Below are 72089 nucleotides of genomic sequence, written 5' to 3' on the forward strand. Positions count from 1 at the left end.
AGCACACTAACCTTTCTTAAATCCTCCAAACCCTATCTTTAACTCTTCTTTCTTCTTGTAATTCTTCTTCTCAAGTTGTAATAACAAGCTTTAGTGAAGTTTTTTGGGGATTTATGAGGATTGAGTGGAAGAATTAAAGCTTGAGTGCAAGCTTTAATGGTGGATTTTCATGGAGGGACTTGGGAGAAGATGGGGCGGCAACTTGATGGGAGAAGAAGACAACTTTAATTTTTTTTTTCTTTTGTTTTCTTTTATCTAATTTAACTTATGGAAGACCACAACAATTCCAATTAATTAATTAAATTAATTAGTTTAGTTATGGCATCATGCATGAGGTCATGCATTATGTCATCACCTTTGACTTTTCCATCTTCTTCCTTTTTTTTCTATTTATTTTTCTATTAGTTCTTTAATTTAATTCTCGATTATGAAATTTTCTTTTCTCCGATTTTATTTGACAGTTAGGTCAGGAGTCAGCTCTCGGGGTCAATTGACCAAATTGCCCCTCGCCGATTCATCCCGGTTTGCAAATAATTCCATATTTTTTCCGGCTCCCTGACCTAATTATTTGACTGGCTTAACAGTTCTTTTTCATGATTTTCTCTTTTCCACTGTGTTCATAAGGGTCCTAAGGACCGCGGCGTCACATTTTACGGTTCGAAATTTGAGTTTAAAATGACTTCGTGATGCGTTCGAGGAGGTCACCCATCGCTGTGACTCTCGACTCGTTTAACTTCCTATGTTTTGTTTTTCTTATTTATACTTAACTAATTGAACATTACTAATTATTTGTGTTTATGGCTTCTCTAGTTGTCTTAAGTATGGTTCTAATCCCCTTAATTGTCCGGACCGACACCGATCACCGGAACAATGAAATATACCAGGCTATACAAATAGGGGTGTTACAATTCTCCTCCCCTTAAAATAAATTTCGTCTCGAAATTTTACCTGGTATCAATTTCTGAATAGCTGTGGGTGTTGTCTCCTCATGTCCTCTTCTCGTTCCCAAGTAGCTTCTTGGCCCGAATGATGGTTCCACAGCACTTTTACCAATGGTATCTGCTTGTTCCATAGCTGCTTCACCTCATAAGCCAGAATCTTTATGGGTTCTTCTTCATATGTGAGGTCTGGATTCACTTCAATTTGTTCTACTGGTAATACATGAGATGGGTCTGATCGATACCTCCTCAACATAGATACATGGAAGACGTTATGTATCTTCTCCAACTCTGGAGGTAGTGTCAAACGATAAGCCAAAGGACCCACTCTTTCCAGAACCTCATATGGCCCAATAAAACGAGGACTTAGTTTCCCATTTCTGCCGAATCTCATAATTCTCTTCCAAGGAGAAACTTTGAGGAAAACTTTTTCACCCACTGCATACTCAGTATCCCTTCTTTTCAAATCAATATAGGACTTCTGACGGTCTGATGCAGTTTTAAGTCGATCTCTGATCACCCTGATTTTCTCTTCAGTCTGTTGAACAATTTTGGGTCCGATCATTTTTCTCTCACCCACGTCATCCCAACACAACGGGGTTCTACATTTCCTGCCATACAAAGCTTCATATGGAGGAATCCCAATGCTTGATTGATAGCTGTTATTGTAAGCAAACTCAATCAAAGGCAAGTGTGTATCCCAACTACCCTCAAACTCAATCACACAAGCCCGTAGCATGTCCTCCAAGATCTGAATTACTCTCGCATCGGTCATGCATGCGTGGGTGGAATGCGATCGAAGTTCAATCTAGTTCCTAGGGCTCTCTGAAGACTACCCCAGAATCTAGAAGTGAACCTAGGATCTCTGTCTGATACGATAGATACTGGCACTCCATGCAGTCTCACAATCTCATCGATGTACAATCTGGCCAATCTGTCCAAACTGTAGTCCATTTGGACTGGCAGAAAATGAGCAGACTTAGTTAGTCTGTCAACAATGATCCATACTGCATCATGACTCTTCTGTGTCTTTGGAAGTCCCATTACAAAATCTATCGTTATTCTTTCCTATTTCCATTCCGGCACTGGTAGTGGATGCAACAACCCAGTTGGTACTTAATGCTCTGCCTTTACTTGCTGACAAGTTAGGCATTTTGATACAAACTCTGCCACATCTCTCTTCATACCCATCCACCAGTAATGCTCCTTTAGCCCTCTATACATTTTTGTACCACCAGGGTGCATGGCAAAAGGAGACTCATGTGCTTCCTTCAAAATGATCTGCCTCAAATCAACATCATTAGGAACACACATTCTGCCTTGGTGTAGCAGTAAACCATCATCTCTGATTGAGAACTCTGGTTTCTTGCCCTGCCGGACTTCTTCCATCAGCTTCTGATACTTCTGATCATTCTGAGCAGCCATTCTAATCTGATCAATCAACACTGGCTGTACATGCCATGCAACTGCTGTCTGCCCCTCATCATTAATCTCTAAACTGGCATGTAATGATCTCAACTCATGCACCAAAGACAAAGGAGTAACCTGTAGACTTGCCATAGTCTTGCGACTTAGGGCGTCAGCCACAACATTAACTTTCCCTGGCTGATAGTCTATTAGACAATCATAGTCTTTTATCAATTCTAACCATCTCCTCTGTCTCAAATTCAACTCTTTCTGAGTGCCCAAATACTTCAAACTCTTATGATCTGTGTAGATGTAGCACTTCTCCCCATACAAATAATGTCTCCAGATCTTAAGAGCAAACACAATAGCTGCAAGCTCCAAATCATGTGTTGGATAATTCCTCTCATGCGGTTTTACCTGGCGTGATGCATAGGCAATGACATTTCGATCTTGCATCAACACACAACCTAACCCATTATGAGAAGCATCGCTGTAAACTATATATTCTTTACCCGGTGTAGGTAAAGTCAGGACTGGAGCCTCAGTCAAACATCTCTTCAATTCATCAAAACTTTGCTGGCATTTGTCCGTCCACCGAAATTTCACATCCTTTTTAAGTAGCTTGGTCAATGGAGATGCCAACATAGAGAATCCCTTCACAAATCGACGGTAGTATCCAGCTAACCCCAGAAAACTGCGAATCTCTGTGACATTTCTGGGTGGCTTCCAATTAAGGACAGCTTCAATCTTGCTATGATCTACCTTAATACCCTCTGCAGATACTATGTGCCCCAAAAAGGATATCTCCTTCAGCCAAAATTCACATTTCGACAATTTGACATATAGCTGTTTCTCCCTCAAAGTCTGTAGTACAATCCGCAGATGTCTATCATGCTCTTCTGCATTCCTCGAATAGACCAATATATCATCAATAAATACCATAACAAACTGATCGAGGTATGGTCTGAAGATAGTGTTCATCAGATCCATAAAAGCAGCCGGAGCATTAGTTAACCCGAATGGCATGACCAAGAACTCATAATGGCCATAGCGGGTTCTGAAGGCAGTTTTAGAAATACTCTGCTCTTATACTTTCAGCTGATAATAACCTGATCTCAGGTCAATTTTGGAGAACACAGCTGCACCCCTCAACTGATCAAACAAATCATCAATACGGGGCAATGGATATCTGTTCTTTATTGTCACCTTATTCAACTGCCGATAGTCAATGCATAACTGGAGAGTGCCATCCTTCTTCTTAACAAACAATACTGGCGCTCCCCAAGATGACACACTAGGGCGGATAAAGCCCTTATCAAGCAATTCTTGCAATTGCACTTTCAACTCCTTCAATTCTGCAGGTGCCATTCTGTATGGTGTTATGGAGATTGGGTCCACACCAGGCATAACATCAATTTCAAACTGCACCTCTCTTTCTGGAGGTAATCCTGGCAATTCATCAGGAAACACATCCGAAAAGTCACATACAGTAGGAATGTCCCTCAGTGCTGGACTCCCCACTTGGGTGTCTATCACATGAGCCAAGTACGCCTCACACCCTTTTCTAATCATTTTTCTGGCCAGTGCAGCTGAAATGATGTTTGAAGGTAATAATTGTCTCTCCCCATGTATTACTACATCACCATACTGAGGGAGACCAAAAGTGATCTTGATCTGATCAATCATGGCGTGATGCCTGGCTAACCAATCCATGCCGAAGATAATGTCATAATCTCTGAAGGGCATTTTAATTAAGTCTGACAGGAAAATATGTCATTGGATCACCAAAGGACAATCTCTATATAGCCTATTTACCCTGACCTCCTGGCCTAATGGACTAGTTACTAACACATCATAGTCCATTGATACACACTGAATAGCAGTAGAACACATCACACTAGCACTAACATACGAATGTGTGGAGCCAGGATCAAATAACACATGCACATCTTGGTCAAGGATGGAGAAATTACCAGCTACAACATCTAATGTTTCAGCCTCTTCCCTCTGACGCATGGCATACACTCTGACTGGTGCGCCATTGGATACTGACTGGTTAACAGTGCTTTGACTTCCAGGAGTGTTACCAGGGCCCTACCTCTGCCTCTACCTCTAGCAGCTGACTGTGACCCTCTAGGTGCAGAGACTTAGGCTGATCCCTCAGATGTAGCGGGAGGTCCAGACCGGCGCGGACTAGTGCAATCCTTAGCGAAATGTCCGCTCCCTCCACAATTAAAACATGCACCTGTGGCCTTGAAACAAACCCCACCATGAGTTCTACCACAAGTTTCACACTGCCGTACTGATAGAGATCCTAGAGAAGCTTGTTGGGTCGGCTGACCAGACCGAGGTGGTCTTTGGCTAGAAAATCTGCCTCTGCCTCTATGGGAGCTGGATCCCCCAAACTGTGTCCTCTTGCCAGAACCACTTTCAGATGCTTGTCCAGTAGTCTTTTCAGCCTTCTCTTTCTCTTGTGAACCCTTCTTGACTGCCCCTTCGGATTCTATCCTTTCTAATTCCAAGGCTTGTGAGATCAATTCAGCAAAATTCTGATGTCGAAAACCCACGACTTGCATTTTCAAATTCTGCCTTAACCCAGACTCAAACCTCTTGCACCTATCTCTGGGGGTGGAGACTAAGCTTCCAGCATAGTGGCTTAGCCTTGAGAAGTCTCTCTCATACTCTGCTATGGTTCAGTTCCCTTGTTTCAAACTCAAAAATTCTTGCAACTTCATATCCACATATGCATCGGGAACCCATTTCTGTCGAAACTCCCTCAAGAAGTCTGTCCATGTAAGGACAGGTGGCTCAACCAGGTTGTGGGGGATGGTCTTCCACCATTCATATGCATCCCCTTGGAGAAGAGATACTGAATACTCGAACTTCAGCTCTTTCGTACACTGCAGCTTTCTAAAAACTCGCTCCATTCTTTCCAACCACTGTTCTGCCTCCAGTGGATCCACAGTGCCTTTAAACTCAGTGGCCCCAAATTTCATCAATTTTTCATATTGTTGAGCTGAGGGCTGTGGTTGTGCTACAGGTACTGGCATCTGGGCTTGGGGTGGCACATTACCCGCCATTTGCTGGAAGAATGCAGCCATCTGCTGTACAAATTGAGCAGGGAACTACGGTGCTGGAGCAGGAGCTGGAGTGGCTGACCCACTCACGTTCTGGAGTGCTGGGGCTTCCCCTTGAACCTCAGCCTCAACAGATTGTTCTTCAGAATGATCTCCTCCTTCCATTCCATTTCCTCAAATTTTCTACTTCCTGAGATCAAACACAAGGAGGTTGACCTCCGTTAGTGCATATTCATGATGTAAATATGTCATATGTATCAATTAAAGACACTTGAGCAGTTGTATTTGTCAATAAAATGTTCATACACATAGTCAAAATTTATTGAAAAACCATGCTCTGATACCACTGAAACATGTCACACCTTACCCCTCTGTAAGGCATAACATGATCCCATAGAATACTTAATGGACTACCGAACTTCACCTACCGATAACTCATTAAGTACCCTACAAGGGATTTTAAAACAATTTTCTTACATTTTGGAAGTAGTGAGCATTTTGGTAGAAATTAAAAACCATTTATTCAAAGTTTAAATACTAGCAAAAATTTTTGTCCATTTAAATTTTGCCGCAAATTTTATAAAAATTTTGACAAAGTTCCGTTTAAAACTGGAGAAAACAGTTCTTCAAATACCTAAAAAAAAACACTTTCAAAAAATATTTCACAACTCCCAACCTTCAATAACTCAATCATTTCAATTCAATGCACTTCAAAATAATTTCACAATACAAATTAAGATTTCTCATCTCAAAATTTTTAATATCTCCATTCACAAAGCATAAAGCAGGAAATTCATATGTACAAATATTAAATTTACAAAAGGAAATCCAAAATAATATTATTACAATTTATTTACAACTGCTCAAATACATTGATACATACAACATTTCCATAACATCAAAATTATCTACAAGGGTATAAAATAATACCCGTACAAAATGGTCAGAGTAGTCCTCGATTTAATAGCAGCTCACTCTGCTACTTTCTCCTTGCTCTTATCTGCGACAGCAAAATAAGTTATCGCTGAGTATAAAAATACTCAGTGGTGCACAATAAAAATTTAAAATATCATAAATAAATCATTCATTGCCAAACACAATTTAAATATTTCTCAATCACATTTCACAAATATTAAAGTTCATAATAACACCATTTTGTCAAATAATCTATTAAATACAGTTTAGTCAAACAATTTCATAAACACAATGTTGCTAAAGACATACACGACTTAAGCCATGACACAAAATTTCCGATCAATGCCGCGTTGTACACCACGACAAAGCAATCTCAACCCCATTAATCGAAATCAATGAGGGAGGTGGCTAGCTAGCTAATGAGTACTCATTTGATCTACAACCTCAACTGGCAAGCTAGAGAGGGAGGAAAATAAATGATCTCAACCCCATAAATGGAGGAGGAATAATGTGATACTGTCATACTAAGTGTGAACATAAAATCAATTCAAAACAATTTATTCAAATAATTCATGAGAAATCCAATAAATTTACAAAGTCATAATTCATTCACAAGATGGCAACACAATTCATAATTTACTTCAAATTTTAATAAATCACACAAAATCAATTTTTCAATGACAAAAGGCTCAAATAAGGTTTATTGTGCACAAACCTGACGTGAGTCGCCTCTAGGCCTTGACTCAGTCTCTCAGAGCTTCCAAGTCTTTTTCAGCTGAAACACACAATTTCACAGTGTTTCAGTACCATATCTTAGCATAAATCCAAAAATAAATTTCAATTCATTTTTATCTAGCTTTATTGCGTTAAATTCGACGTTCTCGAAATTTTTGTATTTCGGGTTACTATTCACTACACTATTCAAGTCAAATTGTTGACTTTTTAAGGCTTAATAGGTATGAGAACTCCAACTTCACCCACATACCACATTTTAACTTTGTTGGTTTTGGTCATTTTCTCAAAGCTTAAGCCCTTTTGGCCAAATTGTCAAATTTTTAGTTTTGATGCTCCTAGTTGCACTGTTCCATTGGTCAACCTACTGTTGGAATTTGACAAAACTTCCTTTATAGAAAATGTTCCTTATTGTTTTAAATTTATTCTCATTTTTGTATCACCTCAATCGGAGTTTTGTAGCTCAAGTTATAGACAAAATACAATTACTGTTCACGTGCACTGTTCATGCTGCAATTTTGGTTCTGGCAGATTTTTTATCTAAATTTGTTCAGTAATTTGATCAAGTTAAGTTCATAATTTGGTCTAACTTTCTTCATATGAAATGTTCTACTGTATCTTAGGTTTCCATCGGTTCAAGAATCACCTAAATTAGAGTTTTCTAGAGAGAGTTATAGCCATTCAAACATTACTGCTCAAATGGCAATTCTGCAGTTTTGCAGGTACAGTAATTCAAGTTTGCTCAATAATTTTAATGGGTTAATGGCATAATTTGGGTTTGTGTTCTGCATGAAAGTTTTAGGTCTATATGTGATCTAACTACTGGTAAAATTTCAGATCAATTTGACCTGCCTAGCTCGAGTTATGACCAAATGAACAAACACTGTTCATTTGGTCAGTTTGTACAGTGGCAGCCTGCTCTCATTTCACTTTGGTCAATTGGTTCACTAAGTTTTGGTCAGTTTTTGGGCATGGTTCCTTAATGAAAATTATGCCATTTTATGTTTATTTTCATCCCCAATTGGTGCCAATCAATTGGACTTATAAAATTTCCGTTTTGGTCCTTCAAAGTTGACTTGGTCATACTGCCAGCAGCATGACCATTCAACCTCCGAATTTGGCTTCACTTTAAACAATTCAAACACAACTCATTTGGTCATAATTGACCATTTTTCACTTCACAATAGGTTAAACATGCCATTTACTCATTTTTTCAAATTTTGGTTCACAAACCCTAACATTCAAACCCTAAGTCATCCATCTCATGTATTTAATCACATTTATGCATTTCCATCTTACTACCATACTCATGTAAGTTTACTAACACCTTTAATTCCCTCTAAACACATCAAACCATACAAAATCATACTCCCATCAACCAAGCTGAAATTTCAGCAATGGTCCTTCCCCCATATTTGTTTCATTTAATCAAGTTCTAAGCTCACTTTCACAACTAATTATGCATTTAAAGAAGTAAAATGGTAAGTTAGCACACTAACCTTTCTTAAATCCTCCAAACCCTATCTTTAACTCTTCTTTCTTCTTGTAATTCTTCTTCTCAAGTTGTAATAACAAGCTTTAGTGAAGTTTTTTGGAGATTTATGAGGATTGAGTGGAAGAATTAAAGCTTGAGTGCAAGCTTTAATGGTGGATTTTCATGGAGGGACTTGGGAGAAGATGGGGCGGCAACTTGATGGGAGAAGAAGACAACTTTAATTTTTTTTTTCTTTTGTTTTCTTTTATCTAATTTAACTTATGGAAGACCACAACAATTCCAATTAATTAATTAAATTAATTAGTTTAGTTATGGCATCATGCATGAGGTCATGCATTATGTCATCACCTTTGACTTTTCCATCTTCTTTCTTTTTTTTTTTCTATTTATTTTTCTATTAGTTCTTTAATTTAATTCTCGATTCTGAAATTTTCTTTTCTCCGATTTTATTTGACAGTTAGGTCAAGAGTCAGCTCTCGGGGTCAATTAACCAAATTGACCCTCGCCGGTTCATCCCGGTTTGCAAATAATTCCATATTTCTCCCGGCTCCCTGACCTAATTATTTGATTGGCTTAACAGTTCTTTTTCGTGATTTTCTCTTTTCCACTGTGTTCATAAGGGTCCTAAGGACCGCGGCATCACATTTTACGGTTCGAAATTTGAGTTTAAAACAGCTTCGCAGTCGTTCCCGAGGAGGTCACCCATCGCTGTGACTCTCGACTCGTTTAACTTCCTATGTTTTGTTTTTCTTATTTATACTTAACTAATTGAACATTACTAATTATTTATGTTTATGGCTTCTCTAGTTGTCTTAAGTATGGTTCTAATTCCCTTAATTGTCCGGACCGACACCGGTCACCGGAACAGTGAAATATACCAGGCTATACAAATAGAGGTGTTACATTGAAGCAACTCCATTGCACCCTAGAGCAGAACTTGGAGGGTGCTGTGTCTCTACTTTAAGATGATGCCTATCAGTGGTGGGACACTGTATCTGGGGAAGTCTGGCCAGAGTTGGTAACTTGAGAGTTCTTTCTCACTAAATTCAGAAAGAAGTATGCGAGAAGTGTGTACCTGGAAGACAAGTGGAGAGAATTCATTAATCTGAGGCAGAGGCAACTATCAGTAGCGGAGTATGAGAAGGAGTTTGTCAGACTAAGCTGCTACGGAAGGGAGATAGTCCTCACAGAAGTAGAAAGGTTTAGAAGGTTTGAAGAGGGGCTAAATGACAACATCAAAATAATGATCACTGCCTTGGGGATTACGGACTTCACAAAATTAGTTGAAGCCGCACTGAAAGTGGAAAGGGTCAGAGTAAGTGAACAGAATAGGAAAGATAGGCAGCGTAAGAGGGAATTTGGAACAGGGCAGTCAAGTATACCTACTGATAGTAAGAAGCATAAGGGTTCTAGTTCACAAGATCAGACACAAGGCCAGAGAGGCCAAATTGGGATATCTATAGCTAGCTCCCCAGGCACAGTAATGAGGGGATCAGCCCTAGTGCTAGAATGTATGCACTGTGGCAAGAGACACAGAGGGGAGTGTCGACTGTTAACTGGAGAGTGTTTCAAGTGTGGGGCTACGGATCACTTCATAAGAGATTGCCCTCAGAGGAGTGATTTAGAAGTTCCAGCACGAGCTGATAGACCTACCCCCACAATGCAAAGGGATAGAAGACCTAGTAGAGCTGAGATGGCTGATATTTCACAGAAGATTATTTCTGAGATAGTCGAAAGACCCGAAGTCAGGGTGGCACCATGGGTATATGCCATGGAGACTAGAGATGAGCCGAACCCAGACATTGATGAGGCAATACAAGGAAGTGAAGAAGCAAGGAGGTAGCAGCTCCTCGATTACTTAAGTCAGGTAAATTTCGAGGATAAAATTTAAATTAGAGGGAAAGAGTTGTAACACCCTCACTGTAGCAATTCCATACATTCTACTATTCCAGTGACCGGTGACGGTCCGGATAGCTAGAACGTCTGGAAAAATATTTAGACTAGAGTAAGGAGTCATAAATAACTCAAATAATAATAAGAAAAATTTATGAAAAATTTAAGAAATAAAATACAACCAAGTTAAATGAGCCGGTGCCCTAGCGATGGGTAACCTAGTGGGAAGTTGCGGTTTTCACAGCTAGGAGCTCTAAACCCAGGAGAAAATTCATGAAATAATTTTTGGGACTCCAGAGAAGAGTCATTGAGGTTTCGATGGCATTAGAATGCTAAGAAAATCCTTAGAAAAATTTTTCTATTGGTACAGATGATTTTGGTTCAATAAGCCAAACGAAAGGCATTTTGGTCATTTCGTCTTTAGATATGATTTTTGGTCAACTTGTCCAGTTAACTAAATAATTATTATGACATAAAATGTAAATAAATATTGATAAAAATTTAATTGAAAATAAGTAAAAGATGGAAGAAAGAAAAAGAAAACAAATGAAATTAAACTTAAATATTGCATAAGCATGAGGTAATTAAATAACTCTCCACCAATCACAATTAAGCAAACTCATTAAAATGTGATAAATGAGACAAAAATGAACAAAAGAAATCTGCTCTTCTCTTCTTCCTTAGGCCGAACCACTCTCTCTCCCTCTCTTCCACCACTAAAGCTTCACCAAGCTTCCAAACCTCTACCAAACCACCTCAAAACCCTAACCTTCCTTCATGAAATTTTGTCCCTACCACTAAAGTAAGACTTGGGCAGCAATTTGAAGAGGAAAAAGTGAAATTAGAGCTTAGAAAAATTCTGCACTCAAGAGGTTAGTGCCACTTTTGTTTATTTTTCTCTTATATTCCTTGTTACAACATCAATTTAAGCTAGAAAATGTGAAATTGGAAGAAAAATAGGCATGTTAAAGTCCCTTTAAAATTTTGGCACCCTTAGGTTACCTTAGGGTTTCATCAATTTAATTGTGTAATAGTTGTGTATGGCTGCCATTGAACATGATTTTGGTGTTTTAATTCATGGATTGTATGTATATGAAGAATTGTAGTTGTTGGAGTTAGCGTTTGGGGCACAAAATTTGGATTTGCTCATGTTTTAGTGAATGGAAGTTCTACTGGTCAATTAGTGACCATTTGGCTGAGTATAATGAGGAATTGAAGTGAATTGTAACTTTAGATTTGAGGTTGGGTGTGCTGCCTTGAGTGACCTGCAGGACTGGATGTGAGTCCAGCAAGTTTGGGCAGCTATAACTTGAGTTGTGTAGGTTCAATTGGTGCAAAGCCAATTAGACATACAATTAGACACATAATGACACAACTTTGATAAAGGAACTCTATCTAGAAAATAAACTTAGGATACTCTAAAAATTGACCAAATCCGGGTAGCACCAATTCTGTCTGGGCAAAATGACCAAATGACAGTGTTCATTCATTTGATCATAACTCAGTGTAGAAAGGTCCAATTGACCTAAAATTTATATTAATGAAAAGCTTTGACAATTTAGAACAACTTTTATGGAGAATATAAACTCGAATTATGAACTTAACCAAATGAAATTATTGGCCAAAATTGAACTACCAAATCTGGCAGAATGGTATTCTGCCCAGAATTTCTGGGTAGATACCAATCCGGCTATCCTTGCTCAAAGTGGCATATCTTGAGCTAGAAAACTCCAAATTGAGTGATTCAGAAAGACAATTAAAGAAGATACATAAAGGACCAACTTTCATGAAGACAATATTGCCAAATTCTTACTGTAAAATTGACCAATGAAATAGTAAACCAAGTACTTGAAATCTGAAAATTTTAAATAACTAACCCTAAGTTTTATAATGGTATTGGCAACCAATGCTAACAATTTTAGAATGTAAAATGTGGTATGTTGGGGATATTAGAACCAATATACCTATTATCTATGAAAAAGTCAACATTTTAGTTGACTAACGGAATGAATAGTAACAATTAAGTTTCAATTTCAAAAAAAAATTGCATAATTAAAAGTGTTAAATGCCCTAGTATGCCTAGTGTGATTGGTTTGGATAGGTTGGCATGCCAATAGGATTTTGATAGCTGTACTGCGTATGGCTTCATGCCATTCTATGATACGATAGCCTATGGCTATACTGATTATGATGTTATATTTGGTTTTATGCCTTATTGTTTTTATGGCTTATTAGCCATTCTATCTGCACACCGGGAGATACATTGTTACCGATGGTGTGACGGCCCGAAATACCTGGTACCCAGTGCTAGTTTACTCGTTTATCCAGTCCAGTCATCCAGTATAGGTTATTTGGGCAACCAAAATGGAAATGGATAAATTTAAGTAAATAACTAATATAAACAATGTCGTATGAATAATATTACAAATAAATTGTCTGTATGAGAAATTAGCATATACACTGCATATTTATTTTCTTTTTAGTTCTTTTTATTTTATTATTGATACCACTAAGCTTTATGCTTAGCGTGTCGCTTTTGCCACACGTATGTTCTGGAGAGACTGACAGAGAGCCCAGCAGATCACAGACTTGGTGAGGCCTGTTCACATATCTGCATAGTGTCCGTATCACCTCACAGGCTATAGTGCATTGGTAGGACACTAGGTCCCATTTTGGTATTTTGTATTGTTTGTACTAATTGTAATTAAACTTTTATTTTATCATGTATAAATTGAAACTCATGTAATATATTTTGGTTATAAATTGAAACTCATGTAATATATTTTGGTATTAATGCAAATATTTATAATTTGTGTTTATAAATGAAAATTGAGTATTTATTTATGATTTGTAATGATTATCATGTGAAATGAATGAGTGACAAATAGAAGAATTTTAAAAATGGTTGAGAAATATTGAGATTATGTTGATGTAACGGAGTTTGAGAATGATGGAAAATGTATTGGAAGTGTTTTTCACAGGTTCCGTGGAAGTGTTTTTCACAGGTTCCGAAGAACTGTTTTCTCCATTTTTAACCGGTACTCTGCTGAATTTTCTATAAAATTTTCGAAACTCAAATGAATTTATAATTTTAATAAATGACTTAAATGAAACAAATTTCACAAATTGCACTTCATAACTAAAAAGAAATAAATTAAGAAAGGATAAAAATAAATGAGATAAAATATAGTATTCCGGTACACTGTGTGTCATATATTGCTCGGCTATACTGTAGACGGGTAAGGGGTGTCACACTAACAATATAAATAAAAAATTTATATGATTTTTCAGCAAAGATGTTTTTGAAAATTGATTAAAAAATAAAGAAAAATGAACAACCAGGGAGTAGTACGTAGTGGTGGCAACTGGTTTGGGTTGGTTTGATTTGAAATTGGACCACTAATTTAGTTCTTGGAATTAAGGATTCAGGATTAGATTGCAGGGGTTCCTCAGCCTTGGTTTAGGTTTCAATTTTGATTCTAAACTAGATTTGATTAATTTCATTCTCATTCTAATTCGATTTAAAATGAGAGACAAAACAATTCAATTTTAAATTAGAAATCTGATTATAAACAATATATGTCTCCTAAATATGCATTGGGGGAACAATTTCGGAGAAATTTGATGTCTTTAGCTTTAGGGTCCTCTAGCGGCAAAAAAATTAGCAACTTCTATTATGAAGAACAACATTAAGCCTTCTTTTTTATGTAAGTGCACAATCAAATGATCATATCTTAATGTAAAAAATATAGCATTTTGCTTTTTTTTTTTTTTTTTTTTTTTTTCAATGACAAATTTCAATTGTTATAGGTGTTAGCACTAAGCAAGGATATAGCATAATGAGTCAGTATCCTCCTCAAATTTTTTTAGTCCATAGCTTTGAGCTGCGAATTAGAGTTTCACCTCTGCTACACTTCGATCCTCAGTAAGCATGACAATCATGGTGTGAAAGCAGAAGTAAACATGAGAGATGAAGAATTGGCTAATTCATTTTCCTCATCAGAGGTGACTAGGCACGTTAATATTGGACTTCTTTGTGTGCAGGATCATGCTGTAGATCGGCCAACCATGCCTACTATAGTTTCCATGTTAAGTGGTGAAGCAAAGCTTGCTTACCCAAAACAACCTATTCAAAATATTTTGCACTGCCAAGTTCAATCAGAAAACCGCTTTGTTTCCATTAATGAGGTCACTGAAACTGAATCAATTGTGGAAGGTCGATAATTTTTTACAGCTTAAGGCATGATTTGGGAATTTGAAATACACCTTAAGAAGAAGCATTGATCATAATGAGAGAATCAGTCATGGATAGACCTAGTTAGGATCCGCTTAAAATTTGAAATTAGCTCAGTTTAATCTGGATCAGCATCGGACTGGAGCTCTATTGGCTTGAAATGGAGACCAGAACCAATTAAAATTGTGTTGATTTAAATCAACTTTTATATAATCTATATTTATCTATCTATAATTCTATAAATATAAAAGTATAAATGAGGGCAAAATTTTGAACAAATTAAAAAAAACCCCTTAATTTTTTATATTATTTGCAATTATATTTTTTATTATTTATATTAATTTTAAAATTTATATAAATTTAAAATTCTATAAGTCCTACTTATACATAACTTTCATTTAATACAATTCAAAATAAAAAATTTATAAAAAAGAAATAACTAAAATCAGAAATCCGTCTTACCAAAGAAAAAAAAATTGTAACATTCATATTTTTATATAATAATCTAAATTTGTTAGCCTAACATAACTTGATCTAATGGTTAAAAACACATCACTCACTTAGTAGGTGTAGATTCGAGTTTCCCTTCTTCTAATCTCCCCATAATAATATTCTTATACCATATAAATAATGAAAAGATATATAATAAGGGTATAACAGTAAAATATACTCAATAAATTTATTTCTTTTCTTTTCTATTCATTTCCTCACACAAGGAAACCAAACAATTCTTATTTGAAAATTTCATTATTTGATTAGAAATGTGATAATAAACCCTAAATATCTTACCTAATAATTAGATAAAATTTCTCTTCATTACATCTTTTAACATGTTATAACATTGGTTTGAAAATAAATAAATTCAACAGAAATAAGGATAAGTGACAACAAAATTAAATAAAGATTGATCCTCCAACTCTTATTATTCTCTCTGAATATGCCTCTTCATATACAAATAACTCTTTTCAAGTATGATTTTACATATGACATATTTAATATTTTTCACATTATAAATAATCAACCCAAGTGTCCAAGTCAATTCAAATCATAACTCACAATTCTCTTTAAAACTCTCTTTGTGTTTTGCATGTTATTGATATCACGGGCATGAAATTCTTCAGTAATCAAGATGAAATTGCATAAATGATAAGGTCAACAACACTCAAAGTTAAGGGAATAAATTGTCATTCATATATCATATGAGGATAATATATAAGCCAATCAAAACAATACAAGTTCATCTACTCACCTAAAATTGTATATTTTTATATGTTATTTGATATAAAGAAATATATACTTTATAGGGATCGACTTTGTTAAAAGATTATAATCGACTCTGATTGAGATTTACATTAAACTCCACAACTCGTTTTTCACATATTTTAATTCTTCAATTAGCTAATGAAAAGGTAAAAGACTTTAGAATAAAATATAAAATCTTTGAAGAAGAAGAGGAGTAGGTCACCATATAATATATTTGTTAATGGTTGAAATTAATTAAATTAAATGGTTGGTAGGGGAAGGAAAGGAAAGGAAAGGCAATTTATTATTTATAATTATTTGTTTTGGAAATCATTAAATAAATAAACATGAACATCAACATGAACCCAACCCACTGTCTAAGCTTATTCAATACTCCATATGAAAGATTCTCAAGTTTGAACCTGTTTAAAATTACCTTGTAATCGTGGACATTGACTCTTCTACGCATGCACCTGATTCATAAAGTACACCCAAACAAGGATTATTATTGACGCAGAAACTGCTGTTTTTAAAAGTATTATTTTATAATATAATTGAAATAAGTAATTTGAAATTGTTGTTTTATTAGTTTGAAGTTATTATAATTAAATATTTTCAGAAAAAAATATTATAATTAAAATATAGTACATTTAAATTAAATTAAAATTTATAATTAGACTCATCTGATTGTATTTTGATTTTAAATCTGAATTAAACCATGATCGTACTAATATATATATATATATATATATATATATATAGCAGATTAAATTTTTCTAGAAGCTGTCACATGACGAAGAGTTTAGCTTGCTAAGTAGTAGTTTATTCTTCTAATTTTATTATAGTAATGTTTTAATCTATCTTTAATCAATTATGTTAAAAAATAATGAATCATATTTTGTAGCCATTGATTTATAAATTATAGATATTATTTTATAACTTATGGCCATTCAAACTTTAAATATAAATTTAATGGTGTAAATTTTTTTTATTTAAAATTGTTTAATAATTGAATTTATTTTCAATTTTTCTCCATCATCTTCCCTATAAAATTAAATAGTAAGCATTTTGTGCCATTTGAAAACTACCAAATTTTCTTCTATCATCTAATGCTTTCAAATTGTTCTTTGATTTGCTCTATTTTTAACTATTTTTATTCAAGTTTTATTGATTTCAATTCTCAAAATTTATTTACATTTTTATTGATTCATTATTCTTTATAATATTAAGAAAAAGACTGTTAAATTTAAAAACCAAAAAATCAAGTAGCACCAACTATTAAAAAAATTAGCAGCAAGGCAAAAAATATAATTATTTATAGATGTATAGCAAGATAAGCTTCTAATTTTAATTTTGCACGTGCTTTTTCATATTTATTTTTATTATTTATCCACTGATAATTATGATGATATTTTTATATATTTTTTAATTTTTTAATTTGTTTATTTTTATGAGTAATAATATATTTTAATTATATATATATTACTTAATTTGTTTTTATAAAAAAATAGATTAAAAAAGTGATAAAAAAATATAATTTTATTGAAAATTTAAATTAGACATATAAAAATTAAAAACAAAATATTAAAGTAAGAGTATAATAATTTTTAATAATTAAATTGATTTTATAAAAAATAAAATATTAAATATAAAAAATTAATTTTTATCAAATTTATGCTAGTTATTTTATAATATACACCTAGCCTTCTTTTTTTATTATTTTAGTGATGGTGTGCTAATCTCTTTCTAATACAACTATGTTAATGGAGAGGGAAGCACATGCTATCTAGCTGTTGCTTTGTACTTATCATCTTTCATGGGGATGCTTATTCCTTTTACTTACATTTTGGTCTCAATATGGTCTTTTGCTTTGTTTAATTCAATAATCTAATTAAAAATGTTGATTATGATGCTAGCAAGTTGATAAACCTATAAAATGTTTTTATTAGGTTGAGTCTTTCATTTTTATGAATGGAGCAAATTTTTGCTAGAAGTGCTTTACCTTCATAATGAGTCTCTTGAGTGTGAGTAAAATTAGATTTAGCCCAATAAGTTAAGAGATTTTTGTGATTTACTTAAAAAAAAAATTCTTTAAAAGGACAAAATTCACCAATTTTATTTTTTTAAATCAAAATTCACCAAACTTGACTGCAGCAGTTGGCGGCTAGTTTATGATAAGTAGGGCAAATAAAAATCAATTTTAAATGAAATTATTATTATTATTTTTTATTTGGTCCCACTTTACCCTTGAAATTTCAATTTAAAATCTAATATTTTTGAAGACTATTAACATTTTATATTTAATTATATAAAGATTTAAATAATTAAAAACTATGTAAAATGTGCTTTTCCTGGAAGCAGTATCATGCAATCTTAAAAGCAAACTACACCAAAAAAAAAAAAAGGGCCCATCTACTTTCAAGTTTATTCTCCCTGTAAAGCAGTATTTTATTATTTCACAATATTATGAAAAAGAAAAAGGAAAATGATTCAGTGGATCATGTTTCACATGTTTAAAGTAAAACCTAGTTATGGATTATACTTGCAAGGTAATCAAATCCAAGGGTTAGCATTTGTTAAAATTACAATCATAGGTAGGTAATCTTCCTCTGTTGACCTAATATACAATGAAAAAAAAATTCAATTAATTTAATAATTAAATTTTGTTAAAAGGTGAAATTTTTAATTTTTAATTTAAAATTAAATTAATTAAAATCAATCTAATTGCAATTCGGCTTAAAATAATTCTAATAATTTCAAGTTTAATAAATTTTTAATCTGATGGCCAGTGCCGGTCCAAACGCGGAGCGCGCCCGTCTCTAGTCTTTAGGCTTTTAGATTTTCCAGTGGCACTGTCAAAGGAAGAAACAAAGATGACCAAGAAAAATTAAATAAAGCAAAAGGCTCAACATCCCGTGCCTTCAAACCGAATAAACAAGAATCCCCAAACCCAAAATCCTAATACCCTGAAACAGAGATTCAGAGAGAGCAAAAACCTCTTGGTGAGCAATAATGGGAGGCGTAATAACAAGAAGGAACCATTTTCACCCCACTTTCCTTTTCTTCACTTTCCTTTGTTTTCTTGTCTCAGGATTTGCTTTCTCTGCAGACACCTTATTATCAACCCATTCTCTCTCGGGCGACCAAACGCTTCTGTCTTCAAGACAGCTTTTTGAGTTTGGGTTCTTCACTCCAGGAAATTCCAACAAGTGGTATGTGGGGATATGGTATAAGAACATTCCTAATAGAACATATGTCTGGGTGGCTAATAGAGATAAGCCACTTAACAACTCCTCAGGCATATTCAAGATCTCCAATCAAAGCATTGCTCTTCTTGATCAAGCAAATAATCTCATTTGGTCTTCAAATCAAACCAAGGTTAGCAATCCAGTTGTGCAGTTGTTAGATACAGGAAATCTTGTTTTAACAGAAGCAGATGGGAATGATCAGTATCTATGGCAGAGCTTTGATTATCCTACAGATACCTTATTGCCAGATATGAAGCTGGGTTGGGATCTAAATAAAGGTCTAGACAGGTATATAAGTTCGTGGAGAAGTGCAGAAGATCCTGCAGCAGGTGATTTTTCTTTTAAATTAGAAAATCGTGGATTCCCAGAATTTTTCTTATGGGGTGATCAAGGAAAGAAATACCGCAGTGGGCCTTGGAATGGGCAAAGATTCAGTGGAGTACCAGAAATGAATCCTACTAATTCAATGAGCTTCGATTTTGTCATTAATAAAGATGAGGTATATTACACATTTCATATATCTACGAAATCTTTATATTCAAGATTGACTGTTACTTCATCAGGGCAGCTCCAAAGATACACATGGATTCCAGATAGCCAAGTATGGAATTCATTTTGGTATGCACCAAAAGACCAGTGTGACAATTTCATGCAGTGTGGCCCATATGGTATATGCGACTCAAATGTCTCCCCTGTTTGCAAGTGCATGAGCGGGTTCCAACCCAAGAACCCACAGGCATGGAATTTGAGAGATGGGTCCGGTGGGTGTTTCAGGAAAACAAATCTGCAATGCACGAATGATAAATTCTTGCACTTGAGGAACATGAAATTGCCAGAAAGCTCAACATCATTTGTGGACAATAACATGAATCTCAAGGACTGTGAACTGTTATGCTTAAGGAACTGTTCTTGCACGGCCTATGCCAATTCAAACATTAGCAGTGGAGGCACAGGTTGTGTAATTTGGGTTGATGGGCTCTTGGATATGAGACAATATGCAGAAGGTGGTCAAGATCTCTACGTCAGATTGGCTGCTTCTGAAATAGGTACGTCCAAATTTGTCTTTTTGTTCCTCCTCTTGCATTTCTTTAAAAATAATTTATAAAAATTTTCAATCTAACTAAAGTGGTGACTTAATAAGTAAATTTAAGGATATATAGAAAGTTGGTTTAGACTTTAGTTTCATGACGTAGATAATCCAACCAAGGTGGATTTATATGCTTTCTGAGATAGATACCCCCACCCACCTTGAAAATAGCATACCCTAATGGTTAAATTCCTCTAAGAAAGAAGTACCACGTTCCTCACACACTTCATGATACACAGCAAGATTTTGTTCCTTCTAGCCATTATAGTGATATACAAGTGTGTCATATTTCTATTGGGCAACTCAAGATGCGCTTAAAAAAGCATTTCTTTAGGAATTATTAAGTTTACCTGGTGGCACTGTGCCCACCTTTACTCACAAAAATTTAAATCTTAAAAATTTATGATTTAATTATTTTTATATGAATACTCAATATATTATTTTATTGCATTGAGTATATTCTAATAATTTATCTTCTTATCTACTTGTTTTCTAATTAAATGAAGAAAAAGATGTTTTAAAGGTGTTCTTAGAATAAATACTCTTTCTCTCACATTAAAATGAGATTAAATAATTGAAAACTCGTGAGAATATATGGTGTATTAAAAATTAGTGCACCGACAGCTCCTATAATTTCTGAAGGGAAAAAAAAAAAAAGTTACAGTGCACGTAAGACAGATTTTGACTGACTTACGGGGACACACATAAGGGTTCATTTCTTTTTCGACCAGTACCCTTGCCTTGCCATCCACTTGGAATCCACCAATCAGTGGGCTCTACCTTCGATCCACTTGGAATCTACCAATCAGTGGCCTCTACCTTCGAACAAGTCACTCACCGATTTTGTAGTGGGTCCCACATGAGAGGGGAAGTTTAGGTTGAAATTGACAGGTGTCTAAATACTGATGGCCAGCTGGAAAATTAGGCGCGTAGTTCCGCACGTAGGCATTCGCACCGTAGTCGTTCTCGAAAGTCATTAACAGCACGGCAATAAAGCCGCCTGTGACAGTTAGGACTATTAATAAAGGTTAGTATAGGATTACTCCTCCTCCTCCAAGAGTGGCTTTACTATATTTTCATTTTAAATGGGATTAATTATTAGATTTACTGATCGCACTAAAATTTAGTGTCTTTTTTTTTTTTTTTGTAGGAAAATAAATTTTTTTATAATATAAAAAATAAATTTTATATAATTATATATATATATATATATATATATATATATATATATATATATATATATATATATCTGTCTCCCTCTCTCTCATGCATCAAAAATTGCGTTAAAGTGGGGCAGATTCATTTAATGGTCGGGTCCAAAATTTCGGCGACCATGGGCCGACAACTTTGACTTCGGTTGGATTTTGTTGGCTCGACTTGGCTATCCTTTTCACTCTCTTTTTTTTATAAAAAAAATAATCTCTATTTATTTAATACAGAATTTCTAAGTGCTAGATAAAAATGACAATTCAATTCAAAATTTAGTTCAATTTATTTTTTTTTTTGAATATAATTATAAAAATATGTCAATGAGCCCCTAGGGTGTAATTTTGGAGGTATTAGAAAATTGAACATGGGAAATTTTGAAATGAATGTCTGCTCTATCTTTTTATAAATGATTAAATGTGTTACATAATGTGTTCATGCGCACGTAACATCTTTTAGAAAATTGAATATATTTTCTTGTTTGTTTTCTTTTAAATTAAAGAGGATGGATTTTTTTTTAAAAAAAAAATGAAAAAATGGAAATGGAGAGTAAAGTTTTGGTTTGTATGTTATATCTGAATGGAGGCATTGATTAAGGTGGGATGGGACCAACTCCTCTCTTTAATTTCTAATTTTGTGTCACTTTCTAATTTTGTTTTCTTTTGGTCTTTCTCAATCATGTTATGTCCTAATCTCCTGAAATTCCATCCATCATATAAGACTAATAGGTTATATAGATTCTTCAATTCAAATTTTAAAAATTTGTTCAGTTTCTTGTCTAGGTTATATGGATTCATGCATAATTTACCCTATTGTCTTAGTTTTTTTTTTTTTAAAGATATATTCATTACGATAAATGTTAGAATTAACAATAAAAATTTTACAGTAACATTAATTTTATTGTTTATAAAGCTAACAAACAATAATAATATGAACAGTTATCGCTAATAATACATAAAAAAATATATATATGACAGCAATTATTGATATCATTAAAAGTTTTTATAGTAATAATTATTACTGTCAATAATTTATTTTCAACAATCAGAATTTTATAACAGTAACATGCAACAATTTAAATATTATTATCATAAACTTATAACAATAATCTTTACTGCTAAATCTAACATTTCTTGTAGTGATTTGAAGTCTAAATTTTCTTTTCTTAAAAAAAAATCTCATTTTAATTTTGATTGATATTAAACTTAAAATTCTACAATTTTAAAGATAATTATAATACTACTAAAATAAAAATAATTCACTTTTATTTTCAAATTATAAACACCATCACCTCTATGAAAGTAAAACCTAAATTTAAAATGAGTGAGATATATAGATAAAGATTAATTATGGAAGCATTTAATATTTTGATTTGAGAATTTAATATTTTTATTTGAATTTTTTTTCCTAAAAAGTGCGAAAAACAATATTAGGAATGTAACATTATTATATTTAATTATAATTTTAATTTTTTTGAAACATAATTTTCGCGTTTGATTAGATTAAAATGAAATAAATTATCACAATATTCTTCATCATATACATCTTATGAATATATAAATTTATATACTATGCAATGAATTTGTCATAATTGTCACACTAATATAAAAATATAACTATTATTTAAAAAAAATATATTGAATACTTTATTTAGAATACATGATTAAAAATAAAAATAAAATAAAATAAATTAAAATATGAAATCAACTATTAAAAATCAATTAAAAAGACTGAAAATTATTATAACAATTTATTATTTAGAATTTCTTGTCGGCAGAATAAGAATTTGTAAAAAATATATATATATATATATATATATATTTAATAACTTTTTTGTGAATACTACTATAAACGAGAATCTTACTGTCTGTTTACCAAAGAAATTATGTAGTAAATAGTTTAGGGTAATTTTGTGGGCCTTGATGTAGTTGACTTAGGTAGCTGCACTTTTGAGTTTACTGGCTCTACGGCTTATTATGGAAGAGTTTTTATACCATGAGTAAAAGGCTTTAAATGAATTGCATTCAAGGGCTGCTGCTGAAATCATTGAATATGCTGATTTAAATGACCTTAAATTACGCTAAATAAATTGCCTGTGGAGTTGGAGTCTAAGAAATTCACGTATTAACCAACGGAGCTTTCAATGTCCACAGTAATTAACACATTTAATAATCACACTTCTATCAATGGAATATTCATACAGCTTGCAGCAGAATTCATGGCTAGTGTGAACCCTATTTCCCTTAGGAAAACAACGGTAATTTTGTTTGCTTTAACATTATATCTAACTTGTTAAGTGTCTGTTTGACATTGTTTTTTAAATATTAAAATTATTTTTTTGAATAAAAATATTATTTTAAATATTTTTAAAAAAAATTATTTAAAAAAATTATTTTATTATACTTATTTTTATGATTAAAATTTATCAAATTTAATTTTAAATTAATTTTTAATATTCTCTTACTAATATATTCAAAAAAGTAATTTTCTCAATAACAGTTTCAACAGTAATACCAAACAGGCCTTAAGTCTAGTATCCACTGAGCATTGCAAAAAATGTTCCATATTTGACTTGAACAACTCCGATTTTTTCTTTTCTTTTTTTGAGTGAAATTTTCACATTTAAGCTATGTTGTTTTGTAGAAAATATTCTATTGGATTTTGATAATCTTTTTAAAATATAAAAACACTTATATATGTATAATATAAAAACATGCCATTAGTTTAACATTACAATCAAAGAATAAAAAAAATATTTTTATGCAAAAAAAATTTCTTAAAAAATAATTTCCATAGAAAATATCTTCTATGTCTAATTTTATAGAGCCTTAATTTTAATATAAATTGTTTTCTTGCTGTTGTGATGGCTGATGGAATGGCCCTATCTTTTCCATTGTAGTAAGTTTGAACATTTTTGGGGACATTGTATCTAAAGATTATATGCTTGGAAATATAATTAATTATCGATCTCTTTTTGCAGGTAATGGTAGGAGTGTAGGTGCTCTTATAATTGGCATCGCAGTTGGCATTGCCGTTTTGCTACTAGGAATTGTTGGCTGTTTTGTATGGAAGAGAAAGAGGTTGCTCAGTGAATGTAAAGAGGAAAACGGTAAAATGACATCCTTTGGCACAAATAATTTATTTCTACTATATTATACCATCTTAATATGTGTTTTACCATCTCTAAAACCAGCTATTCATGAAAGAAGCCAAAACTTCTTGTTAAATGAGGTGGTTATCTCAAGCAAGAAAGACTTCTCGGGTGAAAAAGACAAAGATGAACTTGAATTACCATTGTTTGATTTTGCTACCATTACAACAGCTACCCACAACTTCTCTAGCGAAAATATGCTAGGACAAGGAGGTTTTGGTTGTGTTTATAAGGTAAATTTTTGTGCTAACACAATTATAATATATGCAAAGAATGAATAGTAACCTATTGCATACCAATATGTTTCCAGGGTAGGTTAGTAGAAGGCCAAGAAGTAGCCGTAAAGAGGCTGTCAAAGACCTCTGGACAAGGAATAGAGGAATTCAAGAATGAGGTCAGATTAATTGCCAGGCTTCAACACAGAAATCTTGTTCGACTGCTCGGTTGCTGCATTGAGATGGATGAGAAGATGCTCATTTATGAGTACATGGAACACAGAAGCCTGGATTCTGTTTTATTCAGTTAGTCTCTTTCAATCTCTTATATAACATACTCTGCAGGCTTTTTCCTCCATCAAACGAGTTTGGAGTTTCAATTCAAGCCACTTATATCTGTTTTGAATATTGTTGCAGATAAAGCAAAAAGCTCCTTACTAAGTTGGCCAAGGCGTTTCAACATTGTTTGTGGGATTGCTAGAGGACTTCTATACTTGCACCAGGATTCCAGATTTAGAATTATCCACAGGGATCTCAAAGCAAGCAACATTCTGCTTGACGGAGAATGGAATCCGAAAATATCAGATTTTGGCATGGCTAGAATATTTGGTGGAGATCAAACAGAAGCAAGTACCAGGAGAGTAGTGGGAACATAGTAAGTATTAAAACTAGATTTCCTCAATTGTTCCAATGCTAAACCTCAATTTCTCAAATCCCATCTTCAATTATTGCTTTGCTTTATTGATTACTGTAGTGGTTATATGTCTCCTGAGTATGCAATGGATGGGCTCTTCTCAATGAAATCAGATGTTTTTAGTCTTGGTGTACTAGTGTTGGAGATTGTAAGTGGCAATAAGAACAGGGGATTTTATCATTCAAACGGTGAACTCAACCTTCTTGGACATGTAAGCACAGGATTACATTTTAACTAATCTTCCAAATGTGTACTTGTTTCAATATTGGTACTCTAGTTCTCTTGTTTCTTGAGTGAAATTGCAACACCATAGACCAAGAATATTGAAATTGGCATTTTTGCAGGCATGGAGACTATGGAAAGAAGGAAAAGGGTTGGACTTGTTAGATACATCGGTTGGCAATTCATTTTCCTCAAGTGAAGTTCTGAGATGCATACAGGTAGGCCTTTTATGCGTCCAAGAACAAGCAGAAGATAGACCAACAATGTCATCTGTTGTATTGATGTTGAGCAGCGAAACTGCAACAATGCCCCAGCCTAAAACCCCCGGGTATTGCCTGGGAAGGAATCCTTTCGAAACTGATTCATCTTCAGGCAAACAAGATGAATCATTCACAGTAAACCAAGTCACAGTTACAATTCTAGATGCAAGGTAAAGCAATATTAGAGACCTCATATAGCACACATAAACAGTTGTATATCTCTTCAATTTTTGTTGTACATGTTGTGCTGTTGATTTGATTTTTGCAGTTCTTTTCTTAAGTCTTCTTTGGGGTAGCATTAACAGATATCCATGTTTATTTCTAGTTTATACAAATATAATCTACTTTGGAGGAAATGCCGCACAAGTCTATAAAAGGAAATTGAAACCCTCATAGCCACAGGATTTTTGTCCTCCCGTATCATCAATTGACAAGAAGATATTACCCTTACCTTTTTACTTGCATTTCATGCCATAAAATAAATGTTAAATTATTTATTCATGCTAGTCCAACTCCAAGGTTCCCCTCCTGCACTGTTACCAACTCAAAATTTGGAAGCGTCTGAGTTTTTCCAGACCAAGTGCAAGACAGGCACTGTAGGTAAAATCCAAGCAATGGTTTGACAATAAAACAAGCCTTGTGGTGACTAGCGGAAGCAAGAAGACTTGGATGTGCCCTAGTCCTGATAGATATTTGAATCAGTTGAATAAGATTCGACTACCCTCAGGGAACAAATGACAGATATCTAAGTTGTTGAATGAGATTCAACCATCTTCACGGGGCACATGATGGATATCCAAATCAGTCCAACTTTGAAGATGTTTGATAACCTAATTAAGAACCTAAAATTAATATTTTAAACTATTTTTTTATTTTAAGTTATATTTGATAAAATTTATGTACATATCACTTAAAGGTTAAGTTAAAATTCTCTTAAAAATGATATGTCAAAATTTTTTAAATCAAAATTCCACCAAAAAATAATTTTTTTAAAACTTAAAAAAGTCGGCAAATATTCATCTAATTTATTAGTGTTAGTAGTATGCTCTAGAGCATATCATTTAGTATGTATCTTGTACATGTTTTATTGATAAAATACATTTTCACTTTTCCGTTTACATAATATATTTATGTGTAATAGAAAAGGTCAATTGATATTTTGTTAGAAATTCTATTATTAAGTTGTTAAGAATATGAGTGACAGTATTTCTAGCACAAAGTATCATAAATTGGTTCACAATCGAGGATACTTCACACAGAACATAACTTATCCAGAAAGATTGTATTCATGTTTGTTCCCAATGTATTTATATGAGATATAAATAAGATGGAATGGTGAGTCTCATGCCATATAACAAACATGATAGGCACTTATGCATGATAAGTAGGCCGAAACAGTGACATTTATGACAAGCACATGGAGTTTACTCTTCTCAATGCATTGTCATAAATCATATCAGTGCATATAATCTTTAGACCTAAGATAGCACAGTTATCTTATATATAGATGGTTTGAGTTTGATACTGCTTTCATACTTGTACTGTGTGTATAGGTATATGGGCATGTGTTGGCTCATACTAGTTATATATGAAGGTAGGTGTTGATCAAGATGGAATCTGTTACCCTAAGTAAATAGGGATAAAATCATATGTTCATTTAATTGTTCTTGATGTTTCAAGTTTCTGGCCAGGACAGATAGATTTAATCAGAAAAGAGTTTCTGATGAGAAAATCTTTTTAATCAAGAACTGGAATTAAAAGAGAACATAATATTCATAACAAATGGAGTTTGACATAAACCATGACTCTAGCTCGAATTGGGATTTTGTAACAGAGAGATTCTATGCAAGGTAATATATGATAAAAGGTTCATTTAAGGTATTCCTTATTACTGATTGGGTGGCCATGGCATACTATGCTAGGTGTTAACCATGGTCTATGAGGCGCATAAAATGATTTAGAAAAATCATTTATGGTAAGAAATAGTTCTGATGATATTAAGAGTTAATATCATATCTCATTACCAATTAGTGATGAGCCTAATAAGTCACACACATACACAAATAATCACCAAGTTAAATGTGATTTAATTAATTAGCTAAAAAGTTTAATTGATTAATTTAATAGGTTTGGTTTATAATTAGATTCCAAAGTCCCTAGCATGGCTTGAAACCAAATCTAGGTTATTGGATGTATAGTATAAGTTAAATTTATACTTGAAGTGTTTAAATATGAATTTAATTATGAGAAATTAATTAATAGAGATTAATTAATTAATTTATATTTGATATAAATTGATTAGAAGAAGAGAAATAATTATTTTGGGTTGAGAACTCAAAATTAAGACACAAGGATAATTTGGTCATTTCACAGGGTGACATGTGAGATGGTGACACATGGCACTACACATAAGCTTGCCATTTGTCTTTTAATTATGTAAGATGATCAAATTCAAGATTAAATCTAACTTTGACACTTGGCATAATGTGATTGGGTCAAATTAAAATATGATGCAATCAGAAAATGACATGTGGCAAGGTTTTTAAGTGGTGATCTAGCTATAAAAGGAAAATGATGAAAGAACAAAAAGCATTCTGATTTTTTATCAAAAGGTGCCGCCACCTCTCATCCCTCTTCCTCTCTTCTTCTTCATCTCTCATCAATTCAAAGAGAATTGCCAACATTCTCTTGAATTAAAATTGCTAGAAATCGTTTCTAGTGTCCAATATACATCTGCAACCTCTCTAAAAGGCAAAACCTCAATTTCTAATTGATTGGAAAGGCTTGAGAAGCTGTTCAAGGGGCTGCCATTAGTGATCTTAGTGTGGACAAGCTAGAGGGACAACATCTGGTGTCCTAGGTGCATCCCAAAGATACCAAACACAACTACAGTGCATCAAAAGGTTAATGCACATGTTCTTGATTTAATCTAGAGTTCTAATGAATTAATCTGTTAATTCTAAAATCTTAAATGGCAAATGTAAATCCAAAAACATATTAAAAGTGTTTTAATATGCTATTGAACATTGAAATCAAATAGGTAAATAATGAATCTTGTATGATGCATGAGACCCTAGAAGAAAAATTTTGAATTCAATGATCTAAACTAATATTTTTCATGCTTCCGCTCCTTCAATTAGATTTATCATTTTATTTTCAACCATGTCAAATAACTCAAAAATGGCATGCGGTTTTTCTTGGTTTTAATTTTTGTTATAATTTATTGCCTAGAATTACTAAAAATTATCTCAAAATTTCAAGACAAACAAGTTAATTTGTATTCCTGGTTGCATTATTTGTAATATTTCAGTACTTAGGGGATCTTGAGAAAGCTGCCTGTTTTAGCTGCACTAGTGAAGACTTCTGCTTTTAGTTTTGCCATCTACGTACAGCGCCTCTATTTGGCAATTCCAAACAGAAGATCAATTTGGCGAATTCAAGAAGACGTATATTGGCAGAAGTTTTGTTTCCTAGGTACCCTCAGTGTGTGTGCCTACGTCTGCCATGACCAAGCTTAACAAAAAGCTGCGGAACTATTCAGAAAACTCTGATGGTAATGTGTTTGGTTTATACAACATGCCATCTCCCTTTCTGCATCTTTAAATACCTGTTTCCTAGTGAGACTTTGGAAGAGGTATTGGTTAATTATTTTTATTAAGCATTAGCTACAACTTGCCTAAGGTACCACTAATTTATATCAGTTTCAACACAAATCACACATACCATTGTCAATTACAGTGAATAAATTCAACAACCCATGTCAAATGTCTCAAAATGCAAAAATTAACCCTAAATTTAAAAACCCAACTTGAATTTCAACAATGGCAATAGAGAGTAGTTACCAGAGATTGACAGTAGAAAGCGCGACTGAAAGTAAGACAGTGAGACACTAAGGGTGAGCTTGGCGATTATGACCTGCGAATATTCAAAGAGAGATAATTAACCCCTAATATTCACAAGATTAAAAGAGAAAGTGAGAGTTAAAGCAATCTTACCAGGCGATTGTGAGCTTGGCAACTGTGAACTGGGAGCTTGGCGGCTGATTTTGAGCTCTGTGTGTGTGTGTGCGTGAGAGAGAGAGAGAGAGCGCGAGTGACAGTGAAGGTAGGGGAGCCAGTTACTGTGAAGGCAGGGCGGAGAACCAGGAAGGCTGTTAAGATTTCGAAAGAACGAATAAACTAATCATTTCCCTCGCTAACACCTTTTGTTATTTTATTTTAATAACATAATTTAATATATATTTTATGCTTTCATAATTATATTATAAAATTTTAATAATAATAAAATTTTAATTAATTATAATTTTATTTTAAATTTAATAAATAAATTAATTAATATATTATTTTTATTAATCATTAGATTATTTGACATATATTAATAAAAAATAAATAAAATAATTTTAAAATAAATTATATTTTTTTTTTTTTTTTTTTTTTAAATAAAAAAAAAAAAATTTATATTTTTTTTTTTATAATTTTTTTTTAATAATATAATATATATATTTTTTAAGTTTTTATTTTTTTTAAAATTTAAAAAAAATAAAAAAAATTAGTATTATATAATATATATATATAATTTATATAATATTTGATTTTGTAATTTTAAGAAATTAAAAAAAAAAAAAAAAAAAAAAAAAAAAAAAAAAAATTTTTTTAATAATTAATTTTAATTTATTTAATAAAATAATAAAAAATTTTATAAAAAAAATAAAATTAAATTTTAATATAATATATAATATTTTATTTTTTATAAAAAAAAAAAAAAAAAAAAAAAAAAAAAATAATATAATTTTTTATTTTTTTTATTTGATTAATTATTTTTATAAAAAAATTAATAATTGACTCAAGTACAATCATAGTATTATAGGGATGTAGAAAGGGATTAAGAAAAAAATAAATACATTAAAAATAATAATAATATATGAGAGTAAAATTAAAAAAAAAATAATAATTCATTTCAATTTCTTTTTTAAATCAAAAGATATAGGATTCATTTAAAAATGGACATAAAGCCCATAGCCACAATACAAATTACATAAGAAAACAAGGCTTCAACCCAGAGAGACCAAGTCCATGGTCTAAAAAATACAAAACTCTATTGTGACCCGCCCAACTCATGATGGAGGATCCATCTGCCTTAACCCTACTCAAACGGGTAGAAGTTTGGAATGGAGAACCCAGTTGAGGAAGCAGCGCAGCACTAGAGGAGAACCTACAACTTCGCCAAAACCTTTTGACTCGATGGGAGAAGAAACCAACTGAGGCACCTTGCTAGTCCTGATATGGCAAACACACCTATTTTAGAAGGCTTTAGCACAACAAGTCCCATTAATCCAGACATCCACAAAGAGCTTCATTATAACCAGATGAGAATTGCAAGACCCAGAGCCGAACACCACAGGGGAGAAGCATAAGAGGAAAAGGAAGAGAGATAACTGGAGAATTATTGTACAAACCTAGAACACTAAAAAATAATATTTTCTTAAAAATAAAGAGTCAATTTTTCATTGATTTTGGGAAGATGGACCCTTATATTTAAACAGAGAGTGCATATATATTGGGTTTACTCCATACTTTCGATAAAAAAACATATGTTTATATGATATTACATCATTTTTTATGTAATATTAATAATTTCAATATAAAATTAATAATAAATATGTATATTTAATAACTTTTTAACAAATATAATATTACAGTCGTTAGAAAAATTGTATAGGCAATATAAGTATGATTGGTTAGGATTATCGATTTAGTTTATTATGAGTTTAGAAAGCCTTAAGCAGTGCTAATCGTGATCCCAAATTAGATCGTGATGTGCGATATTTTGATGGATGACAAAGAGCTTTGGGTTTGAAGGGGGGTTTCGGGTGAGTTATGAGATAAGGAAGATCTTTTAGTAGATGAGCAGAGAGCATTGCGTTTAGGTGGGTAAAGATAAGAGATAGGGAGTGCGTGTGTGTTAATGTTGATAATTTTATATTTTTATTTAAATTTAATGGCTAAATTTATAAAATGTGGACAAAAGAATTTTTTTAATGAAATTAAATTATAATAATTAATTAATGTTATTTTAAAATAAAGAAATAAATAATAAATAATGACAAATTTAAGAAATTAAATAATGATTCTCCCATAATTAAAATAAAACTTGAGGTCTTGAGGATTTTTTTTTTCTCCTTGAACTTTTGTGGGCTTAAATATAAATTTTCCTAATATTTAGAGTGTGTAAACATAAACCATGTATGAACCTTATAATGAAAAAAAAAAAAAAAAAAGGGAAAGTACACATTAGTACATTTTACTATAGCACTTTTAGCTTTTAGGACATATATTTTGCCTTGTTGCAAAAAATGACATAATATTTTCATGTCTTTAACACTTTAATTACAAAATGTTAATGGTGTTAAATGGTGCTGATATGGCCCTGACTTGGAATGCTAATGTTAGCTCCATGTCAATGCCACATCAGCAAATTTTATGATGTTATTTATTTTATCCTTATTTGCAGCAAGTTGAAAAATACATACTTTGAATTGCTAAAAAAAAATAAAAGTATAAATCCTGAATGTTAAAAGTGCAAAAATTTCAAAAGTACAAGAAATAATTTAAAAAATAGAGGGAAAAAAGGGAGATGGAAAGAGATTAAAAAAAAAAAAAAAGGAAAGAAAGGGAGGCATGGAGAGAGAGAGAGAGAAATAGGAAGAGAGAGGCATGGGAAAGAAAGAGATAGAATGGGAGAGATATGGGAAGAGAAAGAGAGGGGGAGAGAGAGATAAGGAAAGTGGTATAGGAGAGTCACTTTCTCTCTCTCTCTCTCTCTCTTTGTCTCTCTCTCTTTCTGTCTCTTACTCTCTCTCTCTCCCCTCGATGCCTTTTCGCTTACTATTTGTTTCTCTCTCCATCTCTCTTCCTTTCTCGCTATATCTCTTAATTTTTGTCCAATTTCCCCCCTTTTTCTTTCATTCCGGCTAATTAAGAGATAAAAAAATAGGAGAGAGAGAGAGAGAGAGAGAGAGAGAGAGAAGCAAATAGGAAGAGAAGGACATGGGAGATAAGGAGATAGTGTGACTCTTCCATGCCTCTATACCTATCTCTCTCTCTCTCTCTCTCTCTCTCTCTCTCTGTGTGTGTCTCATATAGTGTTTGTGTGTATCTCTCTCTCCTCATGTTTGTCTCATTTTGTCTCTTTTTTCCCTATGTGTCTCTCTCTCTCTCTCTCTCTCTCTCTCTCTCTCTCTCTCTCATGCCTTCCTATCTTTCCTAATTTTTATCTCTCTCTCTCTCTTTCTCTCTCTCCCCTAAAGTTTTTCAATGTGCTTTTGAAATTTTTAAGTTTTTAGCATTCAAGACATGTGCTTTCAGCCTGCTCCAAATAAGAACAAAATGGATACCATTATAAAAATTACTGATGTGGCATTGATGTTGATTATAGAGCTGATGTGGAGCTGACATTAGTATACAAGGTCAGCACCACATCACAATACTTAACATTGTTAGCACTTTGTCCTTAAAACTCTAAGACGCCAAAGTACATATCCTTATATGCAACAAAATAAAGTACATATCCCGAAAGTTAAAAGCACTATAGTATAAAATACTACAATGAACTTTTCCCAAAAATAAAATTGAATGATGGGGGAGCGCTAAATAAAGTAATGGATATTAGAGTTAACATTATTGGCGAACCATTATAATATATTACAAGGTAAGAGAACTAGTCTCTTCAAATTGTTTTGTGAGTCAACTTCTTGTCCTACGATTTGACATATATATTTTATTTTAAATTTTAGCCACCTTCCTGATTTGATATTCATTTTCTTTATTTTTTTTTCGAAAGCTAGTCTATCATTCATTAGAAAAATAGTACAAGCAATCACTGGCTAACAATGATAAAAGCTCAGATGGTGGATTTGAAACCCAACCATTTGCAAGGGAGCCTTTTTTAAACACTAGATGCTACCCAATCTGCACACCTATTAGTAGATCTAAGGGACAACTGAAAAGAAAAAGCTTGATTACACCACCCTTTACTTTTGACATCATGAATGATAGCTTCTAACTCCCAAGGGATGGAAGCTAGAGGATCAAATAGGATATGGACAATCTGCAAAGAATCCAATTTTAAGATGCATGGATAGAAACCCCTATTATTAGCAAAATCCACTGCAACTTTGAGGGCAAGACCTTAGGCTGCCAAGGGAGAGAGGTAAGGGAATGCTACTGCACACCCATCAATAAGGTGACCAAACTCATTTCTAACAATAATTCCATATCTAGCCTTACAAGATTCATACTCAAAAGAAGCATCTATATTGAGTTTGACAGATTCCCTAGGGGGAGGGATCCATTTTAGTGAAACTTGTTGATTCGCAAGAGTCATAGAGGGCGAAGAATGATGTTGCGGATGAGCTAGAGAGATGGACTGCGCTTCTTCAATCTCATTCTGGGCCTTCTTTATAGTTTTGATTGGGTTAGGCTAGATATTATTGAAGATGACAGCGTTTCTAGCTTTCCAAATGTGCTAAGAAATTAAACTAGCTAGGCGCAATTCTAATTTATCATAAGATCTTACCATGCCCATCATATATTGCAACCAGTCTAAGAACGATCCAAAACCTTCCTCTTGAGGGGAAAAACCCAAAAAAGAACTAAACCATGTTACTCTTGCATGGGGGCAGAAAAAATAATAAATGTTCTACTGTTTCCTCCTCCTTTCCACATATAAGACACTCTAGAGAGCAAACACAATTTTGTGTATACAAATTAGCCTTAGAAGTAATCACATTATGACAAGCACACCAAAGGAAATTGCACACTTTGGAAGGGAGTTGAATGGACCAAATGCCTTTCCAAAATGATGAAGGAAGCATTTTGGTTGTAAAGGGCATGCCAAGGTTCAACAGAGTACCTTGATTCTTTTTTAGCCAGTAATGGGCAACTTTGACCGAAGGGGTGCCAAATTTAGAAAAATGCCATATTATCTTAGGATCCTCATTCCTCTCTGTAAGAGGAATTTTAGATATTTCCTCGCATTTCACTGACGAGAAGGACGCATGGAGAATATGATGGTCCCATTGATTTGTCCTTGGATTAATTAAATCCGCAACATAAAGGATTGGGCTATTAGGAGGTCTTACACTATTAATTCTGAACTTTGGTAATGTTGGGAGACAAGGTTCATTCCATGCATTAAGGAAAGAAGAGCCGATGACATTCCACCTTAATCTAGGACGTAGAGCTTCCCTCCTTATTGATAAGCTTCGCCAAGCCCAAAAGCTATTGTACCCCTGATTTGCATCCAAGAAGCTTGAGTATGGAAAATATATTCCTTTAAGAACTCTTACCCAAAGGGCCTATGGATTCTTTAAAACTCTTCATGCTTGCTTGGCTAACATAGCTTCATTAAAGAGTTTTAAGTCTTTGAAACTAGTCCCACCTTCACTCTTATACCATGATAGCTTGTTCCACTTTAGCCAATGGATATTTGATTTATCATATGCTTGTCGCCACCAAAACTTAGAAATAAGCTGGTGAAGCTCACTAATTAGAGATTTTGGAAGTTTGAACACCTACATTATGTAAGATGGAATGGCTTGAACCACTGCTTTAATGAGAGTCTCTTTGCCCGCTTGAGAAAGATAAATGTTTTTCCACCCTTACAACTTATTAGTGATTCTTTCCTTAAGGAAAGTAAGAGATTGATATTTGGATCTTCCCCACTCTACTGGAATTCCCAAATATTTGGACAAAGATCCATAATTTTGAATGTTCAAAACTGTTGCGATATATCTTTTCACCAGTTGAGGAGTGTTTGGACAAAAGGTGATGTCAGATTTGCTATAGTTAATGCGTTGGCCAGATGCCTTACTGTATGCATGTAAAATCTCCTAAATATAGTTTGCTTCCTCCAAAGTTGCCTTACCAAATAAGATGGTATCATTAGTAAAAAAGAGATGGGTAAAAGTTGGACACTGCCATGTTATTTTGCATCCAGAAACAAGATTCCTCTGCTGGGCTTGAACAAACATTCTAAACAAAACATCAAAAACCATAAGGAAAAGGTAAGGTGGAATGGGGTCACCTTAGCGACTTCCTCTTGTGGGACAAAAAGATCTATATGTTGTTACATTAATGGCCATTGAGTATTCCATGGATGATATGCAGTGATAAATCAAGGATTTCCATTTTTCACAAAAACCCAACCTTCTCATGATTGCAAGCAAGAAATCCCAGTGGACACTATCATAGGCCTTGTGAATATCCAATTTGATAGCCATGGCCCTCATTTTACCTTGCTTTCTTTTCTTAAGACCATGAAATGCTTCATGGGCGATTATGATATTGTCTCGGATGATATGATTTGGAATAAATGCAGATCGAAGAGGAGAGATGAACACATTTAGCTAAGGCTGTTAGTAGTATGCCCTAGAACATATCATTTAGTATGTATCTTGTACATATTTTTATTAATAAAAGGCATTTTCACTTTTCTGTTTACATAATATATTTATGTGTAATAGAAAAGGTCCATTGTTATTTTGTTAGAAATTCTATTCTTAAGTTGTTAAGAATATAAGTGACAGTATTTCTAGCACAAAGTATCATAAATAGGTTCACAATCGAGGATACTTCACAATAAGGATATGACTTTTCCAGAAAGATTGTAATCATGTTTGTTCCCAAGTTATTTATATGAGATGTAAATAAAATGGAATGGTGAGTCTCATGCCACATAACAAACATGATAGGCACTTGTACATGATAAGTAGGTTGAACCAGTGACATTTATGACAAGCACATGGAGTTTACTCTTGTCAATGTATTGTCATAAATCATATCAGTACATATAATCTTTAGACCTGAGATAGCACAGTTATCTTGTATATAGGTGGTTTGAGTTTGATACTGCTTTCATACTTGTACTGTGTATGGGTATATGGACATGTGTTGGCTCCTACTAGTTATATATGGAGGTAGGTGTTGATCAAGATAGAATCTGTTCCTCTAAGTAAATAGGGATAAAATCCTATGTTCATTTAATTGTTCTTGATGTTTCAAGTTCCTGGCCAGGACAGATAGATTTATTCATAAAAGATTTTCTGATGAGAAAATCTTTTTAATCAAGAATTGGAATTAAAAGAGAACATAATATTCATAGCAAATGGGGTTTGACATAAACCATGACTCTAGCTTGAGTTGGGATTTTGTAATAGAGAGATTCTAGTACATGGTAACATATGATTATAGGTTCCATTAAGGTAAACCTTATTACTAATTGGGTGGCCATGGCATGCTATGCTAGGTGTTAACCATGGTCTATGAGGTGCATAAAATGATTTAGAGAAATCATTTATGGTAAGAAAGAGTTCTAATGATATTAAGAGTTGATATCATGTCTCATTGCCAATTAGTGATGAGCCTAGTAAGTCACACACATACACAAGTAATCACCGAATTAAATATGATTTAGTTAATTAATTAAAGAGTTTAATTGATTAATTAAATAGGTTTGGTTTGCAATTAGATTGCAAAGTCCCTAGCATGGCTTGAAACCAAATCTAGGTTATTGGATGTATAGTATAAGTTAAATTTATATTTAAAGTATTTAAATATGAATTTAATTAATGAGAAATTAATTAATAGAGATTAATTAATTAATTTATATTTGATATAAATTGATTAGAAGAAGAGAAATAATTATTTTGGGTTGAGAACTCAAAATTAAGACACAGGGGTATTTTGATCATTTCACAGGGTGACATGTGGCACCATGAGATGGTGACATATGGCACTACACATAAGCTTGCCATATGTCTTTTAATCATGTAAGATGATTAAAGTCAATATTAAATATAGGTTTAACACTTGGCACAATGTGATTGAGTCAATTAAACCTAAAGCCAATCAGAAGGTGACATGTGGCAAGGGTTTTAAGTGGTGACCTAGCTATATAAGGGAAAGGATGAAAAGAAAAATACCTAGTTGCTATTTGTTTCATTGGTGCCACCCCAAAGCACCTCTCCCTTTCATCTTCTTCATCTCTCATCAATTCAAAGAGATTTCCCAACAATCTCTTGAATTAAAAATACTAGAAATCATTTCTAGTGTCCTGTTTACATCTGTAATCTCTCAAAAGACAAAACTTGATTTTCTAATTTATAGAAAAAGCTTTAGAAGCTGTTCAAGGGCTACCATAGGTGATCTTGGTGTGGACAAGCTAGAGAGACAACATCTAGTGTCCTAGGCGCATCCCAAAGGTGCCAAACACACTGCAGTGCATCAAACAGGTTAGTGCACTTGTTCTTGATCTAATCTAGAGTTCTAATGAATTAATCTGTTAATTCTAAAATCTTAAATGGCAATTGTAGATCCAAAATATATTAAAAGAGTTTTAATATCCGGTTTATCATTGGAATCAAATAGATAAAAATAAATCTTGCATGATGCATGTGACCCTAGAAGAAAAATTTTGAATTTCAATGATCTAAACTTGTGTTTTTCATGCTTCCGCTCCTTCAATTGGTATCAGAGCCACTATATTTACCATTTAGATTCTTGATTATATGATTTAATTGTGTGGTTTGATCATGAGATGATAGATCCATTGCTGGTTGCAATGATAAAGGTGGCGGCTTGATGAAGACTCCATATGTGCGCATGGTTTGAGCACTTCTTATGGTGCGCATTGTTTGGGCAATGTTTGTGCAATTGTTGTATGATCTAATGCTCATAATTATTTCTATTTTATATCTAATTAAATTGTTTAATTAGAGTTTCAAATCACACAATTAAATTTTGATTCAAATCAGAATTTTAAAAGTTGTTTGAATGTGATTCAAATCTGAATTTTTAAAGTTGTTTGAATGTGATTCAAATCTGGATTTTTTAAAGTTGTTTGAATGTGATTCAAATCTGATTTTTTTAAAGTTATTTGAATGTGATTCAAATTTGAATTTTTGAATTTGTTTGAATGTGATTCAAATCTGAATTTTTAAATTTGTTTGAATGTGATTCAAATCTGAATTTTTAAATTTGTTTGAATCATATTCAAATCTAGATTTTTAAGTTGAATATGAGATATTCAATTAAATTTAAGTATGTATGTTTTATTTAATTATTAAATAGTAATATGCATGATGGATGATCATGGACTATAAAAGACCAATGTGATTGGATTTATTTTTTTTATGTTTCTTTGGGTTGTAAATTAATTAATTTATTTTAATTTATTTTGGGCATGTATTATTAACGTTGTAATAATTTTTGGGTTGTAATTTCATTTATTTAGTTCTTGTAAATTAACCTTGGTATGCCAAGGATTACTATATAATTGGATTGCAAGAAGAACAAGGAGGTCAAGAGCATTGGTGAGACCAGTGGGAGGAATTCAATATCAAGTGTTGATTATGTATTTCTTCAGCAACTCTTGTAATATGAATGAAGGAAATGCACCTATGAATGCCCTAATTCAATTATTGGTGGCTCAGAATTGAATCCCTTAGAAAAGTCCATGATCATACCATATTTATTTATTATTCATGAATGCATGAGATGTATGGGAATGTATGCAAGTATATGATATATGCATGCTAATTAGATAATGTGCAAAGTGAGACCTTAATAGTAATTAGGACGACCACAAAATCTTCCAAACAAATGATTAAGTTGGAAATGATATAATTAAAGTAATTATAACATGGGCCATCCATTGAGGCAATTATTTTAAGAAATTTTAAATACTTGCATAAAATACAATTAATTTAAGAGATTTTCTTAAGAATAATTGTTAAGCATGAGATGTTGTAAATATGTAAATGGTTTGGTGGCCAATATTGGATGTACCTGAGGACATTAAAATTATTTGCATAATTACTGGCTCAATGGGATCAACTTAACTAATGCAAGATAAGTCAATAATGGATGTACCTGAGATTTTGAGTATTAGGGGCTAGCTAAAGGATTGAACCTCACATGAGATGTGATGGGTAAAGAGTTGCTCACTTATAGTTTATTGAAATTTCAATAATGGATGTACCTGAGGATGATCAATAGAATTATAAGAATTCAATCACCCACTAGAAATCCATCCAACTAGGATTTCCGTTTTCTACTTTGGAAGTGTAGGATTTGCTAAGTTAGTGGGAGGACCAATTTGATTAAAAGACCATAATTATTTTGGTTGATTACATGATACATTTACTAATTAATCTGGTTATTTTCTGTAGTTAATTTTCTGATAATAATGAGCATAGAACAACCGCCACCATCCAATATCCTTGCAAGCATACTTGATCGCAATAGGTTGACAGGACCTAATCTGTCTGATTGGCTAAGAAATTTAAAACTTGTCTTGAATCTTGAACATATAGGATATGTTCTAGACTCAAATGTTCCTAGTCCCTTACCTCTAGAGGCCACTCAAGGGGAACATGAAACTTTGGACAAGTGGAAGGAGCATGATATAAGAGCTAAGTGTTATATGCTTGCTTCCATGAGTAATGAGTTACAAAAGCAGCATGAGAACATGCAGAGTGCGAGTAAGATCCTCCTTCACCTATAAGAGTTGTATGGTGAGCGCAACAGGAATGCTAGGTATGAGATATCTAGGCAGCTGTTCCGCATGAGGATGTCTGAGGGACAGAATGTTGGGGATCATATCCACAAGATGATTTGGCTGATTGAGCAGTTGGAACATCTTGATTTTAACATGGATTTCCAACTACAAATGGATTTGATTCTTCAGTCTCTTCCTAAGTTATTTGTGAATTTTGTGATAAATTTCCATATGACTAAACAGGAATGCACCTTGGCCGGTTTGCTCAATATGCTAGTTATTGCCCAAAAGAATATGCCGGGCAATAAAGGAAAAGAGGTAGCTTTGATTACATCTTCTTCTGCTGGAAAGTCCAACAAGAAAAAAGGGCAATTAGAAAAAGAAACCTCAAGTTCCAGGATCTTCCAAGAAGATAGCCAAACAGAAAAACAAAGATCAAAGCTGACAAAGGCAAAGGAAAGTGTTTCCACTACCAGCAGGATGGGCACTGGAATAGGAACTGCCTAGAGTATAGCAAGTAGTAGCAGCTTGTAGTAACGAGATATTAGATTCTGAATTGGCATTGGTTCAACTATTGAAGCCTTAGCCATAGGATCTAAATCTTAATACATGTGTGGACATGTTTTGTATTTAAATAAGGTTATGCATGTACCTGATGCCTTTTAAGAACATCATTTCTATATCTAGTTTGACTAGAGATGGTTATGAACTTTAGTTCATAAATGATGTTCGCAATATTTATTTTGAAAATAAATATGTTGGTTCGGGTTATATGCATGATGGACTTTATTATCTAGATAATAATGTTAAATACAAATCTAATGCAAGCAATCTAAAAGAATGCAATGCCATGATGAAAATCAACTCAAGTTCAAAATATATTTGGCACTTAAGGTTAGGTCATGTTGCAGAAGATAGGATTACAAAATTGGAGAAAATGGGGATTTTATCCTCATTGGGCTCTGAGCCTACTCCAACTTGTGAATCTTGCCTTCAGGGCAAAATGACTAGATCACCCTTTGTAAGACAAGGACTAAGAGCTGAAAATATTTTGGAGCTAATACATAGTGATGTATGTGGTCCATTTAAAGAAATGGCTAGAGGCGGTTTTCATTATTTTATTACCTTTACTGATGATAAATCAAGGTTTGGGTATTTATATTTGATGAAATACATGTCACACCCTACCCCTCTGTAAGGCATAACATGATCCCATAGTATACCTAATGAATTACCAACTCCGTCTACTGATAACCCATTAAATACACTACAAGGGATTTTAAAAACTTTTCTTACTTCTTTTACAGTGGTGAGCACTATTTACAGGTGTTAAAGACTTTGGTGAACTGAAGTGAAACAACTAACTCATTTGATTTATTTGGAATATCTGTAAAAATTTTGGCAAGGTGCCATTTGTATTTTGGACAAAACAGTTCTTGAAAACTCAGAAAAGCACTTCAATTATTTTCCAAATCTCAACTCCAACATTTTCTCAATACAACACATTTCTCAACTCAATTCCATAGAAATTTTTCAAAGTCTGAGATAAGGAAATATAATACAATTTTTACAAGTTAAATAACTCATAATAAATTTACAACTTCAAGGTACAATTTGAATTTACAACTGCTCAAAACCAAAAACAAAATGTACATACAAAGGTCATACATTACAAGACAAAATGCAAAATATTGGTATACTCATTATACTGTAATCCCTCACTTTGGATGTATTAGCGGCCTAGTCTGCCGCCTGTCTGTCTCTCTACTGCGACAAAGAATAAAGCTATCACGAGACAATGTCTCGATGGTGCACAACAATAACCAAATACAATTTTAATTCACAATTCATAAATCATATCAATAGTGGATACTTAAAACCATAGTTAAATTCAAGACAATGAATGTCATAAGGAATTTAAACTCCAATTCACAAATTATCAAAATTCATAATAACACAATTTAGTCAAATAGTTTAAGAATACCGTATTGCCAATTCATGCACAATTTGATCAAATAACTGAATAATACCTTTTTGCAAATCAATAACACAATTCGATCAAATAACTGAATAATATCGTTTTGCAAATCAATAACACAATTCAATCAAATAACTGAATAATATCGTTTTGCAAATCAATAACACAATTGATCAAATAACTGAATAATATCGTTTTGCAAATCAATAACACCATTCGATCAAATAATTGAACAATACAATGTTGCCAATCAATAACACCATTCGATCAAATAATTGAACAATACAATGTTGCCAATCAATAACACAATTTAGGTCATGACACAAATTTTTCCATATATGCCATGTTGTACACCACGACAAGACATACTCACCCCAATAATCGAAATCAATGAGGGAGGAAGCTAGCTATCTAATGAGTACTCATCCACACTCACCTGATCGACAAGTCAAAGAGGGAGGAACATAATCATACTCACCCCAGACTGATAAGTCAAAGAGGGAGGAATAATCACACTCACCCCATTAATGGAGGAGGAACATAGTATCAGTGTCATGCCAATTGTGAGTCAAAACAATTCCAAACATTTTATTCAAATGATCCGTAAGAATCCAATAAATTTCCAAAGTTATAATTTCATTCACAAAATGGCAACACAATTCGTAATTCACTTCAATTTCCCCAAAAACCATTTACAGTGCTTTTCAATCAATAAGTATCCATCAATATCATTCAAACAATTTTTCACAGTTTCAAACCATTCACAATGTTTTTCAATCAATAAGTGTCCATCAAACAAATTTCCACAATTTAAAACAATAATATACAAATAGTCAATATTTATTTCAATTGAAAAATTCAAGAGAAATAGTTGTTGTGCACAAACACAATTTAAAACAATAATGTACAATAGTCATAATTCATTTCAATTGAAAAATTCAAAAGAAATAGCCGTTGTGCACAAACCTCTGATAACTGTCCCCCTGGTCTGGACTCAGTGTTTCTTTCCCTTTTGCTGAGTCCTTGTTAACTGAGAAACACAATTTGAAGTGTTTCAGTACTAAATTAAACTGTCTCTATCGATGGTGTTTGGTAAATAATGCACTGAACTCAATTATTCACTTAATCACCTAATATACCGACCCTCGTTGCGTTTTAGGTAAATTAGGTTTTAGTGTCGTTAATATGTCACATTCGATAGGGTTTTAGGTTTGGTACATTTTACCAAACTCGTTTCTATGTATACTGCGTTTCCTTGCATTTTATTGCAATTTGTCGGATTCCGGGATACTGGTTTGACCTAGCCGGACAGCCTAGTTCCCTCGGTTTTCGGGTTTCGGTCAAAACTACAAACTTGTAGATCTAGGTCTTATGGACCGCGGTGCAAAATTTTAGGTCAATCCGAGTTAAGTAGACCAAGTTATGGTCATTACACTATTGCTGGTCAATTGGTATCAAATTAGGTCAATTTTAGGTCAATTTGGTCAACTCTGGTTCGGCCAGTTTTTGGACCCGAACTTGTGCAAGTTGTTTGACTTGCTTATGGTCATTTCTGGGCTTTGGTGTCTTCATAAGACTTGTAGGTATGGGTCTTAACTATTCATGGTTAAAATTTCAGGTCAATTGGACCTATTTTGAATGAGTTATGGCCTAAACACTCACTGCTGTCCAATTGGTCATTTTTCAGGTCCTAATTGCACCTAATCCGAATTGGTTATTTTCTTAGGTCACCTTGCAAGCAGAATTTTGGTATGTTTTCTCAATGAAACTTGGCACATTTTGTGCCTAATTCCACCTCCAATTGGTCTCATACCAATTGAGATTACACATTTAAACTTATTGGCTAAAATGTACACTGCCCTTGGTTACTTTGCTTAACACACATCAATCACACACATTTACCTTGCAATTTGTTCACTTCCCTAGCAATCTGTTTTGGTACATTACCAAAAGCATATTCTACTTTACATTAACATTACTTTGGGCAGATTACAATTACCCTTAACACACCAAATATAATTCACATTTACAAATTCTAAGTACCATTACATACACACCTAACCATTACAAATCTTACATACACTTTACAATATCAATCTACATACATATTCATCAATCCTTCTAGGTCAATATTCTGCCTACACTTCCATGAATACATACATTTACTCAAGTGTTCCCAAGCTGCTGAAAATTGTCCTTCAACATCAAAGTGCCCTACAATTTACCAATTCCCATCCAAGTGCATAAATCAACATATATATGTGAAATAATTCACTAGGATATTAAATCACCAAGATCAACATTATTTCTCATCAATTATATGCATAATAAATCATTAAATGCGTGACCCCATGGCTGTCCAAAAATGGCTATCTCAATAACTATTTAAACTTTAAAATTTCCTTCACCAAACTAACACCCATTACATGAACATAAAGTTTAACAAAGGAATTCTCAAAAATGTAAACTTACCTTTGATTGTAACTTGCTAAACCTTCACCAAACTTCTCAAATTTGGTATCAATATCTTCCTTGTGATGTGTAGACCATTTTTGATGAAGGAACTCAAGTGATTAGAAGTGAAATGAGTGGTTAGATGAGCTTGCATGAAAAATGGCCATGGTGGTTCCCATTTTCTTCAATTCGGCAATGTTTATGAAATGAGGAAGATGAACATTCTGATGGGTATAGTGGACTTACATCAGCCACATTTTATGTTTAATTTAATCCTTTAGTGGTCCACTTACTCATTTAATTATATAATAATGCTTAAATGTGTTATTTACACATTTTTCACTCCATTTTTGGCTATTTACTTTATGTACCACCAAATTAATTTTTCATTTCATTTTCTAAGTGTAATATTATTTATTTTTAATGGACATTTAGGTCAAAAGACACTTCGGGATGTCAAATGACCATAATGCCCCTGTTCAGGTGGCATTCCCGATTTTTCGGTATTACCGGGTTTTGTCTGTTTTTCGATTTCTCACTTTTCTTTGTACTAATTATTTAATTTTTCTTTGATCTTTCTAATGATATTTATTCTTCAATAAGGTTCTATTTAAGTCCTAAAAATGTTTTCCAGGGTTCCCCGCAGTCCAGGGCCAGTCAACGGTCCACGCCGTGACTTCCCGGTGCGGTCACCCATCGCTAGGTTTCCCGGCTCACTTATTCGGTTACATTTCTTTGCTATGATTTTTCCTTTGTTTTTCTTGTATTTTCTTTTCTTGTATTTCATTATTTATGTCTCCTCATTCATATTGAAGTGTAGTTCTAGGCTTCCTAGCCGTCCGGACAGCACTGGTCACCGGAGCAGTAGAACGCACTACCGAACTTAGGGGTGTTACAATACAAACATGAATCCTTTGAGAAGTTCAAAGAATTTAAATCTGAAGTAGAAAATCAAATAGGAAAAAGTATTAAAGCTCTTCGATCAGATCGTGGAGGTGAATACTTGACTACTGAATTTGATGAATACTTAAGAGAGCATGGAATTGTTTCTCAGCTGACTCCTCCAGGAACACCACAGCTGAATGGTGTATCTGAAAGGAGAAATCGTACCCTATTGGATATGGTACGTAGTATGATGAGCTATACTAATATGCCAATCTCCTTTTGGGGATTTGCATTAGAATCAGCTTTGTATATTATGAATAGGATTTAAACAAAATCAGTATCTTCCACACCTTATGAGATATGGCATGGAAGAAAACTAAGTCTTAAACATGTTAAGATTTGGGGTTGTCCAGCTTATATCAAAAAGCTGAACACTGATAAATTGGAAACCATATCAGAAAAGGGTCAATTTGTTGAATGTCCAAAAGATAGTTTTGGATATTATTTTTATTTGCCCACATCATAAAAGGTTGTGATAAGTAGAGATGCCACATTTCTTGAACAACAGTTTGTTCAAGAAGGAGGCAAAGGAAGGCAAATAGAGTTGGAATTGGAGAATTCTGACCAATAAACAGATCAGATGGATATAGATCCATCTAGTCAACCTACACCTATTGATGAAACATCTACAGCTGTTCCTTGTAGAACAACCAGGGTATCTCACCCACCAGTGAGATATGGTTTTCTTCATGAAGAAGAACAAGAGTTGTCTACTCATGAAGAAGTAGATCATGGAGATGATCCACTTACCTATGAAGAAGCTATATCAGATATAGACTTTTCAAAATGGATTGATGCTATGAAATTTGAGATTGATTCCAAGTATAAGAATCAAGTTTGGGATCTTGTTGACCCACCTGAAGGTATTGTACCTATAGGGAACAAATGGATTTTCAAGAAGAAAATTGGTTTTGATGGAAAGGTAGAGACCTATAAGGCAAGGCTAGTAGCGAAAGGGTTTAGCCAAAGGCAGGGAATCGACTATGAGGAGACTTTCTCGCCTGTTGCCATGCTTAAATCAATTAGAATTTTATTAGCAATAGCTGCATACTATGATTATGACATTTAGCAGATGGATGTCAAAACAGCTTTTCTCAATGGATACATTGAAGAAAACATTTTCATAGAACAACCTAGGGGTTTTGAATCCCAAAATGGTTCCAAAGTGCGCAAGCTAAAGCAATCCATTTATGGGTTAAAACAAGCTTCGATGAGTTAGAACATCCGTTTTGATGAAGCCATTAAGTCATTTAATTTTATAAAAAATGATGATGAGCCATTTGTATATAAGAATGTTAGTGATCGTCTTGTCACTTTTCTTATCTTATATGTGGATAATATTCTATTGATAGGTAATGACACAGGTATGTTGACAACTGTAAAGATATGATTGTCAAATATATTCTCCATGAAAGACTTAGGGGAGGCAACCTATATTCTTGGGATTCACATCTATAGAGATAGAGCGAAAATAATAATTGATTTATCCCAAAGTCTATACTTGGAAAAGGTGTTAAAGAGGTTTAACATACTTGATTCCAAGAGAGGATTGTTGCCTGTGAGACATGGTATCCACCTTTCTAAAGAGATGTCTCCAAAGACACCTGAAGAAAGAGATAAAATGGCTAGGATTCCATATGCTTCGGCTATTGGAAGTTTGAAGTATTCAATGCTATGTACTAGGCCGAATATCGCATATGCTGTTAGTTTGACTAGCAAGTACCAATCCAATCTAGGTTTGGAATGCTGGATAGCTGTCAAGAATATCCTTAAGTACTTGAAGGATACTTGAGAAGAACTAAGGATTTATTCTTAATATATGGAGGTGGTAACTTGCAATTGGATGATCATACTGATTCTGATTTCTAATCAGATATCAATGATAGAAAGTCTACCTCTGGGTATGTGTTCATTTGTAATGGAAGTGCAGTCAGTTGGAACAGTTCCAAACAGGGTATGACTGCAGATTCCACTACCGAGGCTGAGTATTTTGCTGCATCAGATACTGCAAAAGAAGCTGTTTGGATATAAGGAACCTCGGTCTCACTAGAAATCCAAACACATAGAAAGGCGCTATCACATTATCAGAGAGATAGTTGGGCAAGGCGATATAGCCATGCAGAAAATAGCATCAGCTGAAAAATCAAGCTGATCCATTCACTAAGCCTTTGTCACAAGCACAGTTAGACCGACATCTTGAGAAGATGAGTCTAAGGTATTGTAATGAATGGCTCTAGTGCTAGTGGGAGATTATTAGTAGTATGCCCTAGAGCATATCATTTAGTATGTATCTTGTACATGTCTTTATTAATAAAAGGCATTTTCACTTTTCTGTTTACATAATATATTTATGTGTAATAGAAAAGATCCATTGATATTTTGTTAGAAATCCTATTCTTAAGTTGTTAAGAATATGAGTGATAGTATTTCTAGCACAAAGTATCATAAATAGGTTCACAATCGATGATACTTCACAATAAGGACATGACTTTTCCAAAAAGATTGTAATCATGTTTGTTCCCAAGTTATTTGTATGAGATGTAAATAAAATGGAATGGTGAATCTCATTCCACATAACAAACATGATAGGCACTTATACATGATAAGTAGGTTGAACTAGTGACATTTATGACAAGCACATGGAGTTTACTCTTATCAATGTATTGTCATAAATCATATCAGTGCATAAAATCTTTAAACCTGGGATAGCACAGTTATCTTATATATAGGTGGTTTCAGTTTGATACTGCTTTCATACTTGTACTGTGTATGGGTATATGGGCATGTGTTGGCTCCTACTAGTTATATATGGAGGTAGGTGTTGATCAAGATGGAATCTGTTCCTCTAAGTAAATAGGGATAAAATCCTATGTTCATTTAATTGTTCTTGATATTTCAAGTTCCTGGCTAGGACAGATAGATTTATTCATAAAAGATTTTCTGATGAGAAAATCTTTTTAATCAAGAACTGGAATTAAAAGAGAACATAATATTCATAACAAATGGGGTTTGACATAAACCATTACTCCAGCTTGAGTTGGGATTTTGTAATAGAGAGATTCTAGTGCATGGTAACATATGATTATAGGTTCATTTAAGGTAAACCTTATTACTAATTGGGTGTCCATGCCATGCTATGCTAGGTGTTAACCATGGTCTATGAGGTGCATAAAATGATTTAGAGAAATCATTTATGGTAAGAAAGAGTTCTAATGATATTAAGAGTTGATATCATGTCTCATTGCCAATTAGTGATGAGCCTAGTAAGTCACACACATACACAAGTAATCACCAAATTAAATATGATTTAATTAATTAATTAAAGTGTTTAATTGATTAATTAAATAGGTTTGGTTTGCAATTAGATTGCAAAGTCCCTAGCATGGCTTGAAACCAAATCTAGGTTATTGGATGTATAGTATAAGTTAAATTTATATTTAAAGTGTTTAAATATGAATTTAATTAATGAGAAATTAATTAATAGAGATTAATTAATTAATTTATATTTGATATAAATTGATTAGAAGAAGAGAAATAATTATTTTGGATTGAGAACTCAAAATTAAGACACAGGGATATTTTGGTCATTTCACAGGGTGACATGTGGCACCATGAGATGGTGACACATGGCACTACACATAAGCTTGCCACATGTCCTTTAATCATGTAAGATGATTAAAGTCAAGATTAAATATAGGTTTAACACTTAGCACAATGTGATTGGGTCAATTAAACCTAGAGCCAATCAGAAGGTAACATGTGACAAGGGTTTTAAGTGGTGACCTAGCTATATAAGGGAAAGGATGAAAAGAAAAATACCTAGCTGCTATTTGTTTCATTGGTGCTGCCCCAAAGCACCTCTCCCTTTCATCTTCTTCATCTCTCATCAATTCAAAGAGATTTCCCAAGAATCTCTTGAATTAAAAATACTAGAAATCGTTTCTAGTGTCCTGTTTACATCTGTAATCTCTCAAAAGGCAAAACTTGATTTTCTAATTCATAGAAAAAGCTTTAGAAGCTGTTCAAGGGCTGCCATAGGTGATCTTGGTGTGGACAAGCTAGAGGGACAACATCTGGTGTCCTAGGCACATCCCAAAGGTGCCAAACACACTGCAGTGCATCAAACAGGTTAGTGCACTTATTCTTGATCTAATCTAGGATTCTAATGAATTAATCTGTTAATTCTAAAATCTTAAATGGCAATTGTAGATCCAAAAATATATTAAAAGAGTTTTAATATGCTGTTTATCATTGAAATCAAATAGATAAAAATAAATTTTACATGATGCATGTGACCCTAGAAGAACAATTTTGAATTTCAATGATCTAAACTTGTGTTTTTCATGCTTCCGCTCATTCAAAGGCTTCAATCTGTTAGTAAGGAATTTAGATATAATTTTATAAGCAAAATTGCACAAACTAATGGGTTTAAAATCAGAAAAAGACATAGGATTGTTCTTTTTAGGAATCAATAATATTTTTGTTGCATTTAATGAACAAGGAAAGTGACCTGTGGCAAAACTCTCTAATGAGATTGATAACATCAGTTTTAACAACTTCCCAAAATCTTTGATAAAGAAAACTCCTTGGTAACCATCACGTCTTGGTGCTTTATAAGCTCCCAAACCAAAAACTGTAGCTTTAACTTCATCCTTTGAAACAGGGGCACATAACACATCATTCATTTGGGGAGTAATGAGATTTAGGCCTGATGTGGCGAATCCGCAAGTATACGGGTCGTCTCAAGTAATAAAGTGATGAATCAAGTATCATTCCCACGAGGATTTGCTGTTTAAGTACCAAACTATGAATGAAGCGATTATTTGGGCTAATGATTAATGAATAAATGGTAAATGTAAATGAGCAAGGTAAATTGATTAATCTAATTGGAATGGGTAAAAGGGCAACAAATAAATTCTAGATCTAGTTTGCAATTAAACTAAATTAACAATGGGTAATTCAAATCAAAGTCTAATTATGCTAAAAGTGATTCCAGAGTTGGGGGTTTATGCATAAATTAATTGGGATTTGTCTTGGGCATTCCAATTTTTAGGGAAAAATAGAGTTTGAAGGTGATTAATTCTAAATTCCTTTGATTTCTTTTTCAAGCAAACCAAAGTGTGTTCTAAAATAACCAAACCTACTTTCGTATGTTATTTGATTACTCTAAAACCCATTAATTTTTGTAACCAATCATTAATTCCTCTTAAAATCCTAGTTTATTTCTAAATCTAGGTGATTTTAAGTTCCAATCCTTGATTATCTATCAATGACTTTCACCTTTCGGTCCTTCAATCAAAGATTAACACAATACCCAATGGGTACCAACATTAGGCAAGTAAATCAAGCACACAAGAAAAGAATCAAAACTCATATTTATGTAAAATAAGGAAATACCCAGTCCAAATCCACAAATTAATCTAAAACATATTTCCCAACTCTGAAATCTAAAGAGTTTACTCACTCATGATGGTATTTACAAGAAAGATTGATGGAAAAGTAAAGAAAAACATGATAAAAGGACTAAAATAGAAAAACCCAGGTAGAAGAACCAAAATCTCTGGTTTCTGGAGCTCCAAAACTGGTGCAGCAGCTCCTCCTCCAAGAGAAAATGGCGTCTTCTCTCTCTCTCTATTAAATTTTCTTTCCTTTTTGTCTTTCCTCCCTTTCCTCTTGTGGCAAAAATAAGGAAATGATGAATTTATATGGTCCCAAAAAGTTGCCCTAAAAGTAAATAAGAGCCAAGGAGTGGATAGGAAATGAGGTGTAAAATTATCCAAGTCAGCAGCATCTTTCACGTTCTGGGCAGTCTGCTTAGGGTTCGGCTTAACCCTAAGCAGCTTTTTAGCAAATTTCAGCTTCTGGTCGCACTGTCTGCTTAAGGTTAAGCAGACCTTCAGCAAATCTCGGCAGACTTAGAGTAAAATGGACTTTTCTGCTCATGCTTGACTTGTGCTGCACCTTAAGCACTGCCGCTTTACCCTAAGCATGATCTTAAGCAAAGTCTCAAGCAAATTTCGGCTGGTTTGCTCTTTCAAGGCTTGATTTCTTCAACTTTCCTCCATGCTTAAAGAACTCCAAATCTCTTCAAATCACTTCCTATTGCACTCATTGATCTTCGATTTGCCACAAAATCCTATCAAAAACAACAAAATTACGAAAATCAAATATAAAGTATCTAAAATTAACAAATAAGATAAAATAAAGCTAAAAACATAAAATACACTAAAATATGAGGGCAAAATGGATGCAAAACTACCCTAAAGTGCCTATATGAAATGAGTGTAACAAATTCCCCCAAACTCAAACATTTGCTTGCCCTCAAGCAAATTTAAAACAATTAATGCAATTTGGGGTACCTTACCTTAAATTTATGAAAATTACTTATCCAAACTCTCAAGCTTACCTTTAGCCACCAATAAACCATATACCCACTTTCAAGATGCAAAGAATTCAATCCTTACCAAAGTTATCACTGCTTAGCCTTGGGTCAATTATCTATATCATCAAGCCCAAACCAATCAATCACAAAGAATAATCATGCCTAAATAGACTATAGGGTAATCCATAAACTAAAGTGTCTCAAATAATGATAGAAGTAAATAAATGGATTAATGATATCCCAATCCCATAGGCAATTCTCCTATTCCAATCTCCACTAATGTAACAAAACACCATCAAAAGATCAAAAGGACTTTCAAGGGTTGTAATGGGGCTAAGGGGGTGATAATGTGGCTAACAAGAAAGGGATAAGGGTAACAAAATATGAGAATAATCAAATTATTAAAAGATCAAGACACAATTTTTTTTTTTTTAGGAAGGATTTGGGAGAAGGAACTTTACAACTATTCACCAATGCTAGCATACAATTTTGAAGCTTTTGGAGGGACTACATAAATAATATTGACTTTGAATTACAATTGTCCATTTCAATTCACCCCCAAACTCATTTCTTTGTGTACTTGGGTGGTGAATTACTTTACATACCATAATTGAATTTGCTAGCTTTTTTTTTTTTTTTTTTGAAAGTGTATCTATCACTCAAAGAATTATTCTCATGGAGGGTAGGTAAGTGTTTGGGTTTATGGCTAGGCATTAATGTGGGTTCCAAAGGAATAAGAGGGATAAATGTAGGCTCAAATTGGTTCCAAAGGGAAATTTTTAAGTGAGGTTGGCTAAGGCTAAAATAATGGTTTAAAATTTAAAGAATGCCTAGATCATTTCTTTCTCAAGTGCATGCTATGATTTCGCCTTGAAAGGTTTAGAAAGATTGTTCTAGGATTGGTGAGACATCAATTAGTTACTTCTCACCTTAGAGTTTTCTCTAGGCACTCAAAGTCAATGCAATTGATTGGGTGGCCCTTGGCTAAGAAGATATAAACTAAAGCAAGAATCTAATAACTTTGCACCTATCTAGAACTTTCAATCCATCAAACCCTTCTAAAAGTAAGCTTAATTGCTCTTCAAAGCAACTCTCAATCCTCTAAGGATAAGGTAAAAATTTATTTTTATGATATGCATGATCCTAAAATGAATGCATAAATCGAATTAAAACTAAGTGTAATCTATATGAAAACTATATGCAAATGTATGTATATAAGTATAGACATGTGTGTGGTATATGTATAAGTGTATGAATTATCTATATATGAATGAATGAAATGCAATACATGAATGAATGAAAATTTTAAAATTTTGGAAAAATTTTGCCCTCACCCCCAAATTCAAATGAAACATTGTCCTCAATGTTTAAAATGAATGCAAAGATGGACAAAATTGTGTGAACTAATCAATTAATGAAATTTATACAATTGGGGATTAAATCAATATAAGGTCAAGAATTCCAAAATTAGCTCAAAGTGATATTAACAATGAAGCTTTAGAGAGAAAAATGTGGAAAAGTATCCCAAATGTATGAATTTACACTGCTTAAGATGTTGCTTACCCTGCTACGTAGGGTAAAGCGAAAGCATAAGCATTGGCAACATACCATAAGCATAAATAGTAAAAGGGTAAGCTGTTACCTCCAAATGATGTGAAACAGATGCGGCTCAAAGAAAATTGTGCAACTCATCAATGTCAACAAAATTAGGATTGAAGAAAAAGATAAAGTGCAAAAATAATGTGCAAGAAGATGAAAAAGTGTAAAGAAATAAGATCTAACAGTTAAATCAAGAATTAAACCAAAAAGCATTCACGGAATAACTATGTCCGTAGCAGAAGATAAAATAAAATAAACTAAAGGAAAGAAGTGCAAGTATAATCATAAAAACTAATTACCAAAGTATTACAACTATTACTAAAGTTTGAAGATTAAAATAAACAGATTACAAAATAAACCTAACACAGAAACTGAATTGAAAAACTAGTATCATCGCATCGCAATCGCACTAAAACTAATACTAAATTGCTCTTCGCTCAAGCTCACGCCAAGGCTTTGTTGCTGCATCAGGGTCTGTTTCAGGTTCTGCAGTAGGTTCTTTGTGATTGGAAGCTTCAGAAGCAGTTTCCAAATTTTCTGTGAGGTCTTTCATTTCTTGAAGCATGTCTTAGCCCCAATGATATAAATTGTTATAAGATTGGGCCAATTTGTTGTAGAGCTCCAGCATTTGAAGTTGTTGCTGCTTCTGTTTCTTTTTAAGAGATGAAAATCTCTTTTTAAGTTTCTTTTCTAGCTTTTTCTTTTGGTTGACCTGCTGCTGACCCATGGTATCAATTTTGACTTCTAAGCTCTTCAAGGTAGCAAGGATTTCTGTGGTGTCAGGTGAGGGAACAGATGGTTGGACAGTGAAACTTGCTATTTTGGATTCCAAGGATCTTAAGAGGGACAAAATGTCTGCTGAAAATTATAGCGCAGTGGTTGGTTGGGGTTCTGCTGGTGCAAAGGTAGTGGGGTCTGCAGTACCACTAGCTTCAGGATGCTGCTGTAACAAAGCATAGGTATGGCCTACTTTCTCACAAACATCCATGTGCAGCAACATTGTGCTGTCTATATATGATTCACCAGAAACTGGTAGCAGCTTATATAGACTAGCATCAAAGCTAAATGAGTTGGCTATGGCAGTTATATATCCTCCAAAAACTATACTACCTTTGGTATGCTTTGTGACAATTTGGTGCCAATGAGTAGCTATAAAATGGGCTGTGCTTACTTGTTTTCTCTCCTTCATGCACCACAAGAAAAATAAGTCTCCAGCACCCACAATACTGTTACTGTGTCCCCTTCTTAAAATTCTTTCCTCCTAATATGCTTATCATGCCATCTCTTAGTTCTTTCCTTATAAAGCTTGGCATTTTCATAAGCATCCAATCTAAGTTTCTCAAGTTCATTTAGTTGTAGCATTCTTTTTTCTCCTGCAGTTTTTAAGTCAAAATTCAGTGTCCTTATGGCCCAATATGCTCTATGCTCCAACTCCAAAGGTAGATGACAAGCTTTCCCATAAACCAATCTAAATGGGGTGGTGCCAATAGGAGTTTTAAAAGCTGTTCTATAGGCCCAAAGAGCATCATCTAACTTTAGTGACCAATCTTTCCTTGAACTATTCACTATTTTCTCAAGAATTCTTTTCAACTCTCTATTTGAGATCTCCACTTGACCACTAGTTTGTGGATGGTAGGGTGTTGCAACCTTATGCTTCACTTCATATTTTTGTAATAATCTTTCAAATTGATGGTTGCAAAAATGAGAACCTCTATCACTTATAATGGCACGTGGAGTTCCAAATCTTGTGAAAATGAACTTTTTAAGGAATTTAATCACAACTCTAACATCATTAATTGGAGATGGTATAGCTTCAACCCATTTGCTCACATAATCTACTCCAACTAAAATGTATTTGTGTCCAAAGGACGATGGAAAAGGTCCCATGAAATTAATGCCCCACACATCAAATAGTTCCACTTCCAATATATTTTGGAGGGGCATTTCATCTCTCTTCGAGATATTACCCATCCTTTGACACCTATCACATGCATTTACAAACTTCCTCACATCCTTAAACATGTGTGGCCAAAAGAACCCTGCTTGAAGAACTTTTTCTGCAGTCTTTGTCACACTCATATGACCCCCATAAAGTGAAGAATGGCAATCTTTAATAACATTCCCTATCTCCTCATCAGCTAAACATCTTCTAATCAAGAATCCTTGGGTACACAACTCCACTTCAGCACAGCTTTCCATCCTCAAATGGATGGGCAATCAGAAAGAGTAATCCAGGTAAACAATTGAAACCAATTGAACTAATACAAATATTGAACTGAAATGATAATAATAGCATGAAATATATGTCAGGTCCTTGAGAATATGCTGAGGAGTTGTGTTATTGAGTTTGTGGGAAGTTGGGATAGATACCTCCCACTGGCAGAATTTGCATACAACAATAGCTATCAAGCTAGCATCCAAATGGCCCCATATGAAGCATTGTATGGAAGAAAATATAGAACTCCAGTGTGCTAGACTGAATTGGGTGAAGATAAACTGGTAGGGCCAGACCTGGTGAAACAGACTGAGGAGAAGGTAAAACTAATCAAAGCCAATCTGAAGGTTGCCTCAGACAGACAGAAATCCTATGCTGACCTGAAGAGAAAAGAAATAGAATATGCAGTTGGCGACAAAGTGTTCCTCAAGGTGTCACATTGCACTTAGAAAATGTCATGAAAAATTAAATTGTGAAACATTATAAGAATAGTGAAAGAAATGGGGGGTAAACTTAGGATAATTAAAAGTTTAATTATATTTATATATATATATTAAGTTAGTGGACCACTAGGGCAGTATTTTAAACACCTAAATGGACATGTGTAATCCCATAACATCTTCTTCTTCCTCATAACTCACTTTGGCCGAATTCCATCTCCTCCCAAAACCACTATTAACGTCCCAAGCAAAAGCTTCACATCCACCATGAATAAGCCATAGTTTCCTCAAGCTCCTTCACTAAAGTTGGTCCACACCTCTTGGGCAAATTATAGGGAACAAAAAGGAAGAAATTTGGTGAAGTTTTAACAAGCTCCAAAAGTGGTAAGTGTCCAAAACCTCTCCCTTGCTTTAGTAAACCTTGTGTTTAGGTTGAGGTAAGTATTTTGGTGAAGAGAAATGAAGAAAACATTGAGAAATGAAATGGTCTATTTTCAGCAGCCATGAATATGTGTTGTATTTGAATCTTTCTTACCTCTAATGGATGGAAATTAAGGTTGATTAACTCAAATGGAGGATGTAGTAAGTTAAAATCTAAGTATATGCATGTAGTGCTTGAATTAAGGGTGTGAAATGGAACCTTAATGCTTTGGGCAAACTGCCATGTTTGGCAGCCTATTAAATCATGAATTTGTGTGTGAATATGAAGTTTATTAATGAAATATGCTAGTGTTAAATTGTGGGCAGCATGTGTAAGTGATATTGAAGTATGATTATGTTAAAGTGTATGTGTAATATTGACATTGAGATATGTTGAATTTTGGTGGAAGTGAATGTTGAACTTAATGGTGAATTGTGTGCATTGAGCACTTGAATGATCTGCCCAAAATTGTTGCTAGAATTGTGTAAAATATATATATATGGAAGTGTCATTGATTGAATATTGAAGTAATGAGGAGAAGAAGGAATATCAAATTGGAAGTGTATGTGCTTTATGCAGGTTGTGTATTGATGGCAGTATCTAAATTAGGTCATAAGTGCCAAACTGTGAACCCAATTGGTATGAGGCCAATGGGGGGTGAAACTAGACACCAAATAGGCCAACTTTCATGTAGAAATATTACCAAAATTCTACCTAGAAGCTGACCTTAAAAATGACCAAATCCGGAATAGCAACCTTGCAACCCAGGTTTTTGACCATATGGACAGTAATCATTAAGATGACCATAACTCACTCAAAACAGGTCCAATTGACCTGAAATTTTTACCATGGATATCTTAGATATAGAGCTACAATTCTTATGAAGACACCAAAGCCCAGAAATGGCCAGAACCAAGGCAAATAGCTTGCACAAGTTCGGGTACCAAAATTGCCAGAACTAAAAGTGACCTAAAATTTACCAAATTTTGCACTAAAGGTGCAATCTGTCTAGCTTTAGTAAATTGACTATATCTTGGTCTATATAACTCAGAATGACCTGAAATTTTGCCCCGCGTGCAATAAGACATAGAGCTATAATTTTGCTTCTTTGACTAGAAGCTAAAAACCAAGAGAAATAGGACTTTAAGCTAGAACAATCTAGCACACCAAATATAAGCAATTTGGCAATGAATGCCAACTTGTAAAAATGGTAAATTGCACTATATTGGCAGCATATTGAATTACAATATGTGACATGTTGAGGCTAGAAACAACTTATTCATAGTACCTAAAAAGGTCAACATATGCATTGACTTATGAATTACATAATAGTTAGTAAACTCTAAAAATTGAAGAATTAAACAATTAATTTATAATGTGTCCTAGTTTGCCTAGTTGACTAGTTTGGATAGGTTGGCATGCCAATAGGATTCTGACAGCTGCTCTGTAAATGGCTTCATGCCATACTGTGTTTTTGCGGCTTATTATGCCGCACTGTGACTTTAATAGCCTACGGCTATACATATTGTGTATTTATTCTTAGCTTATCCCCAGATTGACTATATGACTTTTTAGCTACGCTATTTGCACACCGAGAGACACTTTGTGACCGATGGTGTGACGGCCCGAGGTACTAGGTACCTAGTGCCAGTATATCCGTTTATCCAGTCTGGTCAGTATATAGGCTACACGGGTAGTTAATTCAAGTACTATTAAATTCAAAAACCTAAATCCAATCTACTGACATACAGCACCACCAAAAATTCGTAAACATTTTATTTACTTTATTTTAGTGTATATTTCTTTATATTTGGCACCACTAAGCAAAATTGCTTAGCGCGTTGCTTTTGTAACGCGTAGGTATTGGAGACACAGCTGGGGAGCCCAGCAGACCTATGACTGGGTGAGACATCAGATCTGCACAGGAGTCCAGAGTCATCCGCACTGCATTGCATACATGGTAGGACTTAGGATATCTTGTATTTTGTACTTTTGTTGTATTTTTGAAATTCGGCCCTGTATTTTGTAATGTTATGAAAGCTCTAAAGTTTGTAATATTTTGTACATATTAAATAATATGAAGATTTTTTGCATATATTTCAATTATTATGGACTGTATTATGGAACTATTTAATGACTGCAAAAGTCTATTGACTTTACTGAGAAATAGAGACTGTGAAATATTTGAGATTTTGATATTATCATATGAAATTGTTTTCAACAGGTTTGGAAGGACAGTTTGTTCGAAATACAGACGGCACCTTGCCAAATTTTTATTACCAATCTTGAAACACTGATTTTATCAAAGTATGAAAATAGTATTAGCATGATATGAATATTACATAAAAGACTTCATAAAATCAAATTGAGCTCAGGTAATGAAATAATCACAGACTAGGTATTCCGGCACGCCGTGTAGCACGCCTTGCTCGGCTATTCTATAGACGGGTGGGGGGTGTTGCATTTAGTGGTATCAAAGCACGGTTTAGGCGTTTCTGGACCAAGATAGTTTGCATATCATGCATTGTATTGTAAGTGTTAAGATGACTCTAATGCAGATCTTTTGATTTGTTATTTTGATCAGAATATGGACTCCACATCACAGAGAGCGGTCGATGAGGAAGTGGAAAGTTATGCTCCATCTATGACTAAACCAGGAGACAGGAGGGAACCTGCTCCACCAGTACCAGGTGCACCAACCATATTTTAGCAAATGGCTGAGTTCTTTTGACAGATGGCAGGAGTTATGCCACCACCACCACCTCCACATTAAAAATCTCATATGGAGAGACTCAAGAAGTTTAGAGCAGTGGATTTTCTGGGCAAAAGGGAAGATGATTCTGTCACAGCTGAAAACTAGTTGGACAGAACTGGAAGAGTCTTGAAACAACTTCATTGTACTCCAGAGCAAAATTTGGAAGCTGCTGTATCACTACTGCAAGATGATGCATACCAATGGTGGGATACAGTAACTAGTGAGGTGCCACCAGAACAGATAACTTGGGATTTCTTTCTCACTGAGTTCAGAAAGAAGTATGTGGGCAGTGTATACCTGGAAGAGAAGAGAAGGGAGTTTATTACCCTACGCCGCAGACAAATTGATGGCTGAATATAAAAGAGAATTTGTCAGACTGAGCCGTTATGAGCGGGAAATAGTCCCTAATGAGGCAGAGAGATGCAAGAGATTTGAGGAAGGACTCAATGATAATATTAAAGTAATGATTACAGCCTTGGGGATTATAGAGTTTTCCAAATTAGTGGAAGCTGCATTGAAGGTTGAAAAAGTTAGAATGAATGAGCGTAATGTATGGACAGACAACAGAAAAGAGGTCGTGGTCGACCAGACATCTTCTCGCTTCTAGTAAGAAACTCGAGGTTCGCCTACTCGAGTTTCAGAGAGCACCAAGTCCGGTTAGTCACAGAGGCCCAAATCTCGCTTGCACCAAGGAGAGGCCACCCACCCTTCAATGGCTAGCTCTCAGGACAGTGGCACAGGGACCAGCCCAACAAAGATTCTGTTGCTTGCCCACATTGCCAAAAATGGCATAAGGGTGAATGTTGGAGGATCATAGGTGCTTGTTTACGGTGTGGATCTACAGAACACCTAGTCCGAGATTGTCCTCGCAGAACTGCTACATCCACTCCGATATCAACTGATAGGCCTGCCCCTCTAGCTCCAAGGGGTAGAAAGCCGGGTAAGGCTGAGGCAGATTTCACGTAAAACTCGTGACGTAACTGTGGAGAGAGCAGAAGATAGAAAACCAGCCAGAGCCTATGCTATAAGGGCACAGGAGGAACAGGATGCTCCAGATGTCATCAAGGGTACATTCCTCCTCTATAATACTTTTGTGCATGCATTAGTGGATCCTGGATATGCTCATTCATATATTTATATCAAGCTGCCCATAGAAAAGGGAATACCAGTAGAGGAAAGTGACCAAGACATCCTGGTCACAAATCCGTTAGGCCACAGTGTGGTAGTAAACATGGTGTATAAGGGTTGTCCATTGAAGATTCAAGGGAAAGAGTTCTCAGCAGACTTAATCGAACTGCCTTTTCATGAGTTTGATGTGATTTTGGGAATAGACTGGTTATCCCATCATCAGGCAATAGTAGATTATAAATTGAAGAGAATTTCTCCAAAATCACGAGAACGAAGAAATAACAGTTGTAGGTGAAAGGACAGATTTCTTGTCCAATGTCACCTCAGCTACAGTTGCAAGGAGATGGTTGTGAAAAGGGTGTGAAGCCTATCTGGCACATGTGGTTGACACTAGGCAAGGTAAACTTGACTTGTCTGACATACCCACAGGAAGGGATTTCTCTGAGGTATTTCCTGAGGAATTACCTAGTTTGCCACCAGAAAGGGAAGTTGAATTTGCTATTTGGATTATGCCGGGTACAGCTCCAATTTCAATTGCTCCGTATAGGATGGCACCTGCTGAATTAAAAGAGTTAAAAATCCAGCTGTAAGAATTACTAGACAAGGGGTTCATATGCCCCAGTGTGTCACTGTGGGGAGCTTCGATACTGTTTGTAAAGAAGAAAGATGGGACACTGAGATTATGTGTTGACTACTGGCAATTAAACAGAGTAACAGTGAAGAATAGGTATCCGTTGCCTAGAATTGACGATCTGTTTGATCAGTTGAAGGGAGCCGGTGTGTTTTCTAAGATTGATCTCAGATCAGGGTATCATCAGCTAAGGGTTAAGGATACAGATGTGCCTAAGACTACATTTAAAACCAGGTATGGGCATTATGAATTCCTGGTGATGCCATTTGGGTTAACAAACGCTCCAGCAGCATTCATGGACCTTATGAACTGTATCTTCCATCCATAATTAGATCGGTTCATAGTGATCTTCATTGATGACATCCTGGTGTATTCCAAGGATAAAGCAGAACATGATGAGCATTTGAGAATTGTTTTGCAGACTCTGAAAGAGAAGAAACTGTATGCTAAATTGTCCAAGTGTGAGCTCTGGTTGAATGAGATTGCATTCCTTGGACATGTAGTATCAGCTGAAGGGATTAGAGTGGATCCCAAAAAGATTGAAGCAGTTCCCAGAAATACAACTGAGATCAGAAGTTTCTTGGGTTAGCTGGATATTATAGAAGATTTGTAATGGGATTTTCCCTGATAGCTGATCCAATGACCAAATTACTACACAAGAATATGAAATTTGACTGGAATGACAAGTGTCAAGCCAGTTTTGAGAGGCTAAAGGCTATGTTGACAGAGGCACTAGTGTTAACATAGCCAGTGTCGGGAAAAGACTTTGTAGTCTACAGTGATGCCTCACATAATGGGTTAGGGTGTGTACTCATGCAAGAAGGGAAAGTGGTCGCATATGCTTCCGTGCGATTAAGGCCACATGAAAAGAATTACCCTACTCATGATTTAGAGTTAGTAGCAATTATCTTCGCATTGAAGATATGGAGGCATTGCTTGTATAGAAAAAAATGCTACATATACACAGACCATAAGAGTCTGAAGTATCTGCCAACCCAGAAGTAACTTAATTTGAGACAGAGGCGATGGATTGAATTCCTGAAAGATTATGATTGCGTGATTGACTACCACCCTGGGAAGGCAAATGTAGTCGCTGATGCTTTAAGTAGAAAATCTATTGTAGCATTAAGATCTCTGAATGCCCAACTGTCCTTAACTCATGATGGAGTTATTTTGGTTGAGTTGCAGGTGAAGCAGAATCTATTACAACATATACAGGATGGGCAGAAGACATATGAGAAATTAATGGCTATTATGGGCAAAATCACTGAAGGGAAGGAAACTGAATATGAAGTGAAAGAAAATGGGTGCCTGTACTATAAAGAAAGAGTATGTGTTCCAGATGATAAAGAATTGAAAACCAGTATTCTGAGAGAAGCACATAACAAAGGTGTATGCTATGCACCTGTGAAGCATAAAATGTGCTATGACCAGAAACTCCAATACTGGTCGCCAGGTATGCAGAAGGACATAGTTAACTATGTAACTAGATGCTTGACATGTCAGCAAGTCAAAGCAGAACATCAAGTTCCATCAGGTTTGTTACAGCCCATAAACATGCCTGAATGCAAATGGGACCGAGTCACTATGGACTTTGTCAGTGGTCTACCTCTCACTCAAAAGAAGCATGATGCAGTATGGGTGATTGTGGATAGGTTGACCAAATCAACACATTTTCTGCCAGTCAGAACTAACTACTCACTGGAAAAGTTAGCAGAATTGTACATGAGTGAGATAGTTAGACTACATGGAATTCCACTTTCCATTATATCTGATAGAGACCTGAGGTTTACATCTAGATTTTGGAAGAAATTACAAGAGTCCTTGGGCACACAATTTCATTTTAGTACGGCTTTTCATCCTCAGACGGATGGATAGTCAGAAAGAATAATCTAGGTAAATTCTAAAACTCATTGAGTTATTGTAAACAATAATTGAACTGATAATGATAATAATAACCGAACATATGTGATAGGTCTTCGAGGATATGCTGAGAAGTTGTGTTATTGAATTTGAGGGAAGTTGGGACAGATACCTTCCACTGGCAGAATTTGCAAACAATAATAGCTATCAAGCTAGCATACAAATGGCACCCTATGAAGCACTGTATGGGAGAAAATGCAGAACAACTGTATGTTGGACTGAATTGGGTGAAGATAAGCTAGTGGGGCCAGACCTGATAAAACAGACAGAGGAAAAGGTGAAACTGATAAAGGCCAATTTGAAAGTTGCCTCAGACCGACAGAAATCTTATGCTGACTTGAGGAGAAAGGACATTGAGTATAAAGTTGGCGAGAAGGTATTTCTCAAAGTATCACCATGGAAGAAAGTGTTGAGATTCGAGAAAAAGGGAAAATTAAGCCCTAGGTTCATTGGCCCATATGAAGTTATGGAACGCGTGGGACCAGTAGCCTACCGATTAGCCTTACCACCTGAGCTGGACAAGATACATAATGTGTTCCATGTCTTGATGCTCAAAAGATACAGATCAGATCCTTCACATGTCATCTCAGCAGAAGAAATTGTGGTACAACCTAACCTGACATATGAAGAAGAACCAATTAAAATCTTGGCACGAGAGGTAAAAGAGCTCAGAAACAAAACAATTCCACTAGTGAAAATCTTATGGAGACACCACAACACTGAAGAGGCAACATGGGAGAGCGAGGAGACAATGAGGCAATAGTTCTCTCAGCTCTTCACATCAGGTAAATTTCAACGACGAAATTTTAATTTAGAGGGGAAGAGTTGTGACATCCCCACTGTACGTATTCTGTACGTTCTATTGCAACAGTGGCCAAATAACAGTCCAGGCAAGTCAGGATGTCTGGAACTACACTTCGGTGATAGTGAATAGACATATGATGATGAAATAAATAAAAGGAAAATACAAGAAAAATCAAAGAAAAATGAAAGAGAGAAAATGAAGCTAAGTTAAATGAGCCGGCACCACAGCGATGGGTGATCGCACTGGGAAAGCCGTTGCCGACCCCAGAACTGCGGGGAACCCTCGAAATTAAATTTTGAGACATAAATAAAGGTTTATTAAAATGTAATTAACACTATAAATATCAAAGAAAAATTAATAAATTAGTACAAAGAAAAACAAAAAATCGAGAAACAGACAAAAATCAGTGTTACCGAAAAATCGAGAATATAACCCGAAGTGAGGTATTTTGTTCATTTGACAGCTAGAGTTGCCTTTTGACCTCAATGTCCATTAAAAATAAATGATATTGCACTTAGAAAATGTCATGAAAAATTAAATTGTGAAACATTATAAGAATAGTGAAAGAAATGGGGGGTAAACTTAGGATAATTAAAAGTTTAATTATATTTGTATATATATTAAGTTAGTGGACCACTAGGGGAGTATTTTAAACACCTAAATGGACATGTGTAATCCCATAACATCTTCTTCTTCCTAATAACTCACTTTGGCCGAATTCCATCTCCTCCCAAAACCACCATTAACGTCCCAAGCAAAAGCTTCACATCCACCATGAATAAGCCATAGTTTCCTCAAGCTCCTTCACTAAAGATGGTCCACACCTCTTGGGCAGATTATAGAGAACAAAAAGGAAGAAATTTGGTGAAGTTTTAACAAGCTTCAAAAGTGGTAAGTGTCCAAAACCTCTCCCTTGCTTTAGTAAACCTTGTGTTTAGGTTGAGGTGAGTATTTTGGTGATGAGAAATGAAGAAAACATTGAGAAATGAAATGGTCCATTTTCGGCAGCCATGAATATGTGTTGTATTTAAATTTTTCTTACCTCTAATGGATGGAAATTAAGGTTGATTAACTCAAATGAAGGATGAAGTAAGTTAAAATCTAAGTATGTACATGTAGTGCTTGAATTAAGGGTGTGAAATGGAACCTTAATGCTTTGGGCAAACTGCCATGTTTGGCAGCCTATTAAATCATGAATTTGTGTGTGAATATGAAGTTTATTAATGAAATATGCTAGTGTTAAATTGTGGGCATCATTTGTAAGTGATATTGAAGTATGATTATGTTAAAGTGTATGTGTAATATTGACATTGAGATATGTTGAATTTTGGTAGAAGTGAATGTTGAACTTAATGGTGAATTGTGTGCATTGAGCACTTGAATGTTCTACCCAAAATTGTTGCTGGAATTGTGTACAATATATATATGGAAGTGGCAGTGATTGAATATTGAAGTAATGAGGAGGAGAAGGAATATCAAATTGGAAGTGTATGTGCTTAGTGCAAGTTGTGTATTGATGGCGTGACCTAAATTAGGTCATAAGTGCTAAAGGTGAACCCAATTGGTATGAGGCCAATGGGAGGGGGGGGGGGGGTGAAACTAGACACCAAATAGATCAAATTTCATGTAGAAATGTTGCCAAAATTCTGCCGAGAAACTGACCTTAAAAATGACCAAATCCAAAATAGCAACCTTGCAACCTGTTTTTGACCATATGAACAAGAATCATTAGGATGACCATAACTCACTCAAAACAGGTCCAATTGACCTGAAATTTTTACCATGGATATCTTAGATATAGAGCTACAATTCTTATGAATACACCAAAGCCCAAAAATGGCCAGAACCAAGTTAAATAGCTTCCACAATTTCGAGTACCAAAACTGCCAAAACTAAAAGTGACCTAAAATTGACCAAATTTTGCACTAAAGGTGCAATCTATCCAGCTTTAGTAAATTGACCATATCTTGGTCTATACAAATCAGAATGACCTAAAATTTTGCCCTGCGTGCAATAAGACATTGAGCTACAATTTTGCTTCTTTGACCAGAAGCTAAAAACCAAGAGAAATCGAACTTTAAGCTAGACCAATCTAGCACACCAAAAATTGAGAATTTGACATTTACATACAATGATGCTTGAAGCAATTTGGCAATGAATACCAACTTGTAAAAATGGTAAATTGTACTATATTGGCAGCATATTAAATTACAATATGTGACATGTTGAGGCTAGAAACAACTTATCCATAGTACCTAAAAAGGTCAACATATGCATTGACTTATGAATTACATAATAGTTAGTAAACTCTAAAAATTGAAGAATTAAATAATTAATTTATAATGTGCCCTAGTTTGCCTAGTTGACTAGTTTGGATAGGTTGGCATGCCAATAGGATTCTGACAAATTGCTCAGAAATGGCTTCATGCCATACTTGTTTTTACGGCTTATTATGCCAAGATCAGGATTTTAATAGCCTACGGCTATACATATTGTGTATTTATTCTTGGCTTATCGCCAGATTGACTATATGGCTTTTAGCCACGCTATTTGCACACCGGGAGACACTTTGTGACTGATGGTGTGACAGCCCGAGGTACTTGGTACCCAGTGCCAGTATATCCATTTATCCAGTCTGGTCAGTATATAGGCTACACGGGTAGTTAATTCAAGTACTATTAAATTCAAATACCTAAATCCAGTCTACTGACATACAGCACCACCAAAAATTCATAAACATTTTATTTACTTTATTTTAGTGTATATTTCTTTATATTTGGCACCACTAAGCAAAATTGCTTAGCGCGTTGCTTTTGTAATGCGTAGGTATTGGAGACACAAATGGGAGCCCAAACAGACCTATGGCGGTGAGACATCGATTCAAGACAGAGTCCAGAGTCATCCGCATTGCATTGCATACATGGTAGGACTTAGGATATATTTTATTTTGTACTTTTGTTGTATTTTTGAAATTCGGCCCTGTATTTTGTAATGTTAAGAAAGCTCTAAAGTTTTTAATATTTTGTACATATTAAATAATATAAAGATTTTTTGGATATATTTGAATTATTATGGACTGTATTATGAAACTGTTTAATGACTGTAAAAGTCTATTGACTTTACTGAGAAATAGAGACTGTGAAATATTTGAGATTTTGATATTATCATATTAAACTGTTTTCAACAGGTTTGGAAGGACAGTTTGTCCAAATACGATTTGATTCTTGCCAAATTTTTATTACCAATCTTGAAATACTGATTTTATCAAAGCATGAAAATATTATCAGCATGATATGAATATTACATAAAAGACTTCTTAAAATCAAATTGAGCTCAGGTAATGAAATAATCACAGACTAGGTATTTCGGCATGCCGTGTAGCATGCCTTGCTCTGCTATTCTATAGACAGGTGAGGCGTGTTACATTTAGTAGTATCAGAGCACTGTTTAGGCATTTCTAGACCTAGATAGTTTGCATATCATGCATTGTATTGTAAGTGTTAAGATGACTCTAATGCAGATCTTTTGATTTGTTATTTTGATCAGAATATCGACTCCACTTCACAGAGAGCGGTCGATGAGGAAGTGGAAACTCATGCTCCATCTATGACTGAACCAGGAGTCAGGAGGGAACCCGCTCCACCAAGCAGTGCACCAACCATATTTTAGCAAATGGCTGAGTTCTTTTGACAGATGGCAGGAGTTATGCCACCACCACCACCTCCACATTAAAAATCTCATATGGAGAGACTCAAGAAGTTTAGAGCAGTGGATTTTCCGGGCAAAGGGAAGATGATTCACACAATGAAAACTAGTTGGATAGAATCGAAGAGTCTTGAAACAACTTCATTGTACTCCAGAGCAAAATTTGGAAGTCACAGATCACTACTGCAAGCTGATGCATACCAATGGTGGGATACATTAACTAGTGAGGTGCCACTAGAACAGATAACTTGGGATTTCTTTCTCACTGAGTTCAGAAAGAAGTATGTGGGCAGTGTATACCTGGAAGAGAAGAGAAGGGAGTTTATTACCCTACGCCAGAGACAGCTGACAGTGGCTGAATATAAAAGAGAATTTGTCAGACTGAGCCGTTATGAGCGGAAAATAGTCCCTAATGAGGCAGAGAGATGCAAGAGATTTGAGGAAGGACTCAACGATAATATTAAAGTAATGATTACAGCCTTGGGGATTATAGAGTTTGCCAAATTAGTGGAAGCTGCATTGAAGGTTGAAAAAGTTAGAATGAATGATGAGCAGAAGGGACAGAGCAGAGAAAAGAGGTCGTGGTCGACCGGACATCTTTCTCGCCTCTAGTAAGAAATTCAGAGGTTCGCCTACTCGAGTTTCAAGAGAGCACCAAGTCCGGTTAGTCACAGAGGCCCAAATCTCGCTTGCACCAAGGAGAGGCCACCCACCCTTCAATGGCTAGCTCTCTAGGATGTGGTATAGGGACCATTTCAACAAAGATCTGCTTGCCCACATTGCCAAAAATGGCATAAGGGTGAATGTTGGAGGATCATAGGTGCTTGTTTACGGTGTGGATCTACAGAACACTTAGTCCGAGATTGTCCTCGCAGAATCAACATCCACTCCGATATCAATCGATAGGCCCGCCTCTAGCTCCAAGGGGTAGAAAGCGTAAGGCCGAGGCGCTGGTACTTCACGTAAAACTCGACGTAACTGTGGAGAGAGCAGAAGATAGAAAACCAGCCAGAGCCTATGCTATAAGGGCACAGGAGGAACAGGATGCTCCAGATGTCATCAAGGGTATGTTCCTCCTCTATAATACTTTTGTGCATGCATTAGTGGATCCTGGATCTGCTCATTCATATATTTATATCAAGCTGCCCGTAGAAAAGGGAATACCAGTAGAGGAAAGTGACCAAGACATCCTGGTCACAGATCTGTTAGGCCACAGTGTGGTAGTAAATAAGGTGTATAAGGGCTGTCCATTGAAGATTCAAGGGAAAGAGTTCTCAGCAGACTTAATCGAACTGCCTTTTCATGAGTTTGATGTGATTTTGGGAATAGACTGGTTATCCCATCATCAGGCAATAGTAGATTATAAATTGAAGAGATTCTCTCTGAAAACTGCTGAGAACGAAGAAATAACAGTTATAGGTGAAAGGACAGATTTCTTGTCCAATGTCACCTCAGCTACAGTTGCAAGGAGATGGTTGTGAAAAGGGTGTGAAGCCTATCTGGCACATGTGGTTGACACTAGGCAAGGTAAACTTGACTTGTCTGACATACCCACAGGAAGGGATTTCTCTGAGGTATTTCCTGAGGAATTACCTAGTTTTCCACCAGAAAGGGAAGTTGAATTTGCTATTTGGATTATGCCGTACAAACCCAATTTCAATTGCTCAGATAGGATGGCACTTGAATTAAAAGAGTTAAAAATCCAGCTGTAAGAATTACTAGACAAGGGGTTCATACGCCCCAGTGTGTCACTGTGGGGAGCTTCGATACTGTTTGTAAAGAAGAAAGATGGGACACTGAGATTATGTGTTGACTATTGGCAATTAAACAGAGTAACAGTGAAGAATAGGTATCCGTTGCCTAGAATTGACGATCTGTTTGATCAGTTGAAGGGAGCCGGTGTGTTTTCTAAGATTGATCTCAGATCAGGGTATCATCAGCTAAGGGTTAAGGATACAGATGTGCCTAAGACTACATTTAAAACCAGGTATGGGCATTATGAATTCCTGGTGATGCCATTTGGGTTAACAAACGCTCCAGCAGCATTCATGGACCTTATGAACTGTATCTTCCATCCATAATTAGATCGGTTCATAGTGGTCTTCATTGATGACATCCTGGTGTATTCCAAGGATAAAGCAGAACATGATGAGCATTTGAGAATTGTTTTGAAGACTCTGAAAGAGAAGAAACTGTATGCTAAATTGTCCAAGTGTGAGCTCTGGTTGAATGAGATTGCATTCCTTGGACATGTAGTATCAGCTGAAGGGATTAGAGTGGATCCCAAAAAGATTGAAGCAGTGATGGAATGGAAGCCTCCCAGAAATACAACTGAGATCAGAAGTTTCTTGGGGTTAGCTGGATATTATAGAAGATTTGTAATGGGATTTTCCCTGATAGCTGATCCAATGACCAAATTACTACACAAGAATATGAAATTTGACTGGAATGACAAGTGTCAAGCCAGTTTTGAGAGGCTAAAGGCTATGTTGACAGAGGCACTAGTGTTAACACAGCCAGTGTCGGGAAAAGACTTTGTAGTCTACAGTGATGCCTCACATAATGGGTTAGGGTGTGTACTCATGCAAGAAGGGAAAGTGGTCGCATATGCTTCCAGGCAGTTAAGGCCACATGAAAAGAATTACCCTACTCATGATTTAGAGTTAGTAGCAATTATCTTCGCATTGAAGATATGGAGGCATTGCTTGTATAGAAAAAAATGCTACATATACACAGACCATAAGAGTCTGAAGTATCTGCCAACCCAGAAGGAACTTAATTTGAGACAGAGGCGATGGATTGAATTCCTGAAAGATTATGATTGCGTGATTGACTACCACCCTGGGAAGGCAAATGTAGTCGCTGATGCTTTAAGTAGAAAATCTATTGTAGCATTAAGATCTCTGAATGCCCAACTGTCCTTAACTCATGATGGAGTTATTTTGGTTGAGTTGCAGGTGAAGCAGAATCTATTACAACATATACAGGATGGGCAGAAGACAGATGAGAAATTAATGGCTATTATGGGCAAAATCACTGAAGGGAAGGAAACTGAATATGAAGTGAAAGAAAATGGGTGCCTGTACTATAAAGAAAGAGTATGTGTTCCAGATGATAAAGAATTGAAAACCAGTATTCTGAGAGAAGCACATAACAGTGTGTATGCTATGCACCCAGGAAGCATAAAAATGTGCTATGACCTGAAACTCCAATACTGGTCGCCAGGTATGCAGAAGGACATAGTTAACTATGTAACTAGATGCTTGACATGTCAGCAAGTCAAAGCAGAACATCAAGTTCCATCAGGTTTGTTACAGCCCATAAACATGCCTGAATGCAAATGGGACCGAGTCACTATGGACTTTGTCAGTGGTCTACCTCTCACTCAGAAGAAGCATGATGCAGTATGGGTGATTGTGGATAGGTTGACCAAATCAACACATTTTCTGCCAGTCAGAACTAACTACTCACTGGAAAAGTTAGCAGAATTATACATGAGTGAGATAGTTAGACTACATGGAATTCCACTTTCCATTATATCTGATAGAGACCTGAGGTTTACATCTAGATTTTGGAAGAAATTACAAGAGTCCTTGGGCACACAATTTCATTTTAGTACGGCTTTTTATCCTCAGACGGATGGATAATTAGAAAGAATAATCTAGGTAAATTCTAAAACTCATTGAGTTATTGTAAACAATAATTAAACTGATAATGATAATAATAACCGAACATATGTGATAGGTCTTCGAGGATATGCTGAGAAGTTGTGTTATTGAATTTGAGGGAAGTTGGGACAGATACCTTCCACTGGCAGAATTTGCAAACAATAGTAGCTATCAAGCTAGCATACAAATGGCACCCTATGAAGCACTGTATGGGAGAAAATGCAGAACAACTGTATGTTGGACTGAATTGGGTGAAGATAAGCTAGTGGGGCCAGACCTGATAAAACAGACAGAGGAAAAGGTGAAACTGATAAAGGCCAATTTGAAAGTTGCCTCAGACCGACAGAAATCTTATGCTGACTTGAGGAGAAAGGACATTGAGTATAAAGTTGGCGAGAAGGTATTTCTCAAAGTATCACCATGGAAGAAAGTGTTGAGATTCGAGAAAAAGGGAAAATTAAGCCCTAG

At 34.7% G+C, this 72089-nt stretch overlaps 1 protein-coding gene and 1 long non-coding RNA gene across 2 annotated transcripts; one reads left to right on the plus strand and one right to left on the minus strand.

The window, feature by feature from the left end:
* The first annotated feature begins 18788 nt into the window (after positions 1–18788).
* On the plus strand, positions 18789–29729 carry LOC110634091 (receptor-like serine/threonine-protein kinase SD1-8). Its single transcript, XM_058130364.1, has 8 exons — positions 18789–20227; positions 24455–24583; positions 24668–24858; positions 24936–25146; positions 25258–25495; positions 25595–25745; positions 25879–26186; positions 29327–29729. Exons 1-8 carry the CDS (start codon positions 18946–18948, stop codon positions 29331–29333), a joined length of 2517 nt encoding a protein of 838 aa, XP_057986347.1. The 5' UTR covers positions 18789–18945; the 3' UTR covers positions 29334–29729.
* LOC110634092 (uncharacterized) lies at positions 25688–30206 on the minus strand. The gene is made up of 3 exons (XR_002490936.2): positions 30012–30206; positions 29859–29931; positions 25688–26122 (listed from the first exon to the last, which is right to left on the minus strand). It is a non-coding gene; the product is annotated as an uncharacterized LOC110634092 (long non-coding RNA).
* Between the last annotated feature and the right edge of the window lie 41883 nt (positions 30207–72089).

Source organism: Hevea brasiliensis, chromosome 11, assembly GCF_030052815.1.
Source record: "Hevea brasiliensis isolate MT/VB/25A 57/8 chromosome 11, ASM3005281v1, whole genome shotgun sequence".
Lineage (NCBI taxonomy): Eukaryota > Viridiplantae > Streptophyta > Magnoliopsida > Malpighiales > Euphorbiaceae > Hevea > Hevea brasiliensis.

Excerpts from the sequence above, each read along its gene's own strand:
- LOC110634091 (XM_058130364.1), top strand. The coding sequence starts at position 18,946 with ATGGGAGGCGTAATAACAAGAAGGAACCATTTTCACCCCACTTTCCTT. Across the intron at positions 20,228-24,454 it reads ATTGGCTGCTTCTGAAATAG|GTAATGGTAGGAGTGTAGGT; the intron begins GTACGTCCAAAT and ends CTCTTTTTGCAG. Across the intron at positions 25,746-25,878 it reads AACTCAACCTTCTTGGACAT|GCATGGAGACTATGGAAAGA; the intron begins GTAAGCACAGGA and ends GCATTTTTGCAG.